Here is a 56,807-nt window from a genome sequence, read left to right on the forward strand (position 1 = left end):
CTACCCTTTGTTTTTCAAATAGAAAACAAAGAAAAAAATATCATTAAAACAGCATATCGTGGTCTACTCTTCCCCAGATAGATGCATGAGGCAAATCCACGAGAAAATAGCAAGTTCTTTTGAAAGGCAGATGCTCCACTGAGCAGTGGAAGGATAAATTCCCAGACACTGCCTGAGATGGAGACCACAGATCAGCTGTTTTTGTCTCGTTAGCTCAACAGCACCAAACACAAACTAGACACTGGCACAGGAGCACCAAAGACTCTTTTTCTGTTGTGGAAAAGTCTATTTCCACCCTCTGAGGATTCCTGTAGTATCCTAACTACAGGAGTATTTGCTTACACTCGCTGTACACCATCCCTTTTATTTAGTTTGTTAACGAAGAGTTAAATTTTAAAATACATCGATTTTCTCTATCTGGGGATTAGTGTCCCGAGAATAAGAAGGGCTCTGATCAAAGCTGCCCACTCCAGCTGGCCCTGCCTGGGAGCAGCTCCCTGCTCCTGCCCTGCCAGCTGTGCCTTGGCAGCCTCTCCTTCTGCTGGGGTCTGCTGCCACCCTCTGCCTGGAGGAGCCTGCAGCCAGAGAAAGGTGACTAAAGGTGGCCCAAGGTGACTCACTGTGGCTTTTGTAAGGACTGCTTTTAACCCTCAGCAGGAGTCACAAATTACTGATATCTCAGTGTTCTTATTAATGGGATTTTTTGCTATCATAATCCTTTTTATTTATATTTTTCCTGCAAGTGTGAGTAATATAGAGGGGAGTCTTGGATGGAAAAGGTGATATGTCCCTTTTATTTTTGTTTTGTTGTGAGTCCATAGTCTCATTTTACTTCAGTAGTTTCCCTTTCTGGTAGTTTTAATCAATAGTTCTTAGTTCAAGAGTTCAGCCTTGTGAAGATTGTGAATGCTTCCACAGACTGTTTGGACAGCAGCTGTCTGAAGATAGAAAAATTCTTCTCAGCCATACTGAAAGCAAAGTACAAAAGATATTTTAATCCTGGAAAGTTATAAATTAATGGTATATACAGGGCTAGGAAAAAAATAAGGAGAAACTGATTTTTGTTCACTGTCAGAATGATGAAAACAAGGAAATGCTGTTTCCCTTATATGAAAGAGAAAGTAGCACCTTTTACTACGGGTTCTACTGCTCCAAAGTACAGAGAAATTTTAGCTCCATTCCTTTCCAGATTTTTAGGATTAAAAGGCCAAAAACCCACTTGGGCAGGTCTGCTAATACATCTGAAGACAGCCTGAAAAGGCAACCTTGGGAATGCAAAGCTTCATCATAAAACTTTATAAAACAGGGAAAACATGCTTGTCTTGTGACTAGAAGTGGGTAGCTGAAGTTTTATGCCACAGCAGGACATGAAGGATCATTAATTCTGAAAAAAAGAGGCCCATTAATTTCCATCTCTTGCATGTATTTATTGCTCAGTAATGCTCTGACTGTGAGGACAACTCTTTTAGAAAAATTGCAGTGATGGCAATGTGGGTTGGTTTGGGTTTTTTATTAATTCAGACTTAAATACAATGGGTGCAATCATACCCTAACACCATGGATTTTCTCTGCAGTGATGAATGAAGTCCCTCTTGACCATGTTATTGATCATTTAGTCATGGAAAAATAAAAATTGTTCTGCACAAAAAGTTGCAGCCAAAATGAATCAATAAAATAACAGCAGAGGTTTATGGAAGATTATAGAGCAAGTTAACCTTGAAGCCATTATAAGACACAGTGGACTGGTGATTTGGAGCTGTCAGCATGGATTTATCAAGGGTCCATCAAGGTCTGACTGAGCTGGATGATTTCTATGAGGAAATCACACTTGGTGGTGTGGTGAGAGAGCTGGCAGGGAAGGGGCAGGAGCTGCCAGGAATGGAATATTTTGGTGCAACGTCCAGGCAGACAGCAGTCATGCCTCACCTGCCTCAAGAGTAACTTGCCTTTTGAGCACAATTACTCTCAGGAATCAGGCAGAAGGCACAGCAGGGGCACAACCAAATAAACCTGTTTGGGTTTCCTTGAACCGGGCTTGTAAGTGATAAAGGGCTGCTCCAAAGTACACACAGCCCTAATGAACTTTCATATTTCACCTGCTTTTGCTGCTAGTAGCAATAAACTATAAGTAGGAACAGTCTTCTAAGCATGAATGATTCTTGAACACCGCCTTTCTTCCATATATCCAAGGCATTCCATACTCTATTCCTGCAAGTTCTTGGCTGGCTCTAGCAGAATGTGAGCTGAATGGATTTTAGCCATAGAAAATGAAAATATACCTTCGTAACAAAATGCATTAGCAACAGGAATATTTCTAAAGCTCGGACACCATATTTTTCAACACCAGGAAGGTGTGAAGCATTATAATGTAGACAATTTCAGGGGAAAAAAAAAAAAAACAAACCCAAAAAACACCAATGTTTCAGAAAAATTTACAAAAGGAACACACTTGCATGTCTTCTTCCTAATTAACTTTTGACCCCTGTGGACAAACATGGATTTTGGGACCTTTAACAGAGGGCAGAACTGGGAGGAGACAAGATTAAAACACTGGTTTGAGTTGGAAGTTAATGATTCTTCTACCATGTACCAGCAGAGCTTTGCTTAAGGAGAGAATTCTCAGACTTTTGGGCATTTGTGTGGTAATATAACTGCTATTGTTGTGGATGCAGAACCTAGGTAGGAACCTCTTCAATTTTCTTTCTGTTTAGGAACCTCTTCAGTGTTCTTTCTGTTTAGGAACCTCTTCCATGTTCTTTCTGTTTAGGAACCTCTTCAATGTCTTTTCTGTTTAGTAACCTCTTCAGTATTCTTTCTGTTTAGGAACCTCTTCCATGTTCTTTCTGTTTAGGAACGTCTTCCATGTTCTTTCTGTTTAGGAACCTCTTCAGTGTTCTTTCTGTTTAGGAACCTCTTCAGTGTTCTTTCTGTTTAGGAACTTCTTCCATGTTCTTTCTGTTTAGGAACCTCTTCCATGTTCTTTCTGTTTAGGAACATCTTCAGTGTCTTTTCTGTTTAGGAACCTCTTCAGTGTTCTTTCTGTTTGTCTTTAAAATGTTGCTGTTAGTGTTTGCAGCTGCCAAACAGGACCTGTGTAGTTTCCAGTTGCATTTGCTGTAATTGGTGGCAGCAGAGCCAGTCCTGGTGGACGTGTCAGTGCTTTAGTGGTGGCACCCTGCACTGTGTGTGTGTCCTTGAGCTGGCAGCATGCTGTGTCTTGAGCAGGGAGCACTGGGGTCTGCCCAGCTCTGTGGTACTCACTTTTCATGGCAGCTGAGCTTCAGAGGTGTCTTTAAAGATCAGACAGTTGGATTAGCGCTGCAGTTGGTGTAAATCGTTGCAGTTCCATAAATTACTGCAGGAAATGTGGCTCTTGGTTTGTGGCTTGCTCTTCTGCTGGGTGATGTCACAGTCCCTGAGACTGCACCTGGGGTGACAATCAGCCCAAAGACCTAGAGTGTCTTTGCTGCATTCTTAAAAGTCCTCAAACATCACTATATTTTTCTTTTGTAAGACTCTACAAAACCTGCAGCAAACCATTGTCTTGACCTTTGTAAACTTATTACCTGTAAACTTATTACCTGTTATTCACGTGGAGTATTTTTTAGTTGATGTTCTTATTGATTATAATTTGCACGTAATTAGGGGGGATAAAACAAGCTGATTGGTTTTGCATATCCAATAAGAAACAGCTCTGTATCCAATAAGGAGCAGATCTACTGGAGTTAGGCTGTGATCCCTATAAGATCACATCCCCTGAAGCACTGAGGAAACCTGTCCTTTGCAGGGCTGGCTGCATTCACTCTGCACTTGAATTGCAAGTTGCTGCCTGATTTCCCGTGGTGTCCTGGAAGCTGTCAGCTCCCAGCAGTACAAACAATTCACACTGGTTATTGGTTCAGAGCCTTGGTTTTCTCCCACCCGATGTGGTTCTCAGAAGAGACTGTACTGAGCATAAAATCAGGTGAATTTGTCAAATGTTCCAAAAAGTGAACTGAGTGTTAAATTTCATCTGTCTGTACTGCTTAGAATTTTTTAGTGGATTTTTTTTCTTGGTTTTTTTTTGGGAAGAGGTTTGTTTTCTTCCCCTAGGAAGAAAGATGGGTTAATTTATGTTTAGGCTGATTGACTACCTAGACAATACCAATTATTTACTTGCCTAATCTAGTCTTTCTGCAAATGCAACTTTCTCAGATCACTATTACAGAAGAGTAGCTTGTGCAGGCCAAGAATGGTAGTTTTAGAGAACTCATATTAGTGAAAGGGCATGTTTAGTGCAGAAAGCTTCCTACTTTTGCTTTCATACTTCCTATTTTTAACCAGACCCTTGATTTATTAAACATGGAAAAAAATACTAATGAAAAAAATCTAAAATAACAGCTTTATCAATACTTAAAATTATCATGCTCAGCAGCTACTGTATGTTGTCATCAATTGTCAATTGACTTTTTTTTTTTTTAATGTTCTTGTGGCCTGGAATTTCCCCAGCCTTTATATTTTCCATCTCCAGCTGATATCTCTGTAGGTCAGGGTCATCTGAGGGTGGGAGGACATACGGTCACCAGATTCTAAACCATGTTTTACCTTTAAACTCTCAAAAAAAAATCCACTTTTCCAATCCTGCAGTGATACGATCCCCCAGCATATTATTGTGGTCATCAATGTATCATAATTTCAAGGAGAAGTTTGTACCCTCAGGCTACACAAAGAAAGGTGAATTTCAGAGGACCAGCTGCTCAGCAATTTTTGTGTATTAGCTTTCCCTGAGCACCAGAAATTTTATTTCATCACATTTTTGTTCATAGCTCTGCAGTCCTGGAGAAATCCTTCCTCTACTTCTTGTTCCTATCTGTCTGAGTAGCCAAAGGGAAAGAGAAGCCAATTTTTTTTGTCCTGATACATGTGCTGACCCAGCCTCATAGCACAGCCACAAAAGAGTTTGGGAAGTAGATATTAGCAGTGGGAAAGCAGATGGACGTTTTCCAGCACTGGAAAAGTTCATCCAACTTTTTTCAGCTGCATTCAAGCATATAAAACCTCTCTTTGTGTGATTTGTTCCCCCTCTCTCTCTTTTTCGCTCTTTTCTCAAATGAGGAGAGTATTGTGAAAGGTAAAACAAACCAGGTCATGTGAGCTGAGATTTCTGAGCTCCGATTAATTGCAATACTCTAATAGAACATGCAATACTCCTGTCTGCAGGTCTGAACATGGCTTGTTTCAAGTGACCCATTTTTTTCTGAGGGGCTCTGCAGTGGCTTCTGGATCGTCCTTGAGAAATCTGTTCTGATTGTAGTGGGAGTTGCACAAACAGGCAAGTGTTTTCATTCTTTAAATAAACTATGCAAACAGATATATAGGCTTCCTTTATGGCTTTTCTCTGAATTTTCATTTTTTAGTTGTTGTCCATCTCTCAGATACAGAGTTTTAAAAAGCTGAGTAAAGAAAAAAAAAAGATGAAGTATTGAGCTATCCATTGCAATAAACCAAAATACAACTTAATAACCAAACAAGGATTTTAGCACTAAAACATTATGATGTGTCAAAGGATATATCATTGTCTATGGCTACAGGAAGCTCCTGTGGGAACTGGAGAAGTTCTGCTGAACTTCTGAGTTGCAGATGATTTCAAGCATGTGGGCATATAGACAGCACTGTGCAAACAGAAAGAGATCAGGGATACCCTGCATGTTATTGCAACAAGAAAAGAAACATGTAATATTCTTACAGGAGGTCAGTTAGGTGAAATAATAAACTCCTTTGTCACTAAGAATTGTTTCCAACAAGCCAGGGTAAAGGAATAAATTGGATGGCACAGTGTTGCTACAGATTTTACCAAATCCTGAGTTCTAAACCACATGGCCTGCAAATTCAGAGCTTCCTAGGAATCCCTGTACTTCAGCACTACTGCTTTGTTGACCCTTGTAGTTTATTTTTGGACAGAGACTTTGTCTCTTGCTCCTCTGTCTAAACAGCCTTTTTAGCATTAAAAGACAGTACAAGGTAAAAAGCGGGGTGCTCATATCTCTTAAAAAAAAAAAGAAGTCAAAACTAGATGTTTCAGAATTTAAACAAATATACACTTTGAAACATGCAAGTCATTGAGCCAAATGGTTTTAAGTTGCAAGGTTCAGTTTCAACATCTCAGCACTTTCCTGTAATTAGTTTCACAAGATTCATCAGAGAGGTCCTTGAGCAGCTCTGTTTTGGCATATGTGCTTTTGCATTTATTACTGTTTTCTCTTGAGTTCAGGTCACTGAGTAAAGAAATCAGCCATGACAGTGGAAACCAAACCCAGCAACGTCAGTGACTCAAACCAGGAGGCAGAACCTGACCAGCTTCTGGATGATGAAGGAAACAAAAACCCACCAGTCAAAAAGACTTCCTCTTGCACTGGATTGAAGGTTTGGTGCCTTAGCAGTATCACCATGAATTACCATTGGGTTTTTTTTCCAAGAAGTGACATTTGTGACGTGCCAAATTCCTTCATTCCTATCCCTGTCCTTTGAGGAACTGGATATGCACTAGAGGTCCAAGGGACAGTCAGATATTATATTTTTCCCAAAGAAAACAAAAACTCACGATCTACCATATTTACTCACAAGTTACTTGTAGGTGGATCCCTTTCTTGGTCATTAGAGAGAGGCAGCAGCTTCAGGTGGAAAACTTGAACCAGCCTCACTGAGTGCCTACCATGCACTTGTCTGGAGGTTACTGTCACCACCAGTCTCGTAGGGTCAAAACAAGGTGAGGTGAGCCACGTTTCATCAAAGGTTTTGTGGCTGACCTGAGCATTGCATTTTAAACCCCAAACGACCCTAGGGATTTTTGTTTGTGTTTTCATGCTTATCAGCAGTTTGAGGTTTCAGCCAAACCCTCTCAGAGTACTGCTGGCATAAGGCACAAAGGGTGGTTCTCAGAATTTTTGCCAATTGAGCTCAGGAAATGTAGAACGTATCAGGACGAACCCCACACTTGGAAGAGTTTTCTCTTCATTCCTGACAAAAAGAGAGTAAATATACCAATTTTCAAGCTTTTTTTTTTTTTTTCCTGGATTGGCTTTGCAACCAATAGAATTACAATGTCTAAACCTACATTTACTTTGTTGATTTACCCAAGTTTCTGTTGTATTAGAACTCTTGCCCAGTGAGCAACAAGTCTATTTGGTTTTTAGACTATGTGGAAATCACTGGATAATATTTAAACAAACTTAAATATTTTTTCCAAATACATCCTTATTTGCAAAAGCCACAAGGTGTGTTGGTGGAAGCAACAGTCAAACTACAAAAGAGTATTAAGCTTTTCCTTGTGAGATATATGATATACAAGCAACATTTCAGAATATATCATTTGACACAGAGATAAGCTCAACCAGTTAGTACCACATTCCTCATACTGATATATCATAAAAGCTTGCTGAAAGCATCAAAATGATGCCATATGATTGAGTTAGAAGCAGTTATGAATTGGCCTAAATTAAGGGACATGTGACCCAAGCAAAAGGTAATTTGGGCTCAGATTGACTTTGCCACTCCAATTTGAGTGTCAAACATGTCACGATGATGATGGCTCCACATCATTTTAAGTGCGTTTGATCCCTCTGTGACCAGTTCTCCTGCCTGTCCCTCCCCTTTCCTGTCTGAATCTTTTCCCCAGGTGTTTCTGGCTGCTCTGTCCTTCAGCTACTTCAGTAAAGCCCTGTCTGGTACGATAATGAAGAGCTCCATCACTCAGATTGAGAGAAGGTTTGACCTGACCTCCTCTATCGCAGGGCTCATCGACGGGAGCTTCGAGATGGGTAATGGGTGTTCCCTAACACACTGAGAACTGCTCAGAGACAGCAGCTGGCACTCATTCTGCTTCCTTTCCTTGCAGGGAACTTGCTGGTGATTGCATTTGTAAGTTATTTTGGAGCTAAGCTGCATAGGCCCAGAGTAATAGCTGCGGGATGCTTTACTATGGCTTTGGGATGCTTTTTGTCAGCCATGCCTCATTTCTTCACGGGATAGTAAGTACTGATTATGGTTAATTTGGGTAACCTAGCACTGGAGTTGCATGCTGCTTTTTAGATGATACATGTGCATTTAGCCTTAGATTTCCTGTGGAATCTCACTTCCAAGTGCAACAAACCCCAGGTGGCACACACATCACTGTTGTGATGGGGAATGTTCATTTAAAAAACACAGCTCTTCTCAAGTGAAAGTTCAACTCCTCAAAAGAAATGAGAAGATCACAGTGCTTTAGTTTCCACTCAGAGTTGTTCAGAAAGGAACCAACGAATGCAGTGGTGCTGGAGCCTGCAGGTGGATGAGTGCTGGTAGAATTCATACCAGGTTTTTCCTGTTCCCAGTGCACATGCCTGGTTAAACTGATTTTCTGTGTCTGGTTAATTGTTATTCACCTTCTCCAGGCTCAGGGAATTACTGCATTATGCTCATATGTGAAAATGTTTCTAGCCATAGCTTGAGCACGGGGATGACAAATAGAGTGAGACATATTTCTGTTGATTCCTTAAATATATTAGAATAATTTTAGGTTTACCACTGCAAAAAGGAAACTTAGGAACGCTTTCTTTCATGTTAGTGGATCTTGCACTAGAACCAGACTTTTCATCGGTTTTTCACTCTTTAAGACAGGCCATGTATCATCCTCATCTACACTGGGCAAGTCACGAGCCTGAACATTTGTAGGGGAGCTGCTCTGCACTGTGTCTCCTGGTGACTGCTCTTTGTTTCAGCCTGAAAAATAAGCCTGCGTGCTCTGCCAGAGCCAGGGCAATTCCTTGAAGCTGAATGTGTGCTTCAGCATGTTGTTCTGCTAAAGCTAATTGTACTTTGCCCTTCAGCAGCACTCGTTTCTGAGAGAGGGATAATGTTGAAGCAGCTGAACAGACCAAACACATCTCTAAGATGGAAAGGGGGCCTTTGCTCAAATTCAAGACATTAATCTTTTTCTTCTTGGCTGTGGGGTCCACATAGGGAGCTCACTTAACCCTCAATTTAGACACAAAAATTCAATCCTATCTGAAATACTTCCACAAGCCCTTAAAACATTATGGCTTCCAGACAGCTTAAAACATTATGCCTTCCAGATAGAGAATTCTAAGTTTTATTTGTTCTTAACTTCAGTATTTTGGTTTTCTAAAGTGTTCTTTAATAATCTTATTTGCTCGTTTGAATTGATATTTAATCAAAGACACCTTTCTCTTTAGGGAAACAGCAGCCAAGGTGGTTCCAGCCCTACCACACTGGTGTTTCCCTGGTGAGCACTGCTTCTAAACCTCCTCTTGTGTGTTTGCAGCTACAAGTATGAGACAACATCACGCACAGTTGCTTCAGCCAACTTAAATTTCAGCATAAATCCCTGCTCCATACATCAAGATGTGAATGACACTGTCCTGGAAGTCTCACGAGCAGGTATGGAACTGTGAATGAAAGCACAAATACAGGAGATTGTTTACCTGGGACCTGGAGATGGGGACAGAGTATGAAACTGCATGGAAAGTAACAGAAATAAATGGAGATTTCTATAATCCTCCTTACAATATGGAATACAGCTGTTTTATGTGTTGCTTGTATGGGACACAGGTAGAGAATGAGCCAAGCTCTGCACCAGAAACCATCTCAAACTTGTCACGTTAAAGATACATGATATATGCCAGGTAATATATTTATGAAAATATCAATAAGTTATTTTTTTAATGAGATTTTTTTCTGATGGGTGATACCTGTGCTTTTAAAAATCAAATGCAATGAAGGTGGAAGAATGTGTTATTAAAAGATCATGAAAAGTTATAACGGGATTGACAGCCTTTTATTTATCTTCTATAAAGAATTGTTCTTAATACCTTGATTTCTAATCTATAATCATTTCATGTGCTACATTTCCTTGATCTTCCCCAGTTTCCCCTTCAAATATTTTATTACAAAGGCGTGAACTCTCCTCTGCAGGCTGTGAGAAGGAGCCATCATCATATATGTGGATATACATCTTGCTGGGAAACATGCTGCGTGGGATTGGTGAGACACCAATAACGCCCCTGGGCATCTCCTATCTCGACGACTTTGCCAAAGAAGAGAACGTTCCCGTGTATGTAGGTAATCCCAACGTGAAGGGAACTCGGAGATTCCCAGGGTGAGAGGTCGAGGACCCTCTGCAGGAGACAGCACTCAGCCATCTGAGGGTACTAGCATCTGCCTCGTTCTATTTTCAGCCTGCTTGCACACCATAGCCATGATGGGCCCCATGCTTGGTTTCCTGCTGGGATCTCTGTGTGCAAGGCTCTACGTGGATATTGGATTCGTGGATCCAGGTGAGCAAAACAGAGGAAAAGTGGAAGTAAGCTAATGCTTGTTCATAAGAATTGCCTATAAATGGTTGCATATGTATGCATTATGTTAATTATATTGTATATGTTATGTTTGAATTATACTTATTTTAATTGTTTTTATTGTAGAATTTATTGACTTTTATTATTTTTATTGAGTTATAAATATTATATATTATACTTTTTATATTAGATATTATACATTATATATATTATACATTACATATTATATAATATATATAATACATAATATATAATATTGTATATAATATTATATATTATTATAATTTATTATAAGTAAATTATTTCAATAATAATAATGAAATATTATTTAAATGTAATAAATTATATCAAGATAAAATATTAATATGCATAAAGAGATACAAAATATAAATAGATTATATAAATAAATAGATGCAAAATATAAATAGATTATACAAATATATTATATAATGTATAAATATAAATGTATTATGTAAATATAATATATTTTATAGCATTATATTATATTATTGAAAATATGGATTATTATTGAAATAATGTATTAATTTTTATTTATTGAATTACTGAAATCTTTTAGAGTAAAGGCAGAGTTAGACTGGGAACATACTTTAGAACTGTGGTTTAATATTAAAGGATTGCAATACACACTTAACCTAAGAATTAGTACCAAGAACTCTCACAGAACCCAGATTTTTTTCTAAACTGGAAATATAACAAAAAAAGATTCTGCTAGTGCAGCAGCTTTACAGTTTGGGGTAATTACCCACCCTTTCCACTGAGTATTTTGCATTATTTGCATTCCACACAGTTTTTGCAGCACAATGTACACATTTTCTCAGCCCTTCCTTCTTCAGATGAAATGAAAACCCATGCATGTGCTCACATCTGCACAATGCCAGAGGGGACACAGCAATCCCTGTAAGTGGTGGCTGTTCCTTTGCAGTGGTCTTGTTTCTCCAGCAGGACAGGGAAGTTTTCAGATCTTCAGAATCCTGTAGCTGAATGGGTGAACTATTTTGTCTTTGCCCTTCGTTAAGCCAATGTTTGATTTTATTTAGGAGTAAAGACAGTGAGCCAATTCTGGTCATGCAGTGAAAAGTCGTATGATCTTGGTCGCCCGCCAAACATGCCAGAATCAAAAATCATCCAAATACAACCAGCTGCTCCCATCTTCCTTGCAGTACATTTAAAGCCATGGGTAATTTCACTGACACTACAGAGAATGTCCAATTGCTTCACAGCAGCCTACACAATTCAGGAAAGCAGAGCATGGAGCCAAAAAACACACCACAAGTGAGCCCTGCCTGGTTTCCCTTGTGCTGGGTGAGGACCTTGGTGCTGCTGTGTCTGCCACGAGACATCAGGCAGTGAAAGGTGTAGAATGGCAGATAAAATAACGCTGCACAAACAGGAATGGCTTCAAACCAAAACAGAGTAAGGTTGGATCAGGAAGAAGTTCTTCCCTGCAAGGATGGTAGGGCACAGGAACCAGTTGTCCAGAGAAGCTCTGGATGCCCCATCCCTGAAAGTGTTCAAGGCCAGGCTGGAGGGTTTCAAACCATCCTGGTCAACCCTAAGGTGTCCCTGCCCACAGGACACCTTCCAACCCAAACCAATCCATGATTCTACAACACCTTTCAGGGTATGATTCCCGATGCCTTCACTGCGTGGTTGGTCCCTCACTAGATGTTTATTGCTGGAAGTCAGGCACTATAAAATGCAGCTGCTGCAGCAGAAAAGGGCTGGGGAGGTTCAGCTTCTCCACTGGGATAACTTGTGCCTGTTTCCCTCATTTTTAGGGAGCATCACCATCACGCCACAGGACTCCCGCTGGGTGGGTGCATGGTGGCTTGGCTTTTTAATAGGTGGAGCAGCCAGTTTCCTGTCTGCTATTCCATTCTGCTTCCTGCCAAAGAGTCTGAAAAAGCCAGAGGAAGCCAAGAAGGACAAAAGTTCACATGGGCTCTTGGAAAACATGGGTGCTGCGGGGAATAAACTTTCTCCTGAAAAAACTAAGCCAAGGAAGTGGTCAGTGATGCTGAAAGGCAAGTGTTTCTCATGTTGTACAAATGTGAAAAGCAATAGGCACGACACACATAGGAAATGTAACAGTTCTGCAAAATATTTTGCCTCCCCTGCGCTTCCATCTAAACCAGGCAGCTATCCCCAGGAAAGGAAAGGTCCACCAAAAATTATTAGAAGTGAAAGAGCTTGTTCAGGATTCTGAGGTTCTGCATGCATTGCCTGAAATAAATCATCACCTGGGTGGCACCTCCCTCTAAAATTTTGCACTGGAAGAAATTTGAACAAAAAAAAAAAAGTGTTCCTGTATGTGAACCTGAAGGAAATATTCAAAGGCTCCTTTTGCCATATGAAAAGACAAATTATTAATTTAAGAGAGTTCATGGGGACTCTGAAGTACTTTGGTGCCTGATGAAAATACTTCAGTCTTGAATAGTTATGGTTGCGCAGTTCTTAGGCCAAAAAAAGTCATGGGAAAGTGATGGAAAAAAGTGACTCTGCTTCATTTATCAAATTTTTTGTTCAGATCCCAGTGGAAGACACTGGACACCCCCACTGAGGCAGCTCTCACTTAGCCTTGAGCCTGTGGTAATATTCATGGAAGCTGAGCAAAGGCTGTGCTGTGTGGAGCCCCTTAGTCTTCATGTGCATATCTCAACAGAGCAGCCAGGCCTTAACCCCCTTAACTTCTGTCTCCTTTAGGATTCTCTTCCTGTATCTCAGCCTCTGGTGTTTTTCAAGAGCCTGATTTTGCTTTCAGATACCCTCATGCAAATGGAGATCAGTGCAGCTTGCTCTTGGACAGCTGAGAGGAGGAGCTTGCCCTAAGTTTTGTAGGTTACTCACCAGTAATGATGCCGTGCATCTTTCAACGCCAACTCATATGTCCCTCTCTTTCAGATTTCTATAACTCCCTGAAAAAGGTATTGGGTAATCCAATGTACTTTACATTTTTGTGTTGCTCACTGTTACAGTTCAACAGTTTTATTGGTATTGTGACTTACAAAGCAAAGTACATGGAACAGCAGTATGGACAATCTACATCTAAATCCAACTTCCTAATAGGTGAGTTCCACCATGCAAGGGCTGCTTGTGCTGTCAGCAGTGCATGGGGGTAGGTTCTGGTGGGCTCTTTCTGGGGCTGAATTCCAGGCAGAGCAGGTGGGGGTAAATGGTGGTCTGACCTGAACCTGAATTATAAAAAAAATACAGGGTTTGTGCCTGTGGGACCATAAGAAATTTTTAGGTTATATCACATTACATTGCATTTATGTGATATTTATAGCTAGGGCACCCCAAATATGCAATGACTGTGGTGTGGAAGTTTTGGTTGCTGAAGCAAGTTCCTTGCAATGGGAGTGGGTTTGGAGGGTTAGGCACTGCACAAACATCAACTCCCAGGGCTGGAGTGAACACAAACCTTCCTAAAGTCATAACAGAACATAAAGCTGCCAGGAACAAAAAAACTAAGGACAGACTTTGGCTCTTGAGACTATAATGTTTAATTCTAACATTCCCCTTCTATAATCTCTTTCAGGAGTGACATCCTTTCCTCCTGTACTTCTTGGAATTTTCCTAGGAGGGCTTATAATGAAAAAGTATAAGATGGGCGTCATTGCAGCGACAAAGTTTTCATTCACCATGTCATTTTTGTCCTATGCCGTCAGCTTGTTACGCTTTTTTGTTGGCTGTGATAACCACGTGGTGGCAGGAATGACAGTGTCCTATGAAGGGTGAGTATAGAATAGAAAAAAAAAGAATGCTTTTTTCTCCACAGTTCTCAAAAAATGTACTGTGGCATCAAGGCTAAAGGAAAAAGATGCTTTTGCAATGCTTCAGAGAAAGTGAGCACTGCCACATGTCACTGGGGTAATTTTGTTGGTCAGCCTGCCAAAGCCCAATGCTGGTTAAAGATTAATTAGGAATTGCTTCATTAGCAATGTTGGTTGTTCTGCTGGGGGAGGGTGGGAGTACTGCTGTGCTATGTTTTCACTAGGAATGTAAATGGTGGACCAGGGAATAATATGCTTAGGAAGCACTGGGATAAGAAAATGGCAAGCACATCAGTTTCATTTGCCTAGAAAGGAGAAACTGAGTGAAGACATATCTTTTCCCTCAATACACAAAGGATGTCTGAAAGCAAAAGATAATACTAAATTATTTATATCCTCTATGAAAAGCTAGACTAGGCTTTAACAGAGGAGTATTTTCTAACTACAGAGACCAGGAGATCTGGTTTCTGTCATTGGTGCATTTTTACCATCTGATAAAGATATATTTGATAAGACTGTGATAACCCTTGCCAGCTCTAAATTCAGTTAGGGGGGAGCCCAAATGACCTCTCCCTCCTTTCTGTTTTCTGTCTACACCTGTAAAATCCGTAGCAATGTTTTCATTTGTTTCAAAATCCTCTATAATCTAGCAATGGCTTTAATATCAGTGCAAGTAGGATGGAATCTCAAACAGACCAATAGAGATGTAGAAACTCAGCTGTGGAAACACGTCCTGGGCGTGTGAGGTGGGGCTCAGAGCAGCAACACTGTCACACAGGAGGGACTTCACTGGCTTCAGCACTGAATTAAAAATGCCTTACCCTTGTCTGAACTTCATTTCCAAGCAACCCCATTCCATACCACAACAATTCCCTATTTTCGGAATGCAACTCTCACTGCAAATGTGCCTCCAACGTGTGGGACCCTGTGTGTGGAGCCAATGGGATCACCTATGTTTCTGCATGTCTGGCTGGGTGTGGGACTTCCGTGGGACATGGAAAGAACACAGTAAGAGACCCTGCTGTGGTTCCCGAGGTTTCCTACCAGCTTATTCTCCATGCAGCATCAGGAATTTAGTGGGAGGAATGCATGCAGGAAAGCCAAAGTTACTGGGGTCTAGTCAGTAAGGGATTTTTGCTTTCTGGCTACAAAGAGCACAGAAAAGAGAGATTTCTCTGATTTCTCTGTGGGTTTCTCTGAGATTTGTCTATGCACATTAAGCAAAAGGCCCTAGCTCCTTGTTCTAGATATTAACTTTCACCTTCTGTAGGTTGAGCATGAGAGGGGGAAACACACAAATCAAATTGGTTCCATGTTGCCTGAAGGTTTTCCACAGGTTTTGCCTTTCATAAATGTCATTTTGGCTGTCCTGAGGCTTTACCTAACAGCTGAAATACACTAAGATAGAGCAGTATCTTCCCTGCTACTGATCATTAAAGTATGAAAAATAGGTTAAGGCAAGGCAGCTTGTTTCCTCCATGTGAGACTTTGGGATGTCAGGAAGCTGCTTGTTTTTCTGGGTGACTGATTTTTGCTTGGCATGGAGATAATGCCCAGAGTCCCAGAGACAAAGCTCCAGTCCATGCACGTAAACCTTCATTGGGCTGTGCCATTTGCATGTTTCCTGATCACTCCAGAACACACATGGTCTGGAGCTGTCTCTTTGCTCTGTTTTCTCTCCAGCAGAATCCCCACTTCATGAGCAGTGTCCTACCAAACCTGTTTTGTGTCTTCCAGGTCTTCCATAATTGCAGATGTCTTGAAATCAACAGTTCATGGACAGGAAACAATTCTGCCACCTTGGGGCAATGTCCAAAAAGTGATGATTGCTCGAGGAATTTCATTTATTACACAGTAATACGAGTCATAGGTGGATTTTTCTATGCCCTGGGAGCCACTCCTTCATACATGCTTACATTCAGGTGAGAACAGCTGGCTGTTGACCAAAGGCTTTCTAGGGAAGTTTCAAAGTCATGTTTGTTTCCTTATCTTAGATCAAAAAGGAGTTTCTTGCTGATTAGGAGCTGTAGTAGTAGGACAAGGAGCAATGGGATCATACTGAAAGAGGGAAAGTTTAGGTTAAAAGAAATTCCTCCCTGTGAGGGAGGCCCTGGTCCAGAGAAGCTGTGGCTGCCCCTGGATCCCTGGAAGTGTCCAAGGCCAGGCTGGATGGGGCTTGGAGCAGCCTGGGACAGAGAAAGGCGTCCCTGCCCATGGTTTTGGAACAAGACAATCTTCAACATCCCTTCCAAACCAAACCATTTTGTGATTCTCTGGTTCTGTAATCAGGTTTTCCAGAGCATGTCCTTTTTTTCTGCTTGGATTTTGAAAGTGCCATGCAGTTGCCAGGATTTGTGGATGTGCAAGGAGATGGCAGATGCTGGAGATAAAATTAATTTAAGACCAGTGCCCATTTCTGATGCCTGCAGTTCCCCATGGAACAGATTGCCAGGAGGCTCTGTGCTGTCCAAGATGTGTTCTTGTACAGAGGAATTCTGTTCAAGCACAGAAAGATGCTGCGCTGACCCTGCTACCTGCAACTCTTTTGTCTTAGGGCAGTAGGATATTTCCCATTAAATATTCCATCAAGTGAAGGAAATGTATGCCCAAGAGTGAAAGCAGTTGGAGAAATCATTTCCAAAAGGTCAGGACGGACTCTGATTGTGGCTTTAAAACTTCAACTCCTTAACTAGGCATAGGGAATGGACTTGCCAGGAGCTATTTGATGAAAATCAGTAGATTAATTCACCTCTTTCATAGCACTTAACACACTTCAGCATATGAAGGAAGCACTCTTCTTCCAAAGAACTTCCAAAGTGCTTCTTCCATCAACAAGTGCATTAAATTCAGGTTATTTAATAGCATTTAACAGCCATGTCTAAGCACTAAACAGGCCAGCACTTCTCACTTATCCCTCTTTTTTTTCCAGATGTGTCCAGCCAGAGCTCAAAGCTCTCGCGGTGGGTCTCTTCACGCTCATTATGAGAATGCTGGGTAAGAGAAACCACGGCAGGGTCCAACCCACCTGGCGCTGCCCTGGCAGCCTGCAACCACCCCTGAGGAAATGGAAAGCTGGTTCCTGAGAGGGTGTCCCTTCCTGCGAAGCCCTGTTCCCATGTTTTGCTTGTCTCCTTGCAGCTGGGATTCCAGCTCCGGTTTATTTCGGCGCAGCCATCGACAGGACGTGCCTCAAGTGGGGCAGCACCAGCTGTGGGAAGAGAGGGGCTTGCAGGCTCTATGACTCCAATGCAAACAGGTGAAGAAAATTAGGGCCCAAAATCCAAAGGCATCCAAAATCATGGTCAGGTGTTAACTCTGGGCTCAGCTTTAAGTCGGCCCACAATTCCTGAAATTGAAAAATCTCGAGATAAAGCGTTAAGCTCTCCACTTTTAGTCAGTTTTTATGTTGTATAAAAGGAATTTAATACCCATGACAGAGACTTCTGGAATGAATTGTGTATTTTTAGCCAATTAAAAATACCTCAGGCTTTAGGACTTTAAAGTGGAAAGTTACCTAAATTTAGCTTATTTGCAGGTAGTTTGTTCACACTGGCAATAATGTTAACTCTGTGCATTGGCCACTTTTGGAGAAAAGTCCATGGAAGAATATTGCACTGAGTAGCTATAGGTGGTGGTAAAACCCAGTCACCAGCCTGCTGGGGGAATGCTCCATAGATTTTTCTCTGTTTCACTCAAGCCTTGGCCACTGCTGGTGTGTTTTTTATTTTTATGTATAATAGTCTACTCTGGTGACCTCAATATATTTCTAGCCCTAAAGAGTCTAAAGCCTTAAAGTGGCCCAAAAATCTTTCCCCCCCCCCCCCCCCCCCCGAAAAAAAAAAAAAAAGGAAAAAGAAAAAAAGGGGGAAAAAGGAAGATGTAGTTTCACTTTGAAATTATCTTTGTAAGCAAAAAGAATATGATCTGTTCTTTAAGAGAAGTTTTTGCAAGTAAAAATGTCCAGTTTCTGGTATTATTCACAAACAATGGGTTTTAATGTCCTCTCCTAAGCTTTTTTTTTGTTGTTGTTTTTTTTTTTTTTTTTTTTTTGTATATATGAGAGCCTTAAAAGCCATTAAAATTATTTTCTTTAGTGTTTTTGAAAAATTCAACAGCTGGCCCAATCTTCTGTGCTCTGTCCCACAGGTATGTCTTCCTTGGTTTAGGAACAATTTTAGTAGCTCCTTCCTTCTTGGTTGGAATAATTTTTTATACATTGGTAAAGAAACACTTTCAAAATAAGAACTCCAGCTCTCTAGAGAATGGACAAGAAGATGCTGCTATGAATAAAGAAGACAATTGCAAGATCAAAGAACATTTGCCAGGTTCTGACGCAGAGAATGAATCCTCTATTTAGAAAGAAATTTAGAAATGTGAATCAGGTCAGCTTCTTTTAGAAACACCATTTAAAATGCTGTGAGTAACTAAATAATAAATAATAGCACTGCACAGAGAGCATAACTAATAGCAAAACTGCAAACAACAACAATAAACGCTAACAAACGAGAATGAAAGTGCCTGATGTGTATTTATTACCAGTAATAACAGAATGAGTTACACAACCTGGGAAAGGAAAAACTCCTGGGCAATTCTGACAGAGCCAGTGGGGTTTTTTTAGTGGGATTAAAGATGCTGCCAGGACATCCACATTCCAAAGGCTCACAAAAAGTGATCCCTGTATGCAGATCCATGCAGGGGACTGACACAACAGGGACAACCTTTGTGACTCCATCGAATTCAACCAAAATTCACAGTAAGCCAAAGCCAAACACCTCACTAAATTGCATCATCGCACCTGGTTTTCGTCTCAAAAATTGGCAAAAACAGTATTTTTCCAAGAAGCGTTTTGTCTTACCTCAGCTGAAAAAGTTACGCCTGCTTAAAAATACACACATCTTTTCATAAAGACGATGGGGTTTTTTAAAAAGTCGTGGAATTTTTATTCAAAACCACCTTTTTATTAAATTATTTTTTAAGATGTTCTGCAACACTCCCGGCTGGGCTGCGATGCCCGGCAGTGTTCTGCAGAGGGCACCCAAAGGACAGCGTTATTCCCCATGACCACCCCAATTATCCATGTTTTATTATCATCACTTTTGGTTATCCCGGGAAAAATTCATCACCGGCCGGGAAAAACACCCATCCGTGTTCCCACCCACCTTAAAATTCCCTCGGCTCGTACGCCTGAGCTCGTGTACTCAGAGCTGCCCCTGTGTGTTTGTTGGTTTGCCTTCGCTGCACTCGCCTCGCTTGGAGCTTGACAGCTTGTTGTGACTTCAAATGAAAAGATGAGCACTTTTGTACCATTTCACAACACGGAGGTTGACACTTTATAGATGCTCAGGGCTCAGTGGGATGTGGTTAATAGAAATATTAGATATAAAATATATATATATGTTGAAGAAAAATGCTGAATTGTTCTAAAGTGTGTTGTCGGTCGTGGCAGTCACTCAGCAGTGATTGCAGCAGCTGAAGGGAGAAGAATGGGATTTTTTTCCCAAGTGAAGTGATATTTACTGAAGGTGGAGGTTCTCCATCCATCAAAACTAGAGAGTTTTTTTTATTCTTCATTAGCCTGGATAAAATGAGGCTCAGGGGAGCCTCTACAGATCCCTGCCAGGAGCCAGGGGAGGTCAGGCTCTTCTCCCAGGTAATCAGCAAGAGATGACCTCAGGCTGGGCCAGGGCAGGATAAACTCGGCTTCAGGAATATTTTCTTGTCAGAAATGCTTGGAACAGAGTGCCCAGAGAAGTGGTGGAGTGCCCACCCCTAGAGGAAACACACCAAAGGTGACATGCTGTAAACCCTAAAATAAATTTACATTGTTCAGTGCTTGCACAATGGGCAGGAGAAAAACACAGGAAAAGAAGAGGAGTCTTTTCCCATCTTGCTACTTGCTGTGCCTAAAGCAGGCAAGGGAATTATTTTTGTCTTTTCTATTACTGCTGGAGAAAATAGCTGTGAGGAATCTTTCCCACTTTTTAAGAAGTACCTGATGTCCAAAATCAATACAGAAATACCTTTTAGCAAAGCGTGGTTTACTTAAGATGTTTCCCCTTTTTAATTGTTTTATTTTTTTAGTACTTCCTCTTCAAGAGAAAGCTGGAACACATTAAAAATAAAAATAAAGTGGTTTCCCAAGTCTGTGTGTAGAGCTTTATGTCTGAACCAATGCAAAACATGAGAAAAGCTCATTATTTTTTATGTATTGGGTTTTTTTACCTATTCCAACCCATGGATGTTGCCATAGGTTTATTCTAGAGTACAATCTACAGGCAATAAAATACATCACAGACATATGACACAAAGATAAAAAAATCTGTCAGTTTTGTTTTTGTGACAAAGGCCTCTACTGATGCCAGTCCATCAGGTGTGAATAATTTTATTTTTGTCCAAACTGGGAGGTGTCACCTAAAGCAGTGTTAAATGTTATCACTATTCTTTTTATAAATTTCAGAATTTATCAAGTGAGTTTTTTAGCAAAATGCCCATCTGACAAGCTTTATATTTATAAATAATATATATCCAGTGCAGCAGAACAACAGAACCAACTTTAGTTTCAAACAAACAGATGCATTTTCCTTTCTAATAAAAGTCTTGGAATTTGAAAGAAAACATAAATTTAATGCATCAGTGTGAAATGTGAAAATATAAGGGACAGCCTAGAGTTCTGTGAGGCCCACCCTGAGTGGGATTGGGGTCACAACCTGACCAGGGATGGATGCTGTGCTCAACTCCCTTCGAGGATAAATGTCCCACATGCAGTCAGATCTCTCAAGTCTTTCAAAATGTCAAATTGTTTGCTGCTTTCACTGAAATCCTAACAGTTATCAATATTTTTAAAAGGTAACTGCAGTAAAAGTACTGATTTGTTTTCTTGGTGCTCCTTCTTGTGCATGCTTTCTGGAATTCCACTGGAATTCCACTAAGCAGCTGCAAGTATTTACTTGCAAAAGCTCCTTAGTTTCCAATTATTCATACTATTCTTTTTTCTTTTCCCCTTCTTGAAAACAGATTTTTTGAAGGAGAATTCAATAGCTGACTCATTTCTGAATCATCATTAATTTCAGCCCACCAGTCTTTTTTTAATCCTCATTTTAATACACAGGATTTGAAGTTGTTTGTTGTTTTCCTAGACTTCAGGAACGCGTTGAGTTGGTTAAAAAGAAGCACTGTGGGGAGTAAGAAAAGCTTTTGCCATCCAGGTCTCACAAATGCCCTCATTCCTGCCCTGTTTGACAAATCCTCCAGGGATATAGGAATTCAACAGCTGCTCCTTAAGGTCAGCCAAGCATTAGCAGGGCTGGAAAACCAGGTTTTGGGTCAGTTGTCCTTATCTCTGTATTGATGACACTGATGGGATGCACTCTGCAGTCAATTTGAACTTGCAAAAAAAAAAGTCAATATTGGCATGGAAAGAAACAGCAGGGAATTTATTGAACAAACGTGCTCCTGTCGATCCTTAAAAGGTTTGGGAGGACTGAGCATTTCAACAAATGTAGAACTGCAGAAAACTGACGTGGCAGCATGTACTTAGGGAAGTGGGGACGGGCCGAAAATCAAAATAAAAATGTGTCAAATCCACGTACGACCTGAGTTATTCTACCTCCTCAAACAGATGAAATGGTGAAAACAGTAATCAAAACACAGTGCAGAGATGTTTGCAAGACATCAGCTCTTAGGTGTTATTTTGAAAGCCAAATTCAGAGGGCAAGGAAAAAGGACTGGAAGTACAAGGAACAGAACTGATTACAGCAAAGAGGGTAAATTGCCCCAATTAATTAAACTTGGTATTAATAATGAAAATCTGCAAATTATCCAGCCCAGCTGATTCCAAAAAAAGGGAAGCTCTGGGCAGGGGCTGCAGGCAGGGCTGGGGCTGTTTGTGGTTTTGCTGGATGAGTTCCTGCACGGTGCAGCTTGAGGGGGAAAATCCTGGGCAGGAATTCCTCCCCTGCCTGTAATCCCTGCTTTGGGAGCTGCTGCCACTCACCCCCTGCACTGACAGCTCAGTGACCACCAGGAATTAGGTTTGTTCCCTTCTGATCCTCAGTTTTTCTCTCAGAAGATGTATTCTGGGATCTATAGGAGATTTTTAAAAAGTGTAAATTGTGGTATTTCTACCAAACTTGCCATTTGTATCTTCAGCTCTTAGGTCAGTCTCCATCAACACTATGGAGTCAGAGAGAAAACTGAGCTGGAAATGACAATTATATATCACATAAACATTTATATATCACACAAACAATTATATGTATATATAACAATTATAAAATATATAACAGTTTTAACAATATAAAAATAGAAACATTTATATATCATAATTTATAATATATAATATTATAACAATGTATTTATATATAATAACATATAATATTTTAACAATATATGCATATATAACAATACAACAATTATGTATTACACAAATAATTGTCTATAACAATTATAAAATACATAACAATTATAACAATATATAAATATAAACATATATCTATAATTAATAATATATAATGTTATAACAAAGTATTTATATATATAATAACTTAGACAATATTATAACAATACATACATTTGTAACAATATAACAATTATATATTACACAAATAACTATATGTGTCTATAACAATTATAAAATATATAGCAATTATAACAATATACAAATATAAACATATATCTATAATTAATAATATATAATGTTATAACAAAGTATTTATATATATAATAACTTAGACAATATTATAACAATACATACATTTGTAACAATATAACAATTATATATTACACAAATAACTATATGTGTCTATAACAATTATAAAATATATAGCAATTATAACAATATACAAATATAAACATATATCTATAATTAATAATATATAACATTATACCAAAGTATTTATCTATATAATAACTTATAATAGACAATGTTATAATAATATATACATATATAACAATATAATTATATATTACAAAAGCATTTATATATTACATAAACGATTATATGTGTCTATAACAATTATAACGTATATCATAATTATAACAATACATTAAAATAATAAAAATTTCAAATATTTTGATAATAATTAATACTATAATAATAATGTAATAATTATATTATATATAGCATAATATAATTATAACAATTATATAAATTATATCAATATATATAATTTCATGATAGAATAATATTTTAATGTATTATAATATTCTAATACATATAATGATAGATATTATATACTATAGTATACTTATGCAATAAAGTTATAAATAATAAAATCTTAATATCGGAAATACACTGTATAATATTATAATGTTAATATATATAATATTATAGACAATGTTATATTTATATTTTCTTTATAAAATATATTATAGATATTATTTGTATTACACTATATGTAATAAATATAATTATTAAATAATATTCTCCTATTCTCCTATTATATATTATTATGTAGTTATTATAATTATTATAATATCTATTATGAATGTGTTATTCTTATATGTATTATTATTTTTATATTTGTATATATAATTATTCAATATAGCATATAGTATATATTATATATATTATATTATGTTATATATTTATAATTAGAGCAGTGACTATAACTAATAAAATATATATATTATATATAATATAATAATGTATATTTTAATGTAATTATATTGCAGTAATAATTACATAATGTATAATACTTTTTGATAGTTATACTAATTGTATGAATAATATATAACATATAATTCTAAAACTGTAATATTTTATTATAATAGTATAATATAATATAGAATACAATGCATATTATACACAATATAATAATATTATATATAACATATATAATATATAACATATATTATATATAACATATATGCATACAATGTTATATATATACATTTTATCTTATATGTTATAGATATTATATTATTAATATTATATTATATGTAGTAAATATAGTTTTTATAATTATATTATAATATTTTATATTACTATATGATTATGATAATTTAAATATGTATTATAAATGAAAAATATTTATTATATGTATTATTATAATAGTATTAATGTATACATAATTACTTCATATTTAATTAATAATCATAATATGTATAATATATAATTATATATTATATTATAATTTTAATAACGATTAGAATATACAAATATTTATAGTATATTATTATATAATGTAATATTTATATATAACATATTATATACCTCTATAATATTATATATAGTATTATAATATAATATCTAGTATATTATATAGTATACATATGCTATATAATATATATATTATATTATTTTATATGTACAGTATCATATTCTATATCTCTAATACAATATTCTATTTGGCTGTTATAATCTTGTGAAAAAAACCTTGTGAAGAATAATATTTTATATAATCATCTATTTATTTATTATGTTTAAGAGATGGTTTTGTGCCTCACGTACCTGGTGCTTTGAGAAAAATGTTGAAGCAATCGATACAGAAAACCTGGGCTATTTCAGATCACAGTATTGTCATTATTATTATTATTATTATTATTATTATTATTATTATTATTATTATTATTAATTATTACTATCACCTGTCATCAGTACGGGGTAATATCTCAGGTTTCATTGATCTTGTCAGCTCAGCCAGGACCCAGCACCAAGTCTGTGATTATGTGACCTGGTGTAATACTAATTTTAGAGGTAGTGATATGGAACATCAGCGTTCCAGCGATAAGATGAGATTAAAATAAACACGCATTCAAATGAGATTGAGTCATTTATGGCTCTTGCAGATAACAAGAGCACTCATCCATTTCACAGCAACATTTCCTACTGAGAAACGTGAAACTCTTCTGATTATTTCCTGTCTGGTGACTTCAGAGAGGGAAATGCTGCATTTTATATAAATGGAATTATTTAGCAATGACAGTCACTGACTCAGATTGTCTCTGGTTTAAGATGCAGATCTGTCATAAGAATTTCAGTAGCACTTCCCAGGGGTTTTTTTTCTGCAAAATGCGATTTATTTTTCTGAGCAAATCTCAAGGATTCCATCAGAATATTTTGTCACGACCTGTATTTCTCCTGTAACAATAACCTTATTCAAATTCAATTACAAATATATACAGTACATACAATTCAGAGTTCAATTATACATATATACAATTACTCATTACAGTTCATTAAACTGAACTGAAGAAATTTGATCACCCATTGCTTTCTGATATTCTCAATCACTCAAGACTGACTTAGTTTTCCACTACAAGTGAAATCACATTACAGAATGTTTAGAACACCTAACTAAAACAAACAAAAAAAAAAACCAAACCCACACTTAGTCCCATTACAAAACAATCCTCTCCTTGAACTGTGATTTATTTATGTTTATGTACTTCAGAATAAATACGTTCATTAAATAGAAAGTAACACTGGGGGAAAAAAAAAAAAACCATATTATTCAGATCTTTATTAAGAGTTTCAGCTGGAAAAAAAAAAAATGACAATATTTCAAACTTGAGGAAGGCAAAATGACAATATACTCTACAGTGAAAACTGGTAGACTAAATCTAATGTTACCTATGTTAGAAAAATATTTTGAAAGCTTTAAATTTATGTTGACAGCCTGAGGTATTTTCTGTTTATTCTGCAATAACCAGTACTTTATTCCCAACTTATTTTTGTGCCAGGACAGACAGGATAATGTTGATAATGGGGACACAAAAGCTATAGGAAGCCTTGGTTTTTTTATAGGGTACATGATCCTAATGCATACAGAAAACTGTGGGTTTAGGGATGCTGGTTTTTTTTTTTTTTCTATTTTTTTGTTAAACAGCAAGAAAACATCTCAAAACCAGGTAGTCATAGGTCATTATGTCTGCTCAATTGTACATCTAAAAACAAAGAAATGCCAGATAACTGAGCTGTCTTCTGTCTTGTGTAGTTTTTCTGGCAGAAGGACTTTGAAAATGCCATTAAAGGGCTTTCTGATATCCTCAAGGAAGAGTTGGGTAAACACAAGGCTCATGCCCTTAAATCTCCCACAGACTGATGAAAACTCCCTGCCTTTTTTATTTGCCCATTGATTTTACCATGATTTCTGTACAATGATCCCTAAAATGTATGTTAGTAGTCTGTATCTGAAAGCACGCCTGGCATGGTGAAGTTGCAAATTTGCCTCCAAAATGGCTTTCTTGGTTAACAATTTCTCTCATGAACTTGGAAAACAACTGGTTTTTCTTCTTTCCTGGAGGATTTTCCCAGTGGTGGGGCTCAGACACAGGACAAAGATGCCAGTTTTGATCCCAGAGTCAATAATGTGATTTTGCAATCAAACCAGAGCCCCAGGGCCCCCTCTGCCTCTCAGGCTGGTGAAGCCTTGCCTTTGGAGCAGGAGGAATTACAAGGGAGAGCATTTTTACTTCTTCTGTATTGTGAGAAGCAAGGAGATAAAAAACTTTTGGAAAAATCTCACTTGGTTGATCACCAATTATTTAATTTTTTGCATGTTCTTTACTAGCTGGCTGTTGAACTACAAGCTGTTCCCTTGAAGAAACTTCTACCTTCTGTTCACAGGAGAGTGCTGGATTTGTACTCAAAAAACAGGGAAACACAGGGAAGTGAGACAGCCTTGCAATTCTCAGAATGCTGAGTGAGAGGCTCATTTAATACTACCTGTGGCAGGGCTTGTGTATTATCAATTCAGGACAGTTATGAAGAATGATGGTAATTCTTATTTGTTTGAAAAGCCTCACTTTGCTGAGTTTCATCTGGGGTAAATATCTGGGCATGAATCATCAGATCTGACCAGAATTTCATTTCCAGTCTGACATCAATTATCAAAGCACCTTTGCTAAAACATTGCCTCCTGGGAAAATCAAGATGTTCCCATCAAAAAACACCCTATAATATAAAGGAAAAAAAAAAAAAAAAAAAACAAAAAAAACAAAAAAAAAAAAAAAAACAGTGTCCAGAAATAAATACCCAACCAACAGAAGTCAAAGGGAAATGATGTTAGCATGAGTCACCTGACTGACTCTGTGTCTGGCGTAGATGAGTGTTTCTAGAGCTGCCAGGGCATTTATTCAAAGTTAAAATACTGCTTACAGAAGGAGAATGACACACCATTATTTTCTCTGTGTGCAGTTCCTGAGGTTTCTGGAACTTGGATTTTTCTTTAATGATTTCCAGGCCTAGATGCATTACTGATGCCTTCTGTACTGGATTCCCTTCCATTTCATCTCTTACAGTAGACACACCTTGCCCAGATCTGCTGGCAGTTTCTAATCAGAGCTGTGAATGTAAAAAACAATGCCTACATGTGCTGCTCATGGTCTTTAAGCAATAAAATGCAATCAAATCCATCCCCAAAGGCCAGGATGTGAGGAGCTTCCTTTCAGTGAGAATCCAACCCTTTTCCCATCCCATCTGAGCAAATAGTAAAGCAAAGGTCAGAAAATCATTTAATACAGAGAATCCCTCTCTTTAGCTCTCCATCTGCTACTTTCTCAGATAAAGTGTGGTAGATTTTCTTTATGTCCATTATCTCTCTTCCATATCCTAAGGAAGTTTAAAATTAGGGAAGAAATTTTGTTCCCTAGTTTTAGGTTTCTGCACAGCACTGCAGGAAGAAGAGACACCCTCCTCCAGAAAATAAAGCAAAAAGCCTGTGGTGATGGAGAGAAAATCTGCAGTAGGTTTGATCCTATTGCAAAGGTGCTTCCTGAGGGCTGTCAATAAAAAAATCACACTAATAATATTTTTAGACATTTCTTTCCCCTTTTAATAACTGTTGGGATCTTCCTTTAATAAAGCTTCCATCTGGACAAGGCTGCCTGTGGAAAGGTGTGAATTTTCAAGTATTCAGCACCGTGTTTCAAGGTTTACTGAAGGAAATTTTTATATATGTGGTACAAATACAGTGGTCCTTTGGATACAAATGCCCTCCCTTCCCTCCACACAAACACCAAAAAAACCCAAAAGAACAAAAAACAAACAAACAAACAAACAAAAAAAAACAAAAAAACAAAAAAACAAAAAAAAAACAAAAAAAACCCAAAACCACAAAACCCCCCCCCCCAAAAAAAAATCAAAGAAACTTAAACACCTATCACTTTATTGCATCAGTTTAGAGTAATCTTTCTCAAACCCATAACTGAGATATGCTGCAAAAAAATTAATACACCACTTTCTTCATTTGCTCTCCACTTTGACTGTTGAACACGCTTTGCTTCAAAACTTCATTTACAAACTTCATTTGCTTTCCACTGTGGCTGTTTTTCAGGCCAAACCCCAGAGCTGTGGTGCAGTTTGAGTTCAGAGGGTGCTCACTGACAGCCCTGGGGTCTCACCTGGCCATGGCTGGAACAAGGAGCTCGGCTCACGAGAGGCCATCAGAGAAGGCAGAGTGAATCTTGATTGCCTGTGTGGAGCTGCAGGACTAAATACAGAGCAAGAGGACTTGAAATAGAGTCACTGAAAAAAAATGTCAAAGCAGCTTATTGTGGATTTCTTCTTGATTTTTCAATCATAATCAAATTTATGGCACTTGTAAAAATTTGGCTTGTCCTACTGTTGGTCTAGAAAGGGACTGAGAGCAAGAGGATGGGAGACTTCCCCAAAATTTTGAACACCTTTTCCCCTTATTGTTGTTTCAGATGAGGAAAGGAAGAAGATAGGGTGAAGCAAATAAAAAGCCAATGTTCAAAGATACTTTTTGAACTCTCAAAATGTAAACTAGTTGTTGAAGTCTGTACTTAGACCCCTTTTGTGCTCAGAAAAACTGGAGCACAGGCAAAGTTACAAAAGACCTTGTTTTTGTTTGGTTTTTTTTTTACATATAAGTTTCCTCGCTCTCCTCTGAGGTTCTTGAACCAGGAAGAATTTCTCTTTTGTTGGCAGTTTCTGGTTCTTTGCTGGTTGCTCTTTCTGCATTTTTAATATCTGCCTTCTCTTTGCCATCTGGTTTGAAGCGTTTCATAATTAAAACAGAGAGCACTATATACAAGAGACAGCATCCTGCCCGAAGTCCTGCAATGAGGCCAAGATACACATTCCTAGGGGGAAAAAAAGGAGCAAAATACATTTATATTAATAAAACTTTCCAATTCTGTATGGGACCAAGTGAGATATAAAGAGCAGCTTGACAAAACCATCTATTCTCAGCCAGGTATTGCTCCACATTTGAAAATAGGAAATAACAGGCAGAAAGAAAATGACCTCGTGATATTTAGCCCCAGACAGGCTCTAATCAGGTCTCAGACTTGCAGCAGAAGTGTCTGGGGTGTGCTGCCATCCAGCAGACTCTATTTTAGGGCTGACAAAAGGGGAGCTGCACCAGCTGGGCCTTTTTGCCTGCCGTCCCTGTCCTTGCCCTGCTCCTCCCTGGCACACTCGGTGCTCCCGGCCACATTCCCCAGCCACTCGTGCCCTCCCTCCACGGGGGTTTTGTGAGATCTCTTACACAGCAGGAAACAAACAAATGAGGGATGAGGGAGAGAATCTGCAGAGCTACACGTGCTCCACAGTTTTTCAGCACCCCACAAAGCCAAAGTGTCACAGAGCTCCTCAGTGCACTTATTTCATTATTCAGTGCAGAGTAGGACAAAAGAACTGATTCTCGTGACTTCAGGCAGCACCCTGCAATTTTAGATGCCAGACTGAATAAAAATTATTTGGTTTATTTACCTAGTGAGGTCTAGTCAGAGTAAGGAGCAGTGGTGCTGTTAGACCCTAATCAGACAGCTGGCAGGAGGAAATTCCACCTTGTCCCTGCTGCTCAGATTCCCAAAGCCCAGTGAGGATTACCTGAACTCTTTTGTGTCGTACACTCGGCAGGATCCTGATCCCCCACAGCTTTTTGTCCCCCATTTCAAGCAGGTCTCGTCTATCAAGGCACCAAAATAAATAGGGGCTGGGAGTCCTCCTGCAAAGAAAATTCTCATTACATGATCTCACACATGGAGATCTCATCATTTAGTGTCATGTACAGAAGTGAGGAAGTGAATCTCCAGGTTTTTTGCTTATGCCTGCATAGAATGGGACTAAACATCCAGTTCCAGGCTTGAGATGGCAAGATTTACTTAAGTAAAAGTACTTAAAGGGAGTTAAAACAATGGACTTAAAACAATATCCAGCAAGGGAAATGTTAGCCATTCCCTTTAATAGTATTTTTATTGGAAGTTTAACTTCCACTGTTTAAAGAAATAATACAACCAACATTTCTTTTGCAATCCCTGGTGTGGAATTACATGCCATGACATATGAATATTTGTGTATATTGATATGTATATTCAGGCCTTGCCATAAAAAGGTGATTAGTGCAGTGCAAAGGGATGAAATTAAGGCCTTACTCCACAGAAATTGGGTAATAAGTGTACTATTTATGTAGTAACGAAAGAATTTCTTTTAGACAAACAATAATGTTTTAATGTCATCAATATGAGGGAGAGTGTGCAATTTTCTGAAGTTAACTGTCCTGTAAAAGTAGAAGATTGATTCTCTGCAGTGTTCAGCTAAAATATGGAGATTGGAAAAGAGATCCAAATGACTACTTGGGCTTTTCTGCAAGGCAGAAAATCCCAAAAATTTCAAAATCAGCAAACAAGGGAAGATGAGGCAAGGTTCATTTGAGGCAGGGCAGACTATGTGTCTGAAAATTAAATGATAATTTATTGCAGATAAATTCAAGAAACAAAATAATAGGCAAAGTACATGGGAGCTTTAAGTGAATAATGGTCAGGAAAAGGGAGGGATATGCAGACTGTTGAAGCTGTGTCCACAATTAAAAAAAAAAATAAGCTCAACAATAAAATGAAATTTGCTTCCTTTGCCTCATTTATTTTCAGTGTAGAAAAAAAATTTGAAGAGATAATCGTAATATGTAAATACATAATAATAGTATTTAAATACCAGGTGATCATAATATGTAAATACCAGGAAATCATAATATCTAAATACCAGGAAATATGTAGTAAGCTCTTCCAAACATTTTGAAATGTATGGTCTGTTTACAAAGAAAAATTTTGGAAAATTTATTTTGTTCTTCTCTGGACCAAGGGCACTGCAATGGCTACCTCTAGTCTACCTCTTTGGCTTTTGATTACCCACTTGAAAGCCCCCAAAGAAATTAAACCTTACCTAGTACTCTACCACCCAAAGTTTCTATCCCAACAGCAAAGGATTTCAGGTCTGGCGAAACAGATCTGGAAAGGAAACAAGACCAGAGTGTTGAGGAAAAGAAAAACGTGTCCACAGCCACGCTGAGAACATCTGCACATGCCCCACTGCAGCAGTGCTTACCCAGCACAGCCCCTGCAACCCTGACTGAAAACATCCAGCAGATAAAAATTCAGGTGTAGAATCTCCTTCCACAGAACAACAACCATTTAAATAAATGCAAGAATCTACAGAAACTCACCTTGAACCAAAGGAAAACAGGTTGTGAATACTTTTGGGAGAGGATGCACAGGGACATGAAAGAGAACCCACCAAAAGAAGATAGTTCAGGCCCATAAATTAAGCTCAAGCCTGGCTTTATGAGGGGCTGCACTGTGCAGTGATGACCAGAGGAACAAGAGTGTGCAGCCCTTGTTGATTTAACCACCTCAGCCTCCAGCATTTTACAGAGAGACAGCGAATGTGAGTGACCTGGCTCTAAAAACACCTCATTCCTGCGTGTGGAAAGCAGCCTGTGTCCATCAGGTGAGCTGGAGAATTGGGAAAACCCAGAGGGGAGCACCGAGCTGGCACAGGGGCAGGAGGGAGCCTTGCTGAGCCCAGCCTGCCCTGCACTGGAGTTTGTACACCAGTGTGTTGTCTCTTCAGCATCACCACCAAAGGCTTCTCATCACACCAGTTAGGGCTCTGAGAACTGGCCAGCAAGGTGAGCCTTGCCCAAAACCCAGGTGTGCACTGCACTTAGAAATACTGCAGGAGATCAGCAGCTGGGCCAAGTTATTTAGTCGTGTGCACTGACCACTGTGATTCACCCGTGGGCAGGAGGATAAAGGCATTTCCAAGTGGCAGGCACAAAACATTGTCTTTTCTTCTGAATGTAAAATTGTGGTGCTGCTTTCCAACTGAGGGAATGAAAATTTTAAAAATATTCCTGCTCTAATTCTGCTTCTGTCAGCTGACCAAAAAAAATGGGATATCAGACTTCTCCCAACACAAAAGATATTGTGAGGCCACAAGGCTTAACAAAGGTGCCTGTTTTTCTCTGAATAATGTGAACAGCACTGCTTATGGCTTAGCATTGCATCTTATTTCAAGTCCAATGCTCTGGTAAAAATATCCCTGTCACTGGAATTGAAACCCAGCATTCAGGATCAGCATAATGCCCCTCCCTTTCATCACCAAGGTATCTACTCAGCATCAAATTGGAATTAAATTTCTGGACAGATATTTTGCTCTGCCTCTGAAAAGAGCTGGATTTCAGAGCACAGACAAATAAATCCTCAGGGGCACAATTTGATCCCCATGCCATTCCTCACAGCAGGAATGAAATAGGAGATATCATTTTCTGTTTCTCTTTCCCCAAGCTTTATGGTCAAGGTAAGGTAAAGTATTTCACCTAAACATAATCATGTACGTAGGAGTGCCTCCTAAGGCTAAAATAAATGCACATGCAGTCTGTAATGCTAAAAAATAGGGAAAGGCTTTGGTACAGCTTTCTCTTTGGCATTGTCCCAAAACTGCAGAGGAATTGCCAAGCCCGAGCCCTTGTCCTTCCACACAGCTGCAATTGTGGAACACCTGAAAGGAGAAGATGAGAATAACTTATTTATTCAGAATCCAGGACCAATAAACAACCATTTCATCAGCTAGATTTTTCACTGCCCATACCAGCCTGGCTGTTGTTGATGCTGAAAACCCTTCTGTAATCATCTCTGCAGGTCACTGATATGCTCCAGCCTCTCTGAGCTGCTCCAGAGACACAAAGCAGCTGGAGTTCTAGTTTCAGCCATGCCTCTGCTAGAACACAAGGTGCTCTGCGTGTGCTTAAAGTGGGTCAAAGCTAAAAAAATCAGATGTGAACTGCTATCCAGCCGTTCTGCTCAGCTATCCCATGGAGAAGATGCATAACAGCAACAAGAAAAAACAGAGGTGTGGACCAAATATGCACCATGCATATAGATCTTTATGTGCTTAAACAGCATTTGGATTGATAATGGGCTTTGAAGTTAGCAGGACACATGGGTTTGAAGGCCAGTTTTCCTGAAATGAAGCCAGAATATTGATGGGATGTTTAAATACAAGCCTGATAATGCTGTTAGTCTTTTTCAGTATTGTCAGTGCAGACAATTCTGCTTCTGCCAGAAGATATAAGCATTTGCACACTCTTCTGCAAACATAGTGTTTTCAGGAATATTTACCATATTCCTTCCTGTCCCAGATGATGATTTGCACCCTGCAAAGCAGGCTGTCATGTATGTGATCCCATTGTCCCCACAGACAGGGTCCCACTGGTCCACCTTGCAGCTGCACTCAGCATTGCAGCTGGCTGTGTAGATGTGCTTGCTGGAGGAAAGGTGCTTCATTCTGCAGGACAACAGGAGAAATTATGGAATTATTTAGTGGAACTTTACAGTAAAAAAAAAAAAAAAAAAAAAAAAAAATATATATATAAATAAAAAAAAAAAACACCAAAAAAATATATATATATATACACACACACACACACAATATAAATATTAATTAAATATATATATATATAAATATTATATAAATATATTAAATATATATTATATATATGCATTAGGAAAGTGAAGTGATCAAAATGGGCAGATATCTGCACTGTGAAGTATGGACACCATGATAATTTCAGCTAAAGCAAAGTTCTCTTGGGATTTTAATCAAGCAATAACATTTCTTTGGGTTGCCACTGAGAAGGCATGGAAATTAAAATGCTGGGTGGAAATATGTGGTATTAGTTTTGCATTTGAAAGCTCACCCCAAGAAAATCATAGCTAGAATCTCTTATCACTGAGAGGTGGCCCAAGGGAAAACCATAATTTTGGTATGATATCCTATCACACCATATCCAGATGATAGAGGTAGGATATAAAAGTTTAAAAAAAGTACATAAAACCAAAACAGCAATTGACTATTTTTCTCTGGATCCAGGCCACTGTATCAGGACACTCTGAGCACATGTCAGCAGTGCTCAGTTTCCTAAAAATCATCCTTGCTGTGAGCTCAAATGCAAGGTAAAAAAGTTCAAACCTTGCCTTTTCTTCCTCCTTCTCCCTTCCCTCAGCCACGAGCACACATTATGTGAGCTACATTTCCCCTATGTCTCTTAGTAGGGAAGATAAGTGAGGGATTTAGCCCTCATTAGACTGTTGTCTTCAAAATATAAATTGTTAAATAAGTAAAACGCTAAATGGGTCACTTAACCAGAAACAACTCTGGCATGTACCAAATTCTCCAGACTCAGTTCTCCTGGAGAAACTGTAAATGCTCTTTCAATAAATGCTCTCTTGCTGTTGATGCTATTTTTTATTCACTCTGTGGCATCAGAGGTTGCACTCAACCAGTTTATAAAATCTATAAATATATATATATATATATATATATTTTATATTATATATAAATATGTATATATAATGTAAATAATAAACAACAAACAACTTCTATCATAAACAACTATGCTAAAATGATAACAAAGAAACTGAGAAACCAATTACCAAAATCACAAGAACTAAGTAACAAAAAAACTGTGAAACATCTAAACTGTGACCAATCACAAATGCTAAGAAACGAAAACGAAAAAAATCAAAAAGTATATACTTTATATATATATCAATTAACAACTTCTACTTAATCATATTAATCAATTATACAAGAGTCCTATATTTCTCACAATACCTTAAATTAAAGCTTTGAAATAGAATAAAGAAATGTAATTTGGCTGTAATAAATGTCATCTTTTTTTAGCAATTTGCTGGAATATTTAGGTATATTGACAGAAACAGGCAATTTAGGAGAAAGATAATTTAGGAAAAATAAATAGCCAGTTTAAACAAATTCAGAAAATAAAATTGGGATATTTTCCCCACCCCCAGCTCCAGGCATGACTCCAGACTGCCAATTCTGTCTCAAAATCTAGGATTTTTTTCTGTGGCCCACCCCAAAGAAGCAGCTGTGCCAAATGTGACAAACCACCCTGTAGCAATGTATGTGAACAACTCAGCCTCAGTGTGCAGCAGCCACAGCACTTGTATCTGTTCTTATCAGAATTTTCTCAGGGCACTATAGAATTCATCCAAGGTACTAAAACATAAACTGTGCTAAAATAAGAATGAAGAAGCTGAGAAACCAAATACCAAAATCACAAGGAATAAGTAACAAAATACTATGAAACACCTAAACTGTGACCAATCACAAATGCTAAGAAACGGAAATGGAAAAAATCAAAAAGTATATACTTTATATATATATATATATATACACACATACTTAACATATATAACATATATATATACTTTATGTATATATATGTATACTTATATATAATGTAAACAATAAACAACTTCTTCTTAATCACATTAGTGAACTATACAAGAGTCCTGCGTTTCCCACAATACTTTAAATTAAAGCTTTGAAATTGAATAAAGAAATGTAATTTGCCTGTAATAAATGTCATCTTTTTTTAGCAATTTGCTAGAATATATATGCATATTGTCAGAAACAGGGAATTTAGGAGAAAGATAATTTAGGAAAAATAAATAGCCAGTTTAAACAAATTCGGAAAACAAAATCGGGATATTTTCCCCATCCCCAGCTCCAGGCGTGACTCCAGACTGCCAATTCTGCCTCAAAATCTAGGATTTTTTTCCTGTGGCCCACCCCAGCCCCAGGGGAGGGGTACAAACCCAGCGTAGGGCGCCGTCAGCCCGGCCACCTGCAGCACCTCACAGCTGCACGTGAAGTACAAGAGGTTCAGCAGATAGGCCACGATGAAGGTGATGCACGCAAACTTGGCCATTTCTGTTATGTGCAGCTTGAATTTCTTGATCAGGAAGCCTCCTAGAAACATGCCCAGGATTGTGACAGGTAGAAGTACCACACCTGCAAAGAGACAGTAAGAAAAATCTTAACTGCTCTCACTTGCATTGAGTCTTTTAGAATAAATTTCTAAAATAAATAGGTATATTTTATTCTATTTCTAGAATAAATAGGTATCAGATACCTATTCTTGGGCTGATTCTTTAAGGTTCTAAGATTTATATTACTTTCTAGTAATTTCACATCCCCATTTTCTCTTGCAAATCATATTATGACTTTAGAAAGCTCAACTCCTCAATATCCATTTTTTACTATATTGCATTTAGATATAACAAAACCTGTACAGGTGCCTGTTAGAAACTGGAGTAACTGATAATGTCTTAGCTCACATGCACTTCATATAAAAGAAAACATAAAACTTTATGTAAGTCACAAAAAAGTTTCCAAAATGGAACATAAAAGGAAGTTGAAGTTCTGCTCTGCATTCAGTTTTGATCTGAGAGTGAATAATGGGATGATTTGCATTTAGATTTAATCTGCTCAGTATTTCACAAACACCCCTTTGTTGCTAAACAGAGAGGTTTGACAAGGTGTTATTGGCAGGGGTTGGCCTTTCTCTGGTTTTACTATTGGTTGGTTTCCTTGGTCATTTCTGTAAAATGTTCTCAGCATTTAGGAAAAATAAATATAGGAAAAAGAAAGTTCTTTCTACATTTATAGCTGACTAAGGCATTGTGTCTTCAGGTTAAAGTAATTCAATATCAGCTCTGCAATGACCTCACATACCCTGGTTTTCCTTCCAGATTATGAGACCATATCAATCACTGTAAGATTAATATAATTTCAGCTTTTTTTTTTTTTTTTTTTTTTTTGAACAATACAAAGCACTTTTTTGTAATATAATTTCAGCATTTTTTTTTGTAGAACACTACAAAGCACTTATTTCTGAAGGAACTGGTAAATAGAAAAACAGCTTTGAAATTAATTAAGTAACTCAAACTTTTATGTTTTGGTTTCTTATTGCTTATAAAATTTGGATTTGTAATCAAAATGACATTTATACCAATATGTCGTTCTGAAAACAAAAACGCACCCATTTCATTAAACAGTTTAACATTTTTTTTCTATTAGTTTTTATTTAGCTGCAGCTAATATCTGATGTGTGGTTTTCACTCATGAAAACAGACACAGCCCAAATCTCACTATGAAAAAAACTTCCACCCAGTTTTAATAATCCTCTAGAGCACTGAATTAGGAGCACTAGGAAAATTAACACTAAAATTAACATCCATTTTCAAAATACACTAAGAAAATTAGGAAACCATTACACGCTTTCTTTACAAAGTACTTATTTCTGAAGGAACTGAAAAACTGAAATACAGTTTTGAAATTAATGAAGTGACTCAAACTTTTATGTTTTGATTTCTTATTGCTTATAAAATTTGGATTTGTAATCAAAATGACATTTATACCAATATGTCGTTCTGAAAACAAAAACGCACCCATTTCATTAAACAGTTTAACATTTTTTTTCTATTAGTTTTTATTTAGCTGCAGCTAATATCTGATGTGTGGTTTTCACTCATGAAAACAGACACAGCCCAAATCTCACTATGAAAAAAACTTCCACCCAGTTTTAATAATCCTCTAGAGCACTGAATTAGGAGCACTAGGAAAATTAACACTAAAATTAACATCCATTTTCAAAATACACTAAGAAAATTAGGAAACCATTACACGCTTTCTTTTTAACCAAAAAAAAAGTTCACATAAGCTCCTTCTAAAACAGAAGTCGAGATAACAAATAAAAGCTTCCTTTTTGACACTGGAATTTGAAAAGAAGTCAGGTACCTACCAATTAGAAAGATGGCTTTTGCCACTGACACATTAAATGTCTGCTCCATAAACTTTGTCTCATAGGTTATTATCCCAACAAGGGAATTGTACTGCAGAATAGTGAGGAAGATGAACACCACAAAAATTGGGTTTCCAAACAGCTTCCTGAGTGCTGGCAAGAAATCTGCAATGGAGAGGCAAATACTGTACACCCTGCTAAACACAGAGAGGAGTTGTTTTGGCATCTTTAGAGAGTGAAATTAACTTTGGTTTAATTGCTGGCTGCGTTGCAGGCTATAATTCTGTGCTTATCACAGCACATGATTGCTCAGGTGAGAGTTCTCATGGCCAACACGACAGGAGGAGCAGCCCAGCGGATGCTGAGCTGGGAATCAGGATCCTGGATTATCACAGGGCTCCTCAGGCTCACAGCACACCTCCTCAGCGCCTGCACTGAGCATTGACACCCTCCACCAAGAGTAAAATGTGGTTCCCAAAGCAGGAGCCTTCACCAGCCACACAAGGACCCCACAAGAGGGTGATGTTTAGAGAACAGAAGCACCTGGCCCCAAAAAAAGAAATAATTTCTGGAACCCTTGGTTAGAATATTAAAATCCATTAAAATAAAGTGGACATAAACACCTGCATTTAGACTGTAGTCTGCCTCTGGCACAGCTGACTAAAAGGTGAGAGTTCAAAACACATCTGCTGTAGGTGTGCACATATATACAAACAAACCTTGGGTCTAATAATAGAAATATAAAATTAAAAGCAATGGCTGGTTGGATCTGGTGTTTCCTATATAAGATGAATTCAGCATCCCTGAGCTCAAACACAGGAGCTACAAATCCAGTGGAGTCCCTCCAACATCTGAGGTAGCCATAACGAGCTCCATGTTTCCTTGCCAAACATTTGCCTCAGTTTCCTTGCCAAACACTTGCCAGTCCTGACCTGCCCACTATGGATTGCTCATTAATGAGGGACAGGATGTTTTCCCCACTCTCTCTCCATGACCATGGGATTTTAGCTGTAATACACCACCACACAACTACAAACTGAGCATCTCTGGTGCTCACAGAAACAGCACAAGTTTTTCCCAGCTGTCTGACATCAGGAGAGGACTGAAACTCGCCCTTAACATGTAATTAAAATAGCACAAATTAATGACATTTTTGTTGGTAGTTTGCACTGCAGAAACCTGCATTTTGCTGAAGGTTGTGTGAGTCCATGCTCAGCTCACAACGAATCCATGAGACAGAATTCATATGCAAATATTTGAGCAATAATATTTCACCTTTTACTGCCTCTGAGAACTTTAATTGTGGCTGAGCTGGGGTGTCTATTTTACAGGGATCTCCTTGAACAGACAAGTGACTAATCTTCAAGTTTTCATTCTGTCCTTCTTTTGGTAAGGAATAGGGCAAAAACCAGAAAGGCAATGAAGCAATGAAGTTGACAGCACCACAGATAAGCAATCCAAGCCACCAGGCACCAACCCAACGGGTGTCCTTAGGATTTATGCTGATGGCATCTACAAAATACAGAAAGACAGGAAAATAGGGTAAACATTATGCAGATAAATTATTATAGATTATTATACATTACTGTATATCCTCATATATATAATTTAAAAAATAGAACAGAGGTCATCTATATCCCATAAGAAGAATGAAATGCAGCTTGTTTCAAATAATAGAATCATGGAATAGTTTATGTTGGAAGGGACCTTTAAGATCATCTTGTCCCACCCCCTACCTTGGGTAGGGACACTTCCACTGTCCCAGGTTGCTCAGAGCCCATCCAACCTGGCCTTGGATACTCCCAGGGATGGGGCAGCCACAGCTGCTCTGGATAAGCTGTGAATGACCAATCCCTGAAGGGAATCAGTCCCATGCAGTCAAAAATAAATATGTGCATTTAAGCCCACAATGGCATTTCTTTGCCACAATCCTCTAATATTGTCTGGGGAAATGAGCAAAAGGACCTTTACCACAAAAAAAAAACCCTCCTTCCCTTTCTCAATTTCCCATAGTGCCCTCCTTCTCCATCCCCAAACTCTACAGTTTTTCCTCAATTTTTCCCTGGGATTAGAGACTTTTAAGTTTGGACAACAGATTTGAACAACAACATGAATTTTGAGATGAATCCTTGCTGCATGCTTTTTAAGAGAACACACTTTTTGCTAAGTGTTGAAAGTGTCCATGAGCCTTTCCCTGTTCCCTCAACACAGGGATGGCCTTTTATTCAACCAATCCTTTGTCCTCAGCCGCACAGCAAGGGCGTAACAAGTGTGTGTGCGAGCATTAAAAAAAAACAGTGGGCGTTTTTCAAGGCCTATTCCAACACCAGGTTTTAAAACCTCGATTTTTGAGCTGGAAAAGCTCTCCAGAGAGCCCCTGGTTTTTTGGGGGGGGCAGAGAGCTGGGAAGGCGCTTCTTGGCACGGAGGTTGCTCCACCCAGACAGCTTCTGGCTGGCCATGCCACCCCACGGCGGTGGCCGTGGTCCCTCACCGGTGTCCACGACGCCGACGTCCACCCAGAGGCTGGCACAGAAGGAGCCCAGCAGGAAGCCCAGCGTTGGCCCAAACATGCCCGAGGATCTCACCAGACCTGCAGGAGAAGGGAGATTGAGCAAAAAACTGCATGGCCACGGCAAGCCTTCCTCTGTGAGGGCGAGGGAAGGAGAGAGGAAGGAGCAGGCCGTTACGGAATGTCCTGAGGGGCAAGCTGCCCTCACCACGGCTGTGGTGGAGATCAGAAGGTGGGATGCCCCTAGGAGCAAATGAATAAGCTGTGAAAGCTGCCAGAAATCCACACTGCTGACTGGATGTGTAAATAAAGCACAATTTGATTTTTGGTTACCGCTGGTGGTAGTCGACATAAAATATCTTCTAAATAATTCAAGCATATGTTCTCACACTCCCTCGCCCCTTTGTGCTGTTGTGTTGAAATTTAGTTGTGAGCAGGTGACAGGATCAAACTACAGCTCAGTAATTTGGAGTCCTGAATTCTAGAGCAGAAGTGACACCTTGAAGTTGCAGAAGGCTTCATTCCATTAGAAATGAAGGAATTCTTTACCAAATGCCTGTAAGTCCTTGCCCACATCCAGCACTGTGCTCTGTAAATCCTGTTGTGTTCTACTGCAGAGATTTTCCTCCTGAGAGAGTTGGTTTTGCAAACTCTCTTCTGAATGTAGTGATTGCTCAGTTTATCACCCAGAAGTTCTGTAATAAATTGTTACATCTTAACAAATATGCTAAATTTTCTGTTCCTTCCCATGGCAACTCTAATATTATTGCTGTCACCACAAGTCTACCAAAATTATTTTAGTTCATTCTATTAAGAAAATGCTGTCTCTGCCTCAAAATAACTTATGTTCTTACTCAACAAAACATTAAAGGGCAAAAGAAAAAGGAGAGACAAAGACGAGACTTCTTATTCGGGGTAAAACAACGAGATTAATGCTCAAAATTCATCAGCAAGCCTTGACTGACTTTTTTTATTACAGGACAATTTTTTTTGTTGCTTGTATTTTACAAAAACACTGAGTATAGATTGATTCAGCCAGATGATGACAAACAAGATGTAGAAAAGTATTAAAGTTAGCCAAGAAAAGAAAGTTCTGTTCTATGGAAAAGACTGTTTCAACTTTCACTTTGTTTACAAAGTGATTCAGTCCACCAAAATGGAATAAGTGACTGAAAACTGCTATTCTGAATGTAAAAATGAAATATATTAATAAACTGTAAACTAAATACTTTATTTCTGTGGTGTAAATGAATTTCCATTTTGGTTGAATCCATGTTTACATTATCTTTTTCATCTCCCTTGCCCAGTAGTCCCCATCCTGTCTCAATCTCTCCCACATTAAATTCTGACAAGGAAAATATTCAGCTAAACTTTTTAAGATACCTTTAATCAGAAGGCAATTACAACTATTTTGGATAACTGCTGAGTGGAATGCCTGTTTTTGACAGCTAACTCCACAACACTTCCATTTTCTTCAGCCTGCAGATTTCCTCATTCCCAAATGAAGACATTGGCTATGGCCTTACCCTGTAGCATCACATGCTGAGCTCTTCCTGTGTCTCACTGTCTTTCTGACCAGCTCAGTTTCACCAAATTGACTTCAGGTCACACAAACACCCCCTGCTGCCAAATCAGTTTGCCAACAAATTAATTATCTTGGGTGTAAGTCTCTCTGTCTTGGGCAATAGGTTATGAGCCGTCAAAACAAGATCAAAGCCCCAATTAGAAAGGATTTGTTACAACACCCTGGAGAGGTGTTGTTTTTCCTTCAGCAAAGAGTGACTTTAAAAGGTTTTAACTAGAAATTGTATTTTTTTTAATTGTAATACAAATTATTTTTTGTATTTCACATGCAGTGTGCTGCATGTGAAATACAAAAAGTCAGGTAAGATCTCCTGGAACACATTGACATTGCTGTAATTAATTGTGACTTCATTAGAGATCCTCACGTTAAGGATCATTCCCTTATCTGTGAAATAGTGATTAGGGAGAATTTGGTTCTCTGAAGGTGTGGTACCAAAGTTGATAGGCCAGATATGACTTTGCACTTTGGGGAAATGAGTATTTGATTATGCTTCTCTTCATCACAGAAGCTCCTCTGGGACAACAAAAACACCATCCTGGAATTATCCCTAGAAAATAAATATGGGACCTCTTTTGCACTGCTTGGGGCTTTTTTGTCTCTGTACAGCTCAAAGTTACCCAGATAATTTTTTTGTTGAGTATTTGCTTGACTATAGAAATGTTAGAGAACAGAATGTCTAGCACAAAAATCATTAATTTGTACATTACCTATGTAAAATGCTGAGTTTTCTTCTTTAGAAAAATCATCAATGTATGAAACTCCCAGAGGCATAATTGGTGCTTCCCCAATTCCACGTAGAAGGTTCCCCACCAACACAAAAAGCCACAGGTAGGAATTTGTTGTTTTCTCACATCCTGCAGGCCATAAACATTTATACTCCTGTGAACATAATTCTGACAATGCTTTACAGCAGCAGTAAAATAACATAAAATATGGGGATTAACAATCATTATAGGGTGGGTTTAATATATAAATATAATATATAAATAATAATAGCGTGGTCTCTAGCAGGGGTTTTACTGCTTTCCAGTAAAAAAGGGTGTCCAAAAGGGACAAGCAGAAGAGAATCCAACATCAGGGTTTTATCTTACCAGCATTTATCTCTGTGCTGAGTGTTTCTGTAGCATCTGTGGCTGGAGGGCCCTCAGACCCTGGGGAGCAAGCTGACACACTCGTGGAGGAGTTGTCCACACTAACAGTTATCCTTTCATAATTGTAACTGGAAAACAACTGTGTGAAACACAACTGACACATGAAGGACTTTGCTCTGCAGGAAGCGTGGCTGAGCCCTGTGCTCACACGTGTTTATTCCTGTCTCGCACTCAGAGTGGAGGGGAGGCCCTTTTCCAGGGCTTGGCTTAAAAAAAAATGGGTTTCTTCATGCCATTTTCAAATGCTCTGATGATTCTAACCCAAATATTTTCTGGAGATAAAGAACAACTAATCTTCTCCCAGAGATCATTCTTTAGACTGCAGGACAGAGGCAGAGCTCATCCACATCTGTGTTTTGGCACCTCTGTCTTACCTTTGTGGCAAATGCAAGGATACCAAAGGTATGATCTGCATCTGACAATTATGTGTTAGAGCTTAAATGTGAATGGGGTATTTAGATATTTAATTCTCCCCAAGTTTAGATTAAAATCTTCAGCATTTTAAAGAGTTTATCATGAGTAGCCACCATGGAGAAAGAAACTTTTTCCACCAAGATCTAATTACAGTTCACTTGTATAAAAAAATAAACACAGTTAAAAATATCTATATCTGTATTATTTATATTTATAACATTTATATTTATAACATTTATATTTATATTTATATTTATATTTATATTTATATTTATATTTATATTTATATCCATCCCAGGTGAAAAATTCAACCCACTTTATCCTCTACTTATAAGTTCTGAAGAAATCTGAGGTTTCTCTCCTGCTTACCTGTAGCAAGAGCTAAGCTTTCAGAGAGGAAATCAGAAAGCCAATATTTAAATATCCAATATTTAAAAATGTTGGAATAGCTGGAAGAAACTACTGCTGCCAAGCTTCTAACTCAGGTGTACGCTTGAAAAACCACTTTGTATGATCAAGTTCCATTAGTGCATAACATGAAAATCTCCATATTTACCGTCCCATTAGGAACTGAGGCATCACTGACAAAAAAGCTCCTACAGACATGATGAGACACCCAACAGCAATTATTTTTGGCCTGTGAACTCTTGGTCCAAGGTAGCTCACCAACACCATCACCATTAAGTTACCTGCATCAACAGGAGAGAGGGCAAGCACAAAAAAATAGGTTTTTTGGGAGTGAAAATGTACTAAGAAGCACTTATCCACTTTCAAAATACATATACCTATCTCAAAGCTGCCATCAATAATGCCAACAATCGATGATGAGATTTCAAATCTCCTTTCAATTTGACTGGACATGCTCTTCATGTAGCTTCCAGAAAATCCTTTGGCAAAAAAGGAAAAAGCTAGAGCTCCAAGAAATATCTGAAGAGAGAAAATAATTGAGTTTGCAAAGTAACATTTTTTGATTTATGGCTGGATGCCTGAGCAACCCACTCAAGAAGCACAAAAATCATATGCTTTGCTTTCTAATTCTCTGTGAGGAGAATCTTCCTCCTGTTATCATTAAAACAGAATTTACTTTCTTTATCAGGGTGGCCTCAATTTTACTTCAAAGAGAACGAAAGTTGACATTGGTGGTATGCACCTTCTAACTTTCTAGTACATATTGGTCCAGCTGTTTCCTTCCTTAGGAAAACTTGCAGCATAATGTTGCTTATTTCTGGCAATTATATCACATACTCATATCTGGTACTCACATCTTATCACCTCTCCTTCTCCTGTTCTAAAACACACGAATAAAAAGATATATCTGCAACTACCACTGTGACTATAGCACACCTCTAAATTAATTGTTAGTAAAATATGACCTCATTTTTCAACTTCTGAGCACATTTATTGACTTCTGTGTGTTTGGAATCACAACCATAGAATAAGAATGGTTTGGGTTGGAAGGGACCTTAAAGATCATCTTGTCCCACAGCCAGACATGGGCAGAGACACCTTCCACCAGACCAGGTTGCTCAGAGCCCCATCCAACCTGGCCTTGGACTCTTCCAGGGGTGAGGCATCCACAGATTCTGTGGGCAGCCTGTGCCAGGGCCTCACCACCCTCACAATGAAGATTTTCCCCCTAATATCCCATCTAAATCCACTCTCTGTCAGTTTGAAGCCATTCTCCCTTGTCAATATTCTCTCTTCATCTTTCTTGTTGGTTCCTTCAGGTCCTGGAAGGCCACAAGGAGGTGAGACCTGAGCCTTCTCCACTCTCAATTCTCCAGCTTTTCCTCCCTGCAGAGCTGCTCCATCCCTCCATGTCCCTCCTCTGGGCTGGCTCCAGCAGCTCCATTCCTTCCTGTGCTGGGACCCCAGAGCTGGAGGCAGCCCTGCAGGTGGAGTTTCAGCAGAGCAGGGCAGAATCCCCTCCCTCCCCTGCTGCCCAAACCCCTTCCATCCCCCTATGGATGAAGCCCAGACCATTTTTCCCACCACACACAGCACCAAGCAGTGCCATACATAACTGAATTTTGATAGGACTTCAAATGGCAATTCAGTGTTCCAGAGAAAATATGTGGTGAGGGCTCTTCCCTACCTTTAGCTTTGAACAATTATGGCACACAGTCTTGGCAGGAGCTGCGCTGCCATCAGTGTCCTGGAACAGTGATTTTTCTTTCAGCTGGCCAGCAGTGATTGGTCTGTCCATGATTTTCCTTCTCCACGTCTGAAATGTTTCCTGTTTGAAAAATATTGCTAAGTTTAACTATTATTGCCATAAGAATTGCCATAAGAATTGCATGTTCCAATATTTTTCAGACATACTCAGTGGTGAGACACTGCTTGAGATATCTGCACATTGACATCTTTTCTCATCATTAAAGAGTGCTCAAAGTAACGACTGCAATTAATTAAGGACTGCTGCACCTGATTTGTGAAATCTGCTTTCTAAAAGGCTCCAGGACTTTCTTGGACAGATGGAAAAGTTATGGATAACTCACTGAAGATTTTTAGAAATCTCTGTGGAAAAAGGAAGTCCCCAGGCAGCTGAAGGCTGGGACAGTTTGTCAGAAAAACATCTTCACCAAACTTGTGCCAATCCTTTCCGAGATATCCATTTTTGATCACTGTTCCAGACTAAGGTGTGATCCAGTAGGTTTCTGCTATTATATTTCTAAGGATTTTCTTAGTGAATACTGCCATTCTGCTAGCATTTGAATGAGTAACATTATTTATTGGATAAATCTTTGTAGAATCAGACCACAAATGATGACAGAGGAGAAAATAGGGTGAGCAGTATGATAGGTGAAGATGCATTAAGGGGAAAGAGAGCACTGATTAAAAGAAACAAATAATGACTATCTGTAAGCCCACAAGCCTTCACAAGTTCCTGCAGAACAGATAATAAATGTAAATATTTTAAAAGACTGATAAAGTTTTAAGTTTAAAAGTTGGTTCTGATTCAAGGAGTCAGCTATGTTGGCTGGTGTAGATTAAGCTGATCAGGGAAAAGCGGCTAATACTGAGACATCTGGAATGATAAGTAAAAAAAATATATTTCCAAGCTTTTCTGTTGGAAAACTGGTGCAATAGTACTAAAATCAACCAGTCAGATCCTATATACACATTTGCACATATATTAAAGGAGTATAGAGGAATATATATCAAGAAATTGGCCTGTATAATTTTCCCCCCAAGACACTGGAATCTCAAACATGCCACGCTGTTTCAGTCACACGGGAACTTTCCAGGTTTCCCTCCTGAAGGACCTGAGGCCAGCTGACCCAGGAGTGGAGCCCACCCAAGTGCTGGGGGGGATTTTTGACACCAGGGTTGTGGGGATGTGGCAGGGTCCCGGGATAACGCACAGGGATGTGGCAGGGTCCCAGGATAACGCACAGGGATGTGGCAGGGTCTCAGGATAACGCACAGGGACGTGGCAGGGTCTCAGGATAACGCACAGGGATGTGGCAGGGTCCCAGGATAACGCACAGGGATGTGGCAGGGTCCCAGGATAACGCACAGGGATGTGGTAGGGTCTCAGGATAACGCACAGGGACGTGGCAGGGTCCCAGGATAACGCACAGGGATGTGGCAGGGTCCTGGGATAACGCACAGGGATGTGGCAGGGTCCCAGGATAACGCACAGGGACGTGGTAAGGTCTCAGGATAACGCACAGGGATGTGGCAGGGTCCCAGGATAACGCACAGGGACGTGGCAGGGTCCCAGGATAACGCACAGGGATGTGGCAGGGTCCTGGGATAACGCACAGGGATGTGGCAGGGTCCCAGGATAACGCACAGGGACGTGGCAGGGTCTCAGGACACCCCACAAACATCACCAGGTTCCTCTGAGGAGTTCATCTCTCCCAAGCAAGATGCCCAGGGCTACCTGGGTTCCCTGGGAAATGCCCACCTATGCCAGAAGGGACAACATGCTCAGAAACCCAACAATCCCCCAGAAGTTATTCCTAACCACTGAAAATAGGCACTAATGTCTCATAAGGAGATATAAAGCCTCACAAGGACTCTAACTTGATTTTTGTAAATTTTAGTTCCAAATCCTACTCCGGTAGGAGGGGATTGTGCAAAGCAAACATGTCTATTTCAGACAAAGCCCCATATGAAATTTCTAAAGGGACCTAATCTTCCTTGGACCATCTTCAGCAACTACTAAATTAAAAAAAAAAATAAAAAAAAATTTCAAAAGTAAGCTATAGATAATTAAAATATGGTGAAGTCAGACTTACCCCAGTCTTTATAGGATAGGAGCTGAAAGACAGAGTTCTCTAAAGCAAATACATTCTTTATTGATTTGTATTTTGCTGATGATTAACTTTGTGCAACATCTGACTCTGGTAAATAAACAGGATCTCAATCAGTGACGTGGTTTTCTTTTCAATATATCAAATATTAAATATAAAATGTTATTTGTAGTGCCAGACTAATAATCTACCTGAAACTCACAGAAAATGTTAAATTGTAGAAATACTTCTCTTACCTAATCGAACTGTACCTAATTGTGCAATTACATTTTCTATAACCACTCCATGAGAATCTGAACTTTGATAAGCCAGTGAATCATTGACACCAGTGGTATTTAAAATTAAGCAAGAAAAATTATAAAAGATTTCGTTTATGAATTAGAGGTAATGGATAGTTTTTCTACAGAGGGATAAAATACCCTGTTCCCAACAGGATCGACAGCACTTATCCTTTAAAAAAAAAATTGAATTTGCAAAATTGTACCTTTGCACTTTACATAAATCTTTCAAGCTGAGCGACAACGAGATGTGCAGAAAGGCTGCACCGGGAGCTCACAAGTGAACAAACAAACAGAGCAACTCCAAATGGAAGGGAGCAGGGAGGGAGGGACAGGGAGAGCACTCACTTACTGTGTGTCAGAGCGGTGTCAGGCTGTTCCTCTGCCGTGCCCCAGGCTCCAGGCTGGGAGCCAGCGCAGCGTCACGGCCAAAGCTGTGACACAGCCTGCTCCCAGAAGTGGAGCACCTCAGCACATGGGTCTTAAACCTTGGATTTCCTTCTTATGGTGATTGCAAAACTTCCCCCAGTCAGCGGTACCGGAGCAGTGCAGAAGGAGGCAGGTCTGCTGCTGTCCCTGCTTTGGCAGCCTACCTGCCCGCAGTGCCAGCCTCTCCCGGGTGGAACAACTTGTTTTCTTCACTCTTTCTTTCTTTCTTTTTTTTTTTTTTTTGCTTCCCTGATGTCTGAACATTGGAGCTGCATCAAGCACCTCTCCAAGGGAGCTCCCCACCATCCACCCATCAAGCATGGAGTGGCTCAGCTCAGGCGCAAGAGCCCTGGGAGCTCAGGCTCAGCTTTTCCAAGCACCTGCAGCCTCCCAGCTTTCACTCCTTGGTGCCTTGGAGGAGGGTCACAGGGACACCAAGGGATGGCTGAGCTCCTGGGAGGGCATGAACAGCTCATGGGCGTCTGCCAGTTTTGGGTTTGAGCCCTCTGTGCCCCAACCCCGATGCACAGGTTTGCATGCAGAGCATTGATTATCTTCTTCTGTACAAAAGTACACTAAGGGATTTGCTAAAGACTAAATGAACTCAATTATTTGTGAGTTATGGAATTGTGGAATCACAGCATCTAGTCAGAACTAAAAAAAAAACCCTTATGAATGCTAAAAAAAAGTTATAAACTTGCTAAGTACACAAATATGCAAGCTCTCCCTCATTGCCCTCTGAAACTTGCAGGTTAACTGCAGACAGTCATTTTATCTGCCATATTTGCACTTGTTATTGGATTTTGCTTGATAGAATTTTACACATTTTACTGTGATCATTAAATATAATATATTATATATTATGATATAATAGATAATAGATAATAAATATATTATATATTATATATTATATAATATTATATTATATTATATTATATTATATTATATTACATATATATATATAGGTCTTAATTTAAAGTTTAAATTTTTCTGTTTCACCACCACAACTACATGCTCTCCATATTTGCCCTCGGTGAGCAGATGAAAACACAGCTCATTTCTACCATTTCATAAGAATATTTGCAAAAGAACAAAGTGTTATTTTCTATGATCATTTTAATGTAGCGTTCCTGAATTACTATTTAAATGCTGACTTCTTGTTTAATTAATTTAGTTTTAATGCAAGGGAACAATGTAGATGTTGAAACTCACTTTCTCTTAAAAGAGTTCAGAATATGGGAAATCCATCAAACCTATTCTTGAGATAAATGAGTTCTCATTTGCATACTTTTACTCAGGTGAAGAACATTTATCTTTGCCTACTTCTTAATGCCTTAATTATTTTAATTTTTTTTAATGTTTAAAAAATTTAGATTCATTTACCAGAATATCATTCCAATTAAGCAGATTTTGCATCATCTGACAAGGTCAAATTTACACATACTGCAACCTGCATTTGCACTGCTTTTAACTATTACAACATTGCAAAGCTAGCAGGAAAAAATGGTATGAACATTAGCAATGGGTTCCCTATTTATTCTTGTCAGTCTGCAACCAGGTGGAAAAGTGAAGTCTGTTGGAAAGGCCCTGCAAGCCCACTGTCTGTCAGGAGAGCAGGCTCTTAAACACAGCTCCCAAGATCAGACACCCACAAGAAATGTGTTTTAAAGTTGAATATACACAAGTTTGTCTGTAGGGGACGTGACATTTGCTGTGCTCCTGGCAATATCCACTCACAAGGCAGCCCCACGTGGGTTCAGTGCAGACACATCCAGATGAGCCACTCAGGCTCACCTTAGAGGAAGGAAAATAAGTATTTCCACAGGCATGGATCCTTTGATCTAGTCTGGATACTTACTTTAGGTAGGAGATGGGGTGAGCTCCAGATATGGCTGTGAAAGGCTGGACAGCCAAGATCAAAGGCATGGGTCCTTTGATCTAGTCTAGATACTTTAGGTAGGAGATGGGGTGAGCTCCAGATATGGCTGTGAAAGGCTGGACAGCCAAGATCAACTTTTGGCAACAGGAAGTCAGGAGAGATGAATCCCACGGTAAAAGGCTTCACAAAAACAGCCTTCTGCAGCTTCTGCAACCTGAGCTGCAGTGCCTGTGGCAGCATTTGTCATCATGCCTTGTCCAGCAGCTGCTGGCAGGTGAGGAAATTTCTTCCTTGCTATGGAAGGGCAGTCCTGGAAGGGCAAGGCACATCTGCAGATCCTGGCAGCCCATGGGCATGTCCTGGAGGAGCACAGCCCCAGCAGCACATACCAGAGCCAGCAATTAAAAAAAAAAATAGGAGAAAGAAAAGGATATCTGAACATGCCACACCGTGGGCTGTTGTGTCAGCCACCAACCTGACAACTGGCTGTACTGGGAACCTGTTCTGCAAGGCCCATGGCAGCACAGAAACTCAGAATCAGGAGAGCAGGTGAGCAATGAGGAAGTGTTTGCTGCAATGCTGCTGCAGTGCTGCTGCTTCCAGCCTCGCCAGGGCTGCCTGTGACAGCCTGTGACAGCCTGTGACAGCCTGCATGCCCAGGGCTGCCTGTGACAGTCTGTGTGCCCAGGGCTGGCTGCAAGAGCCCCCTGCCAATGGCCCCAGGAGCTGCCTGTTCCCAGGCTGGCTGTGCAGCACCACCTTCCACCCTCCCTAGGCAGGAGGTGGTGTCCCTGCTGGGATGTGCCTGCCTGGCTGCACGGCAGCCCCCGTGTGTGGTGAAGCGCATCCAAAGGGTGCGGGATGCTCTGGGGCTGGGGAACCCCTATGATAACATCTTCAGAACTCCCCTTTTCACCAGGTGATTAATTCATTATTACTCTACTTAAACTTTTGTGACTTGTGATTCTTCATAGAAGGATGGTAATTTGCTCCACGGGTTAAGATCGAAATCCCAAATGTCTTTAGCTTCCTGCCAGGACTCCCCAGCCAGGTGCGCGTCGCCCAGGGCACCCAGAGGGGTGTCCTGTGTTCTGACAAGTGCTCAGCCATCTCCTTCCTCCAAGAGGTTATTTTGTGTGGCAGTCACTCCAGAAAGTGTGGAATTTTTAGCCCTGGCCTCCTGCCACGCTGAGGTGGAGCGGATCATCTCGTTCATCAGCAGATCATCGGCGGAGAGAGCTCCACACGAAGGGGACCCGCTTGTCACTGCCCCAGCTGTGCTTGGTTGCACTGGTGGAGCTTTCCTGCCAAACACAGCCCCAGCCTGCAGCAGCACAAGCCCAGGGGCCAAGCTGGCAGCCAGAGCACCATCTGTGCTGATGGGGCTGCGAGGGAGCTCGGTCTGCAAGTCACACCATGAGCTCCCAGTCGCAGAGGGAGGAGGAACATCAATTCTGACAGATTGTGCCCTACTCCTGCTGAAACACTGAAGGACAGCACGTGCAAAAAGAGGGGATAAAAACAGTTAATCCTGTGCTTCAGTACTAAAAGAGTTCTTAGAGGTATGATTTGTACATGTCCTGACACCAATTTTTCACTTCTGGAAAAGCACATAGAGGATTTGAGGTTGCTAAGCCAAGAAATCATTGGATCTTATTTTACTAATTCCAGCCTCTTTAGGTTCCAAACAAAACTTAAAACAGACAGATACAAGTGGCAAAAAATAATTTCAAAGTGCTCTTCTTTGAGAATATTCTCCTGTAAAACTTAATTTGGCAACTCTTCACAGGCATCCTGCAAAATTGATGCCATCTAACTGTGCAGTAAGGGAATTTTCCCCCCAAGGATGGGACCCTACTTGTGTAAAAACCTCCAACAATAACAGTAGTAGCTGAGAAGTGTTATGATCTCTTCAACCTGTAAGACAGGTATGCTTCTATGGGAAACAATACTATTAACCTTAGAGAAATAAACATTAAAAATTATTCTAACCCATAGCATTTCTGAGCAAGTTGTGCCTTTGCATTTAGATATAATTTGTGCTTGAATTAATTAGGCTTCTGAAAAAGAAAAGGATATCTGAAAAAAATCAAGTTTTTGTCAGAATTGATGTAAGAATTCCAGTCTGAATCTCTAGCACATGCTGGAATGATACTTTAATCTGAATAAAGGAATTATTGTTTAGATGCACCCTAGTCTTAAAATTAAGACATCACAAAATTTGAGCAGCCCAAAGAGGGGATGCTTTCAAAGCTGAAAAGGAGAAGTTAAACTGCCACTGACAACCTTTGGAAAAGGAATGCCCACATCAATTTTTGCCATTGGAAATCACCTTTTTTTTTTTTTTACACGTGCCTTATGTGCAATCTGAATTAAAAATGAAGCTGATGAGCTGATGGAGAAATTTGGCATCTAAAAACCACAGCTCTCTTTTGCCACAGAAAGTTTGCATCAAAAGGAAATAAACAAACAAGCCTAGAGTGGAGCACAACCCAAAGGAAATCATCTTCATGTTACTAGTGTCTCTCCAAGCTCCAGCTTGGACACAGAAGGACACAGAAGGAATTCCCTGCTGCTAAAAGAGTGCAAATCCCCTGGATTCCAGTAAATTTGGCCAAAGCCATAGGAAGAACTCTTGTGAGCATTAGCTGTGGTTTATCAAGGTGGTGGATGCTCAAGTGCTGGCCAGCTCTTGTATTCAAAAGTACAATTATTCAATAATTCTCTAAAAGTTTTCGTCTTATCCTTGGTGTGAAACACAGAAGGAACATCTCAATACCAATTTGTTTGTATATTTGGATATTATAGACTTATCTTCACTTTTTTTTTTTTAAATAGGAAGGAATCTTAAAGTACTTTTATATGCAAGACTTATTACTTATGCAACCTAGAGCTGTTTTTCTACTAAATGGTGTTGCAAAAGTCATTAAAGAAAACTTAAAACTTTGTGCTTTCACTTAAAAAGAGATGGATGTGAGAAGCTTCAAGGGAAACATTTCCTAAATTATTCTCAGAACAGTACTTCCCTTTGCAGTTCCAAAGAAGACTGCTTTTCTTACAGTCATTTTTTGGAAAAAAAAAATTACGTAGAGTTTTGTTTTTCAATAAAACTATGCATTAGGAATTTTTTAAGCATTAGTTTCAGTAACTGGCTTTGAGCAAGCTGGCTTTTTACACGAGAAAGATCTGAAACAAACATATTGTGAGCTATCATTAACATTGTTGAGCAGCATAAACTTGGGCAAACATCCCATGAGAATTTCTTTCTGCTGCTGAGGAATGTAAACAGATCACCCTCTGTGATCTGGAAGAAAAGTCAGAGGTATCATGGGCACAGCTAGAGCTGTTCCACTCCAGGAAGCACATGGCTCCTTTTCACTCATTTTCTTTGTTACAGGAGTCCTGTAAAGCAAAAAAGAGTCCATGGGACAAGTTTCTGACACTCAGCTACACAGGAGCAGTGACAACACAATTTGTTTAAAATAGTTCTTTCCTTTTTGTTTTGTTAATGTCTTGAAAAATAAATAAATTGAAAAACAAATTCTTGAAAAATAATAAATAAAAATAATCTCAAAGGTAAAAATTTCACACAGTATCAAAATGTTAAAGCAATATAAAGTACATACAGGCATCTTTCAAGGAAGCAAAATACAATGCCACCAAGCAGCAGTTTTCAGAGCAGTAAGATGTTGAGCATGACACAAATTTCATGCATTCTTGAGACAAATCCCAGTGTACCTAGTACACATAGGGAAGGACAGCCTTACTTTAGGGAGAGTGACACTAGTAAATACCTGAAGAATGTAACAATATCAAAGAGAAAAAAAATGTTAAATTGGATGAGGAACTTTGTATTAAAATTTAAAAAAATGAACACGACAGGGTGCCTGTGACACACTGGGAAAGGTTCCAAGACAGCAAAATTAACAGAGTATAAAACAATCTCCAGAGAAGTAATAGAAGCCATGCCACCTATATTTTTAAATTTGACTTGGCAAACATCAATAAATACTTGCCAAGAAATAATCTTTTACTGATGGCAAGGAATGCAGTTTATTTACTGCACTCAATTTATAAAGTCGAAAGCGTTAAACCAACTCAGTCAGGACTAGAATCAGGGGTCTGGGACACTGAATTGTTCCCATCTGCTCATTACCCTCCCTGCCTGCATTCTCCAGCAGGAGCACTTCATAAAGGGACTTTTTACAGGGATTTTTAACCCCTTGGATGCCCCTGAGCTGCCGTTTGCAGCTGGCAGTGCAATTGCTGTGCCCGAGGCAGATGCACAGATGTTTTCTCTCCTGCTGGGGTGGCAGCCACAGCACCTTCTGCTTATTGTGCTCCTTTCCCTGTGACCACAGGCACACAAACATTTCCTGCCTGCCCAAAACTCTGGGGGAACAGTTTTTCTGGTTTTCATCCCTTTCCGTGCACACACAAGCTAGTGGATCCTCTTGGTACCTCTTCTCCTCCCTGATTGCTTTTTTTTTTTTTTTTTTGCACTAAAGGCATATTCAGACTAACCTCAGTCTTGGCACTCTCCCTTCCTGTCTCTTTGTTTAAATCTTTATTTAATTATTTATTAAATCTTTATAGAATCTTTTCTTTAAATATTTTTTAAATTATTTAAATTGCTGTGAGTTTGTGATAAAATTATGAAAATGAGCACGGAGAGCTCAGCTCAGCTGTCATTTAGGGCACTCAGGCCCTTGAATTTCACGGAGTAATTCCCCATCAGTGATCTCTGCACCTGGAAGACTGAACTGCAGCCCTGTCCTGGCTCCTGTGAAAAATTCACATATGAGGAAAAGAGAGGGGGAAAGTACCAATTCCACCACCTACGCTGAAAGATTGCAATGGCTCACCCTCAGAAGCAGAAGGGTTTCTGTGTGAAATGGATTTCTGTGGGATTTGTCAGCCTGCAGTACTGAAGGAAAGCAGCTTTCCCACACCTACCACTCTTCGTGTCCCCAGGTGCTTACCGAAGTCATAATTCTTTTTTTTAACAATACCACTGGCCGACTCTGTGTGTGTATAACATCAAGTTCATGATGTTCATACAGAAATAAGATTTGGAGAAATACCAGCTCTTCTCTTCCCTACACAGACTTGTCTAATTAACACAAGAAAATCCCACAGTGGCTCCTAACGTTTCTGAGAGAACAGTGAATAACTGAATCCAGGCTCAGCTGAAAACATAGCAGGATGAATTAACAGAGGAACTTGGAAACAATTAATCATTTTGTCTTTCCTGTATTTGAACTTAGAAATAAGTCCTCCAGCACCCAGGATTTCAGATGCCAGGCTTCTACAGAAAAGGAATCCAAATGAAAAGCTAGGTCCTTTAGTAGACTCCATCTGTTAAACTGGAATGCTGGAAAATTGACAGAGAGCATAAAAAAGTTGCCTATGTCTGAAACAAGGTGTCTGTGTGCACATACATATATAAATATAAATATAAATATTTTTCTATATAATATTATCTATATATTTTATATATAGATAATATATGTAATATCTTGCAGGACTATTCTTTCCAGACATGTATGTGTGTATAAATATATATATTTATGTATAAAAATAGATATATGTATATATACATATAAAATATATTTTCTATATTCTTTATATATTTATATATTTATCTATAAATATATTTTATATATTTATATAAAATTCTATATTTATATATTTTATATATTTATATATTTTATATATAAATATATATTATATATTTTTTGTATATTTATATATTTTATGTAGATTTTTTATATATCCATATATTTTATACATCAATATATGTGTTTATACACACATATATATCTGAGAGGAATATTCCTGCAAGATCCTGGTCATGGAAGTAGAACTCACAAAGCAGCAGCAGCAGCATTGCAAATGCAACTGTCCTATCACACAGACTCACCAGGAAGAACATTCAGAGTCACCATGGGAGGTAAAAAACTACATCAGCACCACCACCACCACCAAAAGTAAAGCAAAACAAATCAAAAATCAAAGGAAAAAAAAAAAAAGAATGACAAAAAATCCCCACCCACAAGCCTTGTGCTCTCTAGGGAATTTTTTAAAATTTCTGCAGAAATTTGTTTTTCCATTTGGTTGTGTGTTTCTGTGAGAAGGTTTCCTGGGGAAGGAGGAGAAGCCGTGGTGTGCCAGGCAGCACAGCTGTGCCATGCACTGAGCTGCCTTGGAACAATGGTGCCAGCACGGGTACAGCATGAACTGCCCCCTCTGTGTCTCATTAACCTCACGGGGGAAGTTTGTTTTATCAAAGCTGCTTTTGGAGCCATTCAGCCTCAC

The 56,807-nt window shown here is 39.0% G+C and overlaps 2 protein-coding genes across 2 annotated transcripts; one reads left to right on the forward strand and one right to left on the reverse strand.

The window, feature by feature from the left end:
* The first annotated feature begins 6,273 nt into the window (after positions 1–6,273).
* On the forward strand, positions 6,274–18,479 carry LOC121332783 (solute carrier organic anion transporter family member 1C1-like). Its single transcript, XM_041398581.1, has 14 exons — positions 6,274–6,402; positions 7,655–7,796; positions 7,874–8,006; positions 9,299–9,414; positions 9,949–10,095; positions 10,212–10,310; positions 12,128–12,373; positions 13,251–13,415; positions 13,888–14,083; positions 14,968–15,130; positions 15,860–16,044; positions 17,052–17,116; positions 17,261–17,378; positions 18,269–18,479. The coding sequence occupies exons 1-14, from the start codon at positions 6,274–6,276 to the stop codon at positions 18,477–18,479; spliced, it is 2,115 nt and encodes a 704-aa protein (XP_041254515.1).
* Positions 18,480–28,947: 10,468 nt separating this feature from the next.
* LOC121332804 (solute carrier organic anion transporter family member 1C1-like) lies at positions 28,948–45,847 on the reverse strand. The gene is made up of 14 exons (XM_041398615.1): positions 45,737–45,847; positions 44,427–44,568; positions 44,198–44,330; positions 43,168–43,295; positions 42,784–42,930; positions 40,474–40,572; positions 39,256–39,492; positions 37,981–38,145; positions 35,993–36,188; positions 33,491–33,656; positions 32,689–32,870; positions 31,254–31,318; positions 29,922–30,039; positions 28,948–29,170 (listed from the first exon to the last, which is right to left on the reverse strand). Exons 1-14 carry the CDS (start codon positions 45,845–45,847, stop codon positions 28,948–28,950), a joined length of 2,112 nt encoding a protein of 703 aa, XP_041254549.1.
* Between the last annotated feature and the right edge of the window lie 10,960 nt (positions 45,848–56,807).

Source organism: Onychostruthus taczanowskii, unplaced genomic scaffold, assembly GCF_017590055.1.
Source record: "Onychostruthus taczanowskii isolate IOZ18803 unplaced genomic scaffold, ASM1759005v1 scaffold15, whole genome shotgun sequence".
NCBI lineage: Eukaryota > Metazoa > Chordata > Aves > Passeriformes > Passeridae > Onychostruthus > Onychostruthus taczanowskii.

Bases quoted from the DNA above. Each gene is read 5' to 3' on its own strand.
- LOC121332783 (XM_041398581.1), top strand. From the start codon at position 6,274: ATGACAGTGGAAACCAAACCCAGCAACGTCAGTGACTCAAACCAGGAG. The intron at 7,797-7,873 runs GTAATGGGTGTT...CTTTCCTTGCAG, and splicing joins CGACGGGAGCTTCGAGATGG to GGAACTTGCTGGTGATTGCA. The intron at 8,007-9,298 runs GTAAGTACTGAT...GTGTGTTTGCAG, and splicing joins CCTCATTTCTTCACGGGATA to CTACAAGTATGAGACAACAT.
- LOC121332804 (XM_041398615.1), bottom strand. From the start codon at position 45,847: ATGGACAGACCAATCACTGCTGGCCAGCTGAAAGAAAAATCACTGTTC. The intron at 42,931-43,167 runs GTAAGATAAAAC...TATGGCCTGCAG, and splicing joins CAGCACAGAGATAAATGCTG to GATGTGAGAAAACAACAAAT. The intron at 39,493-40,473 runs GTGAGGGACCAC...TGTATTTTGTAG, and splicing joins CGTCGGCGTCGTGGACACCG to ATGCCATCAGCATAAATCCT.